This window comes from Aphis gossypii, chromosome 1 (genome assembly GCF_020184175.1).
Source record: "Aphis gossypii isolate Hap1 chromosome 1, ASM2018417v2, whole genome shotgun sequence".
NCBI classification, from domain to species: Eukaryota; Metazoa; Arthropoda; class Insecta; order Hemiptera; family Aphididae; genus Aphis; species Aphis gossypii.
This window is the reverse complement of record NC_065530.1, coordinates 61,257,469-61,329,557: the sequence shown is the minus strand read 5'-3', so window position 1 is coordinate 61,329,557 and position 72,089 is coordinate 61,257,469. Positions and strand designations below refer to the sequence as shown.

Here is a 72,089-nt window from a genome sequence, read left to right as displayed (position 1 = left end):
TTTTTTCAAAACTCGCGCTGTAACTTAGCCGCACATCATGGGCAAGGTTCGATGTTTCCGTGCGCGGAGAACCGACACGGTGAAACTGGGCAGACGGGGCGAGACGGAGGGACGATTGTCGTACACGAGGAAAGCCCATAAAAGAAGAAACGATGCAAGTCGATGCACACGCACTCCACCGTATAGATACATACGAGTAGATACCGATCTGCTGGTTGTCCCAACACGCACACACACACTCATTGACTGACTCACTCTCTAAATACATACACACACACACACACACACACAGCACACACATTTGGTCGCGTGTGTAGTCGGACTCAAACGTCGTCCGTTTATTGTACCATTATAATCGTTTGTATAATTGTTTGGAAATCGATCTGCGGCGGCGGCGGACGACGTGTACGAGAAAGACCGGTCCCACGTCGTAGACAATAATATAATAATATGTATATATTATTATTATAATATTATATTCGTAAGTGCAGTGTGCGTGGTAAATGATCAACGAGTCCGTAAGCGGCTCTGTCTACAATGAGACAACCCGTCGTCGTCGTAGAAGTCGCCGACGCACCGCTACAAATACAACCACTGTCGGTCGTTCCGTCCTCGGTTGCGTCGCTCCACACCACCGTACCCGAAACGCTCGGACGAGGGGTTGTTTTAATGGATTCGTGCATACTTTACCCTGCGCAGCCCGCAGGTGAGATATCACAATGCGCACATGATGGATCGTATTAATAGGTATTATACGAGGTTTATAGGTACACCTGTAGAAATATTTCGATTATCGATCGGCTGTCTCGTATATCGATGTCTGAAATAGATTGTTTAATGCGCGAGTATTACTTTAATACGAGTAAAATGAATTAAATCACAGATAGAATGATTTAAATAATCAGTGGTTGGAAGTCACTAAATTGTATGTAATATGCAGTAATTTTGAACAAAATAATAAAAAAAAGAACATTGTAAAACCTTTGTGCAAACGTATAAGGTGTTGCACTTCTATTATACAGTTAGATAACTAATAATAAGTTCTGATTAGAAAAATCTCATATAACTGTACAAATAGATCAGTTGAAACCCTGATTTTAGTATTTTTTTTTATTTTTACTCGACCGTGATGCATACATGATAGTATATAGCAGACGGTATAGTGATGCCAATATTCAATATTTCGTTGAGAAGTATACATTAAATGAATCTATTTTATTAAATTTCATGATAAAATAGAAATATTTTATTAGTTATCGAGCGTGAAAATTGTACATTATTTACAATTGAAAAGTGTAGTGTCACTCTTGCTAAACGCTATACTTGCCCTATATTCTCGAAGAAAAAAATCAGTTTATATTTGCTTATATTTTTTTCAGCATACATTACAGCCCACAAGACTGACTTTATTTTTGTACCATCATATTACACCACATTAAACATACTGCGATGTCCTAGTGTGAATTTATTCCACAATAATCTTGGCATAACCCGTTTGATCATAACAATAAAAACAAACAATAACCATGATATATAGTGACTAGCGCGTTTGGTATTTTCAGCAGGGATGCATATTATAATATTTTTACTCACATTCACATAGTAATTATATCCACAACGAAAAAGTGACGTAATAAATGCGAATATATGGCGTTAGATGTGTATACTATGTACAGAGCGATTAACCAAGCAATCCAATTTATTCAAATTTATTTATGAATTTATTCAAATTTTGTTTTTTAGAGCTATTAAATACATTTATAGACCATAATATTATTCTCAATTCTTAGATATTATTGTATGACGTTTGAAAGGCTTACTACGATACGTCATTATTAATGAAAATATTATTATCCTAAGTGTACACAAAGCCGTTTAATAACATAAATGATATTCGTTCATATTTAGAGTTGGATGTAAGTATGTAACCAAATTTAAAAAAAAATATATCTTCTGTTTCATAATAATTGAACACATATTGTTAACAGATATAAGGAGAAAGAATGAATATGCTCGGCGGTGAATCCTCTTGTACACGATGAGTAATAATACGTATACCGTAGCTAGCGCTTTATGAGCGTTTTCGGTAACGACCTCACGACCAGGCCTCGATGTTGTACAGCCTATACATAGTGTACTTTACTACTACATATATCACCGCAATAAACCGGAGAAAATCGAGAAAAAAATAATTGTTTAGTTAGATACATGTAGCTGTCGCTGTTGATTAAATATCGTATAACATTACACTGTAACCTGTACACCACAAAGTGCCTACATGTTATGTGCGTTTGTGTGCGTACACCGTACAGTATATCCGTAATTTATATTGGTGCTCGGTGCAATCGGGTTACAAGTACACAATTTACGAACATATCACGTACACCCATATACCAGTATACGTCATCCACTGGCATACTTTTTTGACACATACAGATGTGGACCAAAGCGCGCACTGCTGCAACAACGGCCTATAATAGTATATAATACGATGAACAGGATCTTCAGTGTACAATAACATGTGACGGTTTTCCGCTGAGATTTATGCGAAATACGCGAATGTCTATATAACAAAATTATAAAAAAATAAAAAATAACAACTCATAGAATGAATTATTTCTTTTTTTTTAGTGCCCACCTCGTATACGTGATAAACGACTAGGTGCGAAATGTCTTATACTCGTATACATATACTCGATATTCGACAATAAGTAAAATATTCTCCTAATTAATGATCACCTAATACAAATTGATAATAATGAGTCTTTCGTTAATTCCAGAAGCTGCCGGTAAGTGATAATCAACATCAAAACCGTAATAGTCATACAATAATATTAATATGTGTAACGACTATGTTTTCATTGTGTCTATGTGTTAAAGTGCAAGTGTATATTATATGCTATAAGTGAATGGAAATTTATTGAAATTACAAAATCACGACACGATCCGTAATCCTAGCGTGAAACCAGTATTTAAGGTTCGGTTTATTTACCAAAGTTATTGTATCACCTATATTATATGTAATGTGTGTGTATTTTTTCTTTTGGATCATTCTTGCAAAATAGATAAAAATATTATGCTGAATCACGCGTGACAGTGTAAAAACAACGTCCAGCGCATACGAAAGTGATTATTGAATATTAGAAAGCACCCAATAAGGGTTATGCTGCATAAATGGTTTAAAACGATATCATCTGGTATCGATTTCTCAATAAATCAAACTCCGGGGAGTCGTCTGGACCGGTACTTAAGTATAAAAAAACCATATTTATATTATATAATGGCCATCGCGACTTGTAATCAATTATACATGTCGCACATATATTTTTCCATGTACAGTGTTTAAGTATATTAAGTTTCAAAGTGATGCTCTTGTGTATGTGTGTGCAATAGAGCCGAAATTATCTCACAAGTTAAGTTCCGGAAGGCGGATAACGGTTATACGTTCAAATATTTGACATTTAAATGTTTTGAAAATCCACTTGTTATTTAAAAAACTAAAAGTCCATCTGATACGCGAGATCGAATTGATAGTGGCTAGTTGTAAGTAGTAATACAAGATGTTTACCGCGTGGCATAATTGATGATATCGATTCGAAATTAAGAAGTTTACACTAATAAGTAGCACTCAGAAATACCGAAAAGTAATCCAACAAAAGTATAAATGTCTGAACAACCGTAAAAGATTTTTTACCGTTTTAAATAAAACATGGCTATCAATCTAAATATTGAATTAATCTGATATATTCACTGATTGTAATCGGAAATGTCTCAAAGAAATTTATTGAACGGGTAGCATTGTGTCCTATCCTAAAAAATATACTTAAGAGAATAGATATTATGATGATATTATAAACATAGTATCTAACTGTGTTAAAAATATGTATAATATTTTTTTATTATTTTAAGAAACAACAACAACAACAATACATAAATATAAATAATATTTTAGCTAAACAACATTTGATTATATAAGTAATAACCTTGTAATGTGTATGAAAAGTACAGTGAAAATTTTTTAAAAACAATTGTGTTTTGTGTATCAGCATTTAGTACCTACTACTTATTTTTTTATTTTAATGATCTATCAAACAATTATTACAAATGCATTTTACTATTGTATAACTGTAAATAAATAAGGATGAAATGTTTACTATACTATAGGTATTGCTCGATAATATTAGAATAGACATTTCTAAATAAAAATAATAAATATAAATTTATATATATATACATTTTTTATGATGTTTAATATTTATCTAACTTCTCGAGTTTTCTACAATATTTTTTAGTCGTTTCTGTACAGACGTCGTTTTTTATTTTATTTTAATAATAAGAGACGAAAAATAACATACTACAGTGTGCCAATGAAACTCCGTTCTTTATATTATTTCATTTTATTAAAATAAAATAAAAAACGACGTCTGTATAGAAACGACTGTAAAATATTATAAAAAACTCAAGAATATTATTATTTTTTTTTTAATGAAATTTAAATGCGCTGTTATTAATATTATTTAGATTATTAAATAAATTACAACCTAAGATGGTAAAAAACCGTACCAAATCCTATTGTTAAATACATGACATTTTTAGATAGAAGCACATAATATTATGATGTATAAATTTAGTACATCATTGGATGTTCTAACAATATAGAAAACCGTTTGTGCTCGAATATTTAAGCGACAATAAAGAAAAAGGTATTAAATATCTACAGATAAAATTAAATGCAATATGAACATGACTCGATATCCTGTGATCTTTAAACCGTAAAAACTAAATTATATTTTCGAGAAAATACATAATCCTTACTGTATGGATATATAGGTTAAAGTAATACGTTCCTCGTATGGATTTTATACTTTATTCATTATTGGTATTGATATTATTATTATTATTGTCCGTTGAAGAAAAAACTCATTACGTTGAATTGTCGTCCGGAAGCATTTCCAATCAACGGATCCCCTAAACTAGAGACGCGTTTACCATCATTTCCTATATACATGCATAATATATATATATATATGTGTGTGTGTGTGTGTGTGTGTGTGTGTGTGTGTGTGTGTGTGTGTGTGAGTGTATTAAATATTTGTTTTAACCCAAAACTTTTGTCCCGTTCTGTAAGCGGTTTCATTATGTATACCGGACTTCAAGCATCCTGTCGAATGAAACCTTATCGTTCACAAGACCCGCCTAATACTCTTTATCACTTAGGTATTATAACAGTAGATACTAAAATCGTCAATAGCCACTATTGTAAAGTTCACAGTTTTGTGACATCCGTCATGCTGTAAGCTCATTAAATGTCGCTGGATTCTCCGTCAGAAAACGCGCAACGGTTTAATCCACGAAAAGTATGATCCATAATAATAATTAATAAATTGCTTAAACTTAAATAACTTATTATAATATATTATTATATAATTTATATATATTATATGTATATTTTAAACGATAATATTTTACTACTATAAGTGATGCTGTTCATACAATATACATTTCACAACTCATAACTATGCGTGGTTATTCCTCATTTACATGGAATTTACGTGATGTCATATCAAAAATATAAATACATCAAAACTATTACAATTTAAATATGTTTTAAAAAGCTGTTAAAAATGTATATATAAAACATTGTAAAATATTATGCATGATATGGTATTGTGACACCTTTATGAGTCAGTGATAAGACGAATGTACATTGTACAACAAACATAAATATCCAATATTTTCCCCAATTTTCTAGAAATCAACATTAAAATTCGAAACACGATCGCTTTATAACATTTTTCCATCTTTCATAAGTGTCCAATGTATTTATGCTAATACAATAATATGTAAGAATTGCTTCATGATACATTCTTTAAAATATTTATCACCCCATTTACTCCACAGTAAAAAAAATACGACCCTCATCTACTCCACAGTATGAAAATTTATTTTTCAAATCTCTTAACGTAATATTCCAACTTCCAACTTCCAACTTATTGATGTTTTTTTTTATTTTTTTAACTGAGTGAATTTTCATTGGGTAGCGTATTTTGAAAGTAGAATTAAATAGGGCTTTTGGAATGGACGTTTCAGATTTTTTACACGATTTATTGTTCTACTTAGGGACGTAAAAAAGTTTTGAAATTAATTGCATTCTCAGTAAATAAAATCTTGAACCCAATGATTTCGAGAATAATTGCTTAATAGATTGAAAGTAATGCCGACCATAATAGGTGAAATCCTATGATATAAAGTTTTAAAAACTATTTGATATAAATTAATTTTACCATAAATCAAAAAAATGTATCTTGAGTTTATAACACACTTTTCTTTACAAACAATATAGTATTTAATGGAGTAGAATACTTAGTATAGGCATTTAATTTTTCGAATCGCATAAATGAAAATATATAAACTAAACGAATACAGTACAAAATCAGTTCAAGAATATTTTATAACAAACTGAAAACGGTTTACTTTAGGAACAATAGGATGTACAATGACGTAAATAAAATGTCAAGTATATTACGAAACAAAATACCAAGAAAAAATAATAATATGTATAATATAAGTAACTAAAATGTACAATGTTCTACCTATTTTATGGTTTTCGAGACAAAATAATATGTTTCTTTGAATGTTAAACATTTTTGACATTTCCTTTATTTTATTTTTACATTTTGTATATTTTGTGCATGTAATAAGGCATTCTGTCAGAAAAATACAGAAATAAGATAACATAAACATTCACTCAAAATTATGTTTTCAAAATACTATTACTTTTTTTTTAAAATAGATAACTGTATAGAACAAATAATATAATAAATAATAATAATAATAAGTAAAGCCAATCACAACTTCTTTGCAAATTTATAATCGTAAATGACATTGTGTCAGAGGAAAAACGATATCAGATCTACAATAACATCTACCATATGTTTATTTTTTAATTTGCCAATTCCTCTTTATCCACCTTTATAGCGTATTTACGCATTTAAACAAGCCTAACTATATCATATTATAATATATTTTTGCATGATTTGTATTATAAAATAAATTAAAAACTATTTATCAAACAATTAATTTTATAATAAACTCTGTGAACTATGTATTCTATGATTAGGTTTGTTTCGACGCTTATAATAAAAGCGGATGAAGTTATGTGTTTTTGTTGCGGAGTAGATGAGAGTAAAGTGGAAATATTTCAAAGCGTATAATATCGTGAAATGTATATTATATTATAAACATAAATACATTTGGTATTTATAACGGATAGAAAAATTGTATTGTTAAAGTTAAATTTTAATGTGGGAATTTTATCAAATTGCACAGTCCTTTTCGAAAACTCCGAAAAACACATTGGTCATTTATATATTTTATACATATATTATATTTAGGGCACACTAACCTTTCGACAATTGTTTTGATTACTAACTTGTAAGAATAAATTATATAAATATAATATTATATTACGCTTTATCGAATACAAGAAGACATTTTGAGTATTATTATGTATACATAGTTTCCCTCGTCTGCCGAATTGACTAAAAACCCATTCCAAGACCGCTAAGTCCACAGCAATAATGCGTGTAATAATAATGATTAGACTAATGCATTTTTTAATATCGTCACGCCGCCTCTACGTAAAATCGTTTCATAAACATATTATATTTTACTAGGTACGAGCAGGTTACGAAGACTCTCGTAATAGCAGCGTTGTGGTTTTGACGTAGGAGTTCGAAATCCTTTGTCGTCACTTCGGTTGTACTACTGACCAACAGCGCACAACGATTGTTTTCTGTCTTTCGCCAAAATATTAACAACGATAAGATACGAGTACCTATCCTGACGTGCCTATGCTGTATATAATATAATTATAAATATAAATGTACTTCGACGAGTGGTTTTTAATCGCATTAAGTGGATCGAAAACGCAGGGACGTCTCGGGATTCGCGGCAAACGATACCCCCTCAACCCAAACTACCGAACAGCTCACCCACCCATCAGGATCGGTTTCAAGTGTCATTAGGCCGTCGACGTGTATAATGTACAGTATTATAGCAGTTATCTATATATATATAATATGTTTAGGTGTATATATATATAATAATTATATAGTATATGTTACGTCGATACTAACGCCGAAAAGACTGTCTGGAAACCTTACCAAGTTCAATCGTCCGTTGTATAATATAAATGCGCGACGCGGGGCTGAATTATAAGGCGCGCCGAAGACGTGTTTTCACTTCAATTAATAACGCTATAGCTACTGCAGCAGTAGTCTGAGGCCGTTTATTTTTTTTTTTTTTATATTTTATATTTTTATTATCATCATCATCATTATTAAATAATATTATATATATATTATATTTTTATCTCCCCCGTAAAATGTTTTCGTTCCATTACGCTCGCACCGGTCGTTTATTTGTTTGTATACTTTTTCCACCATTTTTTTATTTTCATTTATATACCTATATAATATAAAGTCACCGCGTGGATTTTGTTATTACACGCGCGAGCGGAGGCTTTTGCGCTCGCTGAAATCTTGTTTACGCGTTACTATATAATAATATATACTATGCAGTCGTCGGAGAGCAAGGGTAAGACGCCACCGTGTAGCGGCCGTCGTTGTAGTCGTTGTCGCCGTAAAAATACACGAGTTATATTATAGAGATAAGACTGGGAGCGAGTGAGAAAGATAATAGTGAGAATGAGAGTGAACGAGTGAAAGAGCGAGGAAAACGTTTGCCGTATAGTAATCGAAAAGCCACCCGTCGACTCCGCGCATTATCTCTTGGTTGCCCGTCGTTAAATTTATACGACGTTCGCAAGCTACTTCGACCAGACATCTCATTTGCAAACGTTTCACGCACGAGGCTATTGCACTGGCTCGTTCCGAGTGTTTATTATTATATGTTAATTAGTAATAATTGGCTTCGTTAGTGAAGAGAACCATTCGGATATCCGGAATCAAATTTGGCAGGTATCCAACACGTCCGGAAGTTCGAATATTTCAATATTATGATACATTTTCCATCAGCAATAACCGTTTAATAATACATTTTAATTACTTTTAACAAAGTTCATTTTTAAACTCACTAATTAAATAATAATTAATGCGTCTGAGTTAATCAACTCAATCGCGTGCAGTTAGATTTACACACAAAAATAAAATACATAGTACTGTACATTTTGACATCGACATTTAAAAATGAATGCTTATTTTTTCTAATACTACAGTGACAAACAAGTAATAGTGCTAATTCACATATTTAACTTAAGAAGATAAGTTTTTTGAATTTACTTGACCAAAATGCTTACAAATAAAAAATGTCAGTTCAATATTCTTTTCTTTATCAGATTTACACACAAAATAGACAAAAGACATAAAAGAAATGTAGAAGATGTCAATTGAGTCAAATCATATTACATATTATGAACTTTATATTTTACTACTTTTTGACTTATATTCAACTTTTAAAATTCAAGTAAATTTAAATGGATAAAAATTGTTTTTTAAGACAGTATTTAGAGTATTTAAATAAATCAATATGTCAAATCTAATCTAACCTAGATTTTATTATAGGTGAGATTGTTACACTAATGTTACCCAACAAAATTTGTTAAATAATTATTTTGTGAAACAATTTGTTGTCTATCTGGTGCGTGACATAGAAAAAAAACAATCTACTTAGTTATTTAAGATTATCATTTAAAATCAATTTTAATTAAGAAATCATAAACTCATATTCCATATAAAATATATAACCATTGATTTTAAATACTAGTATTTATAATCAATGATATAACCTATAAATACTGTGCACGTTAACAGTTCATAAATAATATATTTGTCAAATTAATTTTCAAACTTTACCTAACCGTAAGTTGATTGAAAATATTAGAATGACTTAATTCTAATGTTTTTAATAAACTATAGTTATTAAGTCGTTTAAACCTGTTTACTCATTTTCTTTAGTTTACAATTTTAAATGAGTTTAATTTATTTATTAACATTATGATTAAATGTCCAGTTCTATTAAAGTTTTAATCAATTAAAAATTGTACTATATTACTTACAAAAGGACTTTGAAAATATCAAATTTTTTTACTGTATTCTAAACAGATTTATAGTTGGTAATTTGTTTAATGTTCAATTGAAACGCAAATCTGAATAATACGTTTTGAAATATTATTTAATAGTTTGTAAAGTTGATATATAACTTCAGGTTATTATTTTGCACTTTGATAGTGCTTTTAGGCATTTATATGTATATAATATTATATATATATATATATAACTTTATTTAAATTAAAAACAAATTTAAATAAAACTATTAAGTAGTTGGATTTTGCGTGCGAATAATTTAGATTTTTAATTAAGAATTAACGATTCAAAACTTTTTTTAAAGTAATTTACTTTTTTTTTGCTTTAATTAAAAAGAAATTTATTTACGAAAAGCTAGCTGGATATTGTTCGGTATACGATTATGTTTACAATTGAGGCAAATTGCACAATTCAGCCCAAGTAATAAAATAGTTATAAAATACATTATTATATACAGTCGAATGCAAAGACAATATAACACGGGTATTACCTAAAGGTTCGTATTGATTAGGGGTGCAAAATATAGTTTGCAATATTAATTATTGTATATACTCGTTGTTGAAGTGTTTGTAAAAAGTACGTATAAAACGTCGAACGAAGAAAATCGTAAATATTTTTTACCCGGTCACGGCGTAAAGACGTTCTTCGCATTATTCAGTATTTAATGTAAAGGTCATTTTTTTCTTGGTGTCATTATACCTCGTATAACAACGAAAAAACATGCCTTTCTGATAATAGTGTGTGATTTATATGATATAAACATTATTCTATTTTTTGTCGTTCGTATAATTATTAAATGCTCCCGTGGCTGAGCTTGCCGTTATTGGGTGGACGCGGAGGGTTAGAAGGTTTGCACAGATGGTATTTTATAGTTTTTAATTATCCCGAGTTGCTGTACGCAATAAACTTTTTTGACCCTTCCGCTCATCCATTCATCCATTAATTCTACCCTCCACCCTCCCCCAACCAACTAACATTTAAAACGGGGTCACGATTTATTTTAGACCGGTCGCAGCGGCCAAATGCACAGCACAACGACGTCGTCGGCGGCGGTCGTGATCATAAATTGATGGGCAATTTGAATATTTCATATCCATGTATTCGTTTTATATTCACTTTCACTCGTTTACTCTCTTTTTTCCTGTACCCGATTATTTTTCGTGACTAAAACTTAAATTTTCGTACGTTATTTAATTATAATTAACAGTATTATAACATCATAATATCTTATCATATTTTTGATGTATAAATAAATTTGCTTAAGACACAACGAACAATTGTACGACACTCCTTTATCCTTATTCTTTGTATCCTTTATATACATTAATTGTTTTCATGTATAAAGGACACCGTTCAATTGAACTTTCATGCATTTTTTTTTTTGGAAGTCTTTAGAAATTCATACCCCCATACCACTGGCCATTGTTAGAAAAAAAAATTTTCATTTTCTTGCGTGAATATTAAATTCGCAACACACCTTATCATGCGCATGCTGCACTTTTAAAAAGTCACTCCTTTGAAATGAAAATGTAAATTACACGGATGATTAAAAAATAAAACGCTTTTTTGAAAACTTTCCTTGTAAATATTTATATATTCGAAACTGTAATTATTTTAATACAAAGAACGACGTTCCCTTGAACATGCTAGTCTATTTTTGGAAGTCTTGAGAAACTCTTACCCTCTTAAAAAATGTACAATGAAAAACACTTGAAAAAAGTAAGCAACAGGTGTCCCTGGTCCCAAATATTATACATCATAATATATTATGACGTAGTCTTGGGTGTCGCGTCATAATAGAGTTCGTATACTGCACGTTGATATTATGACGTGAACACAGTGTACACCGACTGGTCATAAAACTCTGTTCCGCTTATTTAATATTACAACCGTGGTGTACAATAACAATAACAATATGTGTCAATAAGAGAAAATTATACTGCTGAATTATTACTGTCAGTGGTGTTTCCACCGTTAAGTATAGCATTGTTGTGGTGATACGCGTGTACATAATAGGTCAGCCGTATGCATGTGTTAGTGCTGGGTTGGTATAGAAGGGTGAAAAGCTGCGTTTACACGCTAAATTGGTGAGGTTCCGCGTACGGATCGTCTTTTTTTGGGGGGGGGGGTGAGAGGGAGGGGAGAATTAAAAACCCGCTGTAACATTTAACGGCCGTTATTAACTCGAAAAGCCGTAAACGGCCGCAGCGCACTGGGATCCAATTGTTTTAAATATTGTGTACGCGCGTGTATTATAATAATATATGCGGACACGGATAATTTACACATAAGTATTGTGAACGCTCTGACGTAACGAACACTAATGAAGAAATATTGTATTCGTCGTATTATAATATTATATACGTTATATTATAATATGATATTATAATATTATGTTTACATGTACCTGAAAATTCAGGTGGTCAATATTAGAGTTGTTCGTTTATGCAAATGTTAATTAAAATGCATTTATGTGTTTCTCGTATACCAAAAAATACTTACCCTGTGATATGATATATTGTATATACCATAATAATAATAGTATAATACTAGATTTTCATTTCGGACAAATAATTTGATCTATGCTGTTTTTTTGAATATACCTATAATCCCAGTATGAGTGAGCACGTATCGACTCTCATGTATTTACAGCTTTAAATGAGTTTAAAATCAAAACTTCTACAAAAATTCAAAATAATTATCATAATATAGAGGTATTGTTTTATTTCATTCAATGTGTAATATTATTTTAAACTTTACAATAAATTGAATAATAAATAAAGTTTACTAGAAAATTCACTTGAAACGTATTCAATATAAGTACCTACGTGCATTTAATTAATATTATAGTTACCTATTCAATATTTTATAGTAATATTATTATGATTGTATCGACAAAGTAAGCCCAGTGGTTATCGATGAACTAATATAATGAACACACTATGAAATTAAATACATATTTTATTCATTAGTGTGTTTCATGATAAATATTCATACTTTAATACTCTTATAATATGTAATTAAAGCTAGTCATAACGTTATTTTATTGTATAATGTTTGTATTTAAACAACACACATCATACGTACCTATGCTATTTAAGTTGTTGATTGTGTACAGAAATATATTAGTTTTAGTTTTTAATTAAATTTTTTTTTTCATATTTCATAACTAGAATACAACTAAGTGATTATGTTTGGTTGAAACACGCTTATCCCAATAGCGAAATAACAAAAATATAACGAAATTCAAATTATGTTCGAGTAAAATAGGTACTAAAAACTGTATCGACCACATTATATTATTGCAGGAAATATAATTTTTAATAAATCTAACTAAACAATTTTTATTTATGTATTTATTTTTTTAATATTTACATATTATTAAGAATTAACAAGGTCCCATGGTGATGCCTCCCCCACACCCGCTTATCGTAGCTTCCTCGCAAATCCTTCATTGTCGTCAACCGTACTCGAAAATGACAAACAGTATTTCACTGGGGAATATGGTGATAACAGCAATGATAACACGCTAATAATGATTATGACAATATGACGTAATGACAAACACGCGATTACAATAATATAATATCGGAAAACTCGTCGTCGGCGGGACGAACAACTGCAGCGGACAGTTTGCAGCACGCGCCCGCCCTTTCGCGTCCAGCCGGAGGCGTTTATCGGTCGCGCACGGATGACCGGACACGTGAAATGAGCTGCTGCTGCTGCTAATCAATAAGCGTCGTATATAATACGGTCTCACTAGCCGTTAACGGTCGAGTGGACCGTAAAGGGTTTTATTGTGTCGTATGACGCCGAATAATTGCAATAATGATGACGGTCGCCCACGCCGTGTATTATATCGTGTATTGTATATATGTATAGTATCGGACCGATGCCGCCGCCGTCGTCCTATCAGTCATCAGAGCGTTTTCCGAAGTGTCAAGCCGAATAACCGACGACGACCGATAAAAAGCTGTCCGTTGTGTGTTGTATTATTATTAAATCCTAGGAATACCTACTGCATCACTATTATATTCGACGGGAAGCGATTTAATTGTGTACGTATTCGACCGGAAGACCACGAGCAGCCAACTCAAAACGTCATATTATAATATACGTAATATATGATATCGCAAAAGTACCTATATGTAGGTATATATGATATTTGTGTATCGCATGTACAGCCACACAGCCGTATTATATTGTATTGCTGCGCGGGCACAATAATAATATAGTCCGGCGGCAATAACACGCGCCACCAAACACACGACGTCAAGTACGACCGTCGGTGCAGTTGCAATTACTGCAGCAAGAGAAGCCGGCATTTGCCAATATATATTATTGTACATGTGTAATACACGACGCACATATTATACTCTCATATATATATATATATATATATATATGACATTCATGTATAAGGCCGTAAAGTCACGATAAAAGTCCCGACCGTTCTTTTAATATACGATAGTTGGTCGCAGAATCGTTTTTCTCTCTCTATTATAACGTTCGTATATGTCGTTTACGAAAAAAAAAAAATGTGTTTTTCTCGGTTATCGCGCACAACACATATTATTGCGGTGGATACTGGCAGGGTACCTAGATACGCGTACTACATACCTATTTATCCTGAATCATTATTAAAAAATAAATCGTAAAAAAGTACTTGCCAGCAGAAAACTTCCAGGATAACCGTAGCTATAGCGAAATTCGTATTTCATTTTTTTCATATAAGACGCGTATATCGCCGACTTTGTTTGCATGACAAAAAGTGTTTCATAGTATACAATATGTTTAATATAATATGCTGATAAAAATTTTTCGACGAATTTTATTGTAACTGCAGCAGTTGTTATAAAAAGAAAATTACACAATATTATTTGTCAACATAATATGTTTTCATAGCTCTATATAAATAGGCACTTTTTTGAGAAATAGGTTTACAATTAAAATGTAATCACCGGCATTAACTTTTAACGTTTCGTAAATCCGTGGTTTTTAATTGAATAATTAACAACTAGTGCTATAAATATTATAATACCAATGCGTATGTGGAACTTTTAATAAACTGCACCTAAAAGCTTAAATACAATCGAACAATCGAATCACAGAATATTCAATTTTTTTCTCGTTCCTTGAAGTGTATAGTAGCTATGTACAAGTACTATATGTATTGATTTAATTATATTTGAGATAAATGACTCGAGTAACCCCTAAGTCGAAATAAGTCGAATTTATTTTTAATCCCACTCTCGAGATTCGAGTTATCCGAGACCTGACTGCACTAGTATACAATGCGTTGATTATATTGTCGCGAGTCATATTATACGGTGAGTCAATAACAATAATTAAGATTTAAGTCGTACCTATTGAAAAAGAAAAATGTACGACAACGCGGATCAAACCGACGATCGGATACGATATTACGATATCGTATTATTTATACCACTGACCTCGGGACATTTTTTATTTGTTGTCGTTAATGACACGCACAAAAGCGTCGGGGTCACGCTGCGCACGATAATAATAATACATCGGATGAGAGATCGCGGACGAGCGCCGTCGTGTACGCATAATTTCTGTGTTCTTGAGCGCGGGCAATAATGTTAATACGATGACATCGAGTCCCGCGAACACACATTATCGTGTACAGCATTAATATACACCGGACGGATGATTAATAATCGACTAATATTCCCGATCACCCACACATACCCCGAGCGTGTGCCAGCCACGTAGTCAGGAATAACAATATGTATAGATATACAGTAATATTATCGTATACTTACATGGAGTGGGAAAAAAAAAACCGAACACCTTCGTGGGACAAACGTTAATTGTTTAATGCCAAGTCACTCTCGGGGCGCGCGCGTGTATATAGAATATATTTTAAGTGTGTATATATAATATATATAGATAGATAGATAGATATATTAATAATCACCGTATAGGATTTGGAGCCGGAGATAATTTTTTTTATTTAAAGAAAAACGCCATTTTTCTCGCGTCTCATCAATCAAACGTATTCTGACCCGACAGACCGGCAAAAAAAAAAAAATAAAAATAAAATCTAAAAAAAAAACGCTCTTGTCGACGACCAGCCATCTTCTCGATTGCCGTACGACCGATCCCGTCGGGGACGGATACAACGAGAAGAGTATCATATATAATATCACGGTAGATTATTATTTTCACCTCCTCTCCGTTATTCCGGTGTCGTTAGCCTCAAAGTGTTTATCGCCAAAGTTAGGCTTGAAAGCCACTGCGATAACGGTGTTGTACGCGCGTCATTTACACGCGGTTAAGCACGAATGAGTCGGCCAGCAAATTCAAAAACCAAAATCGCATCGCTTCACTATCGGCGGCTGTAGCGATACGTCCCGACAATATGGAACAAGTCTTGTGAATGCAAACGTTTAGTTTTAGTGTTTAATCGAATTACGACGATTTTACGTCGGCGGCGGCGATGATACGACCGCTACGTATCAAATTATTAACGTTGACGATTTGTCATCAACATATACGCACCGATATAAATAATACTGAAATATAATATTGTATTGATATAGTATTCAATTTAATGTCGAGAAATATTATAATAATACATCTGATTTTTATAGACGTGTTCAATGGGCTCTTGTTCCTATATCTAAGTATATTACCTACTTCTACGTATATTACTTACGACTGTATTTTATTATTTTATTAATAATTTAAATGAAAATAAATTTATAAACTATTTAAATTAATTCTAAATTTAAATTAAATTTTTAATTAATCGTTACGTAGTAATAGAAACGCGCTATGTCGAAATATTTTAGTCGTTATTGATTACAATCGTATCAAATAATGACAATAACAGTAGTTATTGTTTTATTTACTTTTCCTGACACAATAAACTAAGCGTCGTAACTGGAAAATTGCCAATACTATCTCAAAAAACTTGAATACTTTTGTGTATTAGTGATATAATTAAAATATAATTCTATAAAATTGTATTGGAACGTTTCAAAAATTATTTTCGATAAACAAACTTAATCAAAAGAAATGTACTATTAACATCCGTAAATATATCAAGTAATGCTATTGTTCATTGTAAATAATAATAAACGGATTTCACAGTTAGTTATTAAATTCGCAAAAAGACACAATTGTACAGTCGTTGGTAACTGTAAATTTATTGTAATTTTACCAAAGAGTGAAGTTACACCTAAGCTGTTTTTAATTAAAATGTTTTAACCATTGTGCTTGTTTTTGCATAATAGAGCTGATATTGTACATTTTGTTGAACCATTGATAAAAATAACTATAAAATATAACGACGCATATTTTAATGTAAAATAATGTTTTAATTTTTAAAATAGGTAATACTTAATAAAAAATATGATATAACAGTTATGATCCTTTTTGAAGGATAAAAAAAAGCACTGCAATAATATGATATTACCAACTAGGGGGCGTTATTCGGCGAAATCAATAAAATGCACTTAACAGGTAAAAAAAAAAAACAATGATTTATACCAATATAAACGAAATAGCGAAAAAAATTCGAACCCAATAACATAATATTATGTATGTATAGCAAAAACACACAAAAGTCGTAGTGGTGCAGGTATAATGATAATGATGATAACAATAACAACAACAATCATAATCATAATAATAGTGTGATAGACAATTTTTTTTTTTTTTTTTGATGAGTAATAAGACAAAATAACGCAATAGTGTTGTGTATCATGGTACCGACAACCGGGTCTCGTTCACGCGTCGATTGTTTCGGAAACGAGCAGTCGGCGGCGTCGAGACGGGTGTGTTTTTGTCCGTCCCGAAACGCTAATTTGGCGGCTCGCAAATGGGGTGCGAAACGCCACCGCGCGCGAACTATTCCTGGGCGGGGGTGGCCCGCCAGAGTCGTATTATACGAGACACGAAATAATATATATCGAGCCGGCTGACGTGCACCGCAGCTGGAAAACATTAACGGTGAGTATTATATTAGTATTATTATTATTAATATTGTCAGGCCCGGTGGCGACGGAACCCACAGACGTGCAGGTTTCGTGCAAGTAATTATCACCCGTAATATTCAGACGGACTAATTTACTGTACTCGCCCGCAGACGACGTATAAAACACGGAACGACGCGTACATAATATAATATGACAACTATATGATATATAAATGTGTACGAGGGGGTGCGACTCTCGCGGAAGCGCGGGCCGCCGGTGTTGGATACTTTCGAGGGATTTTTTTTCTCCCGTTCACTCTCTGCTCGGTCGTCTTCCTGCGTTGCCGTTATTTTGTAATATATTATTATACATCGTGTGTACCTACAGCCCGTTTGACGCGAGCCCGTCGTCGTCCGGACGGTCGTAAATCGGATGCACTTGAGACCCACCAGACACGGTTAAACACGTGCGTTTATCCATATTACTGACATAGCGTCATAATAATATATTATAGTCGTACTGCAGTATTATATAGGTGTACATAAGGTATATACGTGTAGTGTATGATATAATTTATTAATTTGTAAGTATACCTACGTAACGCACATACGACATAATATTACATTTTATTGTGTATAAGCGATTTGGCTTCCACTCGGGCGACCCCGTATGACGGTTTCCTCGGAGGAGGGTAAAAACATAATTAGGTACAAATCGTTGTACGGTGGCACGCCGTCGTCACCACATTATATTAAATCATTATTGTATACAGAGTACCCATAATAAATAAAAACGAGACAAGCTGTATATTATAATTAAGAACTTAAGACACGTATGTTATATGTATACTTAACGATTCGAAGGTGTTCATCATTAGGAATTTTAATCAACAAAAGTATTTTGGTTTTCAGTCTAAGCTGTTATTCATTATTCTGTAGGTATGAGTCATAACGTTTGAAAGGTAACACGAATAAATCCAATTTTGTCTACTTAATCATAAATTTCCACGACAAATAAAATGTGTAAAAGAAGAAAGATTTTTTTTGATTTGAAAGAAAGTCGGAGATAATTTAAAAATAAAAAAAAATATCAAACTCGAGTGGTACCATCCCACATTGGAATCATAAGAAACGAAAAAACAAATAAATATGCCGATCAGACAACAACAACTATTCTTAATCCAGAAATTAATAATCTTCCTTAGAATGATATTAAAATATCTATCAATAAAAAATGTTCTTATCTTGGTAAAAGTATTTAGATAAACTATCAATATCTGACAAATTCAATAATATTAAAAAAAATTTAAAATGACAAATTCTCACTACTTTCAATTAAAGACAAGATATCACTGTCACCCAAATCAAAATTATTAGACATACCTTTCTCAAACACTCAAGCTTTTCAAGTAAAGGGCCTCCTCAATCTATATGTAAAATATTCCTCAAAGCACTAACTGTCAATTATAATATATAGTGGTGGATTGTATGCAATATACCTAAACACGTACATACCTAAATATATCACTTAACATAGCAGAAGTCTGAAGCGCTCAATAAAGTCCACACTATAAAAATAATCAACTTTTATACTAAAAAGTATCACTTATATTATTAAAACATTGTACATTTCAAAATTGTTATTTTTAAATACAAGTTGTAAATTGTTTAATTTGAAAACAATTATGTAAAATTCAATAAAAGCTAATAATCTACGATATTGAAGCCTTATTCGTTAAATTAAAAATTATGCAAAATAAAACGTATAATCGCGTGAGATTTTCATAATATATTATAGTATTAGATATATCATAATACTATTTACTACGTGCTCTTTGGCAAGTGTATACTGTATTTATTATATATCTATACGAAATATAGGTACCTTAAAATGTATTTACTTTAGCTAAACAATAGTTAACTATGTGTATTATATTGTGTATTTAGGTATCAATATTATTACATTCAATACTTTCTTATACAACGTTTAAAAAAAACATGTATAGATTAATAATTGGATAGTTACATGGATTATTATAAAGAACATTTTGTTATGAATTTAGAAAAAATATAATTATAATTTATCGAACTGTATATAAAACACATTTGTAAACTTCTCATTTTGAAAGTAGGTATATATTTTTCGTTTGTATAATGTATGTACATATATTGTAACGTAACTACTAGTGTTCATTTTCTTCTAACACTATTTATTAGAATCTTATAGCGCGTAGAGATTTTTACTATAACTTCTATCAACCCTTTATAAAGTGAAGGTTTTTTATAGGAAAAAAAATCAAATGACTTGCGAAATTATAATGTTGCATAAATTATGAATGTTCATAATTTTATACTTTTAATAACAAGGAATGCGAAGTAAAATATGGTATGAGCTTTTAAAATGTACAATTTTTTTTAAACATGTTCTTTCGGTAATTAAACCAAAAAAGTGCTCTTTGTATGTATTTAATGGTAGAAAATATAAAATAATAATAAACGATGACTGTTAAAAGAACGTGTAAAGTACACTGTGAGTTAAAAAAAAAAATGTTGTTGGCTGTATAAACGAATTAAGCCGTTTTTTTTACACCGTATAATACTTTCGTAGTATTACACACCTAAGCTTCCGGTTTTGAAAATGTTTTTAATGAATAATTTGTAAAGTATGAAAAAAAAAATATATAAAAAGGCCTTAACAACAATATACCTACAGGAATTGTTGTAGTTTATTATACGTTAACTAAAACCAGTAAAACTCATTTACCTAATTTTAAATAAAAATTATTTCTAAGCATTATTTTGTGTAAAAACCACTCCGTTGAAAAAGATAAAGTTTTATTTATATTAATGATTTGCAAAATAAACACAAAATAAATATTTTTCTCCATCGTTAATTTTTCGATACCATATTATTTTTTATGAAATGCATTATAATTTGGCAATGACTATAACTTTTATTCAAGAAACTTAATTATTTAAATACTATAAAATTGTTTGTTTTCCAAAAAAATGTAATACTGGTTTTTAACTCTAAAATAGTTAACACCGTTAATTTAGTTAAACTAGCTGGTCTTAAGGGCTTGTTTAGATGTATTTTTTAATTTTCTATCGATTTAAATTAATTACTGTTTTATCTACTAAATAACCATAGATTTGTATTTATAAGGTCAATAAGACTTATTAAAAATATTTTATATTCTATCAATATACTATAACGAGCTTTTAAATACGATCGTTGTATTTTTTTTTGTAAATGGTGTTTTAATACATTGGAACGATTTATAGTTAAGCTTCCGATTATAATAAATACAACTACAAGCAAAATATACACACATTTATGATTCTATAACTTTGGTCCATAAATACAATTTGTCGCTCTCTTTTCAATAAAATCATTGTGATAAGAATGATAGGACGTGTATAATTATTCGTTCATGTAATCAAATATTTTTTAAAAATAGTTATTAATTATATTTTGCTATTGGATCTAAAACTAAGATCATTGGTTTTTTCATATACCTATTTTATTATTTATAATTTTTTTTTTTTTAATTTTTTTTTTCATAATACTTACTCACTAATCACTACTGATGTCGAAAACTATAATAGTAAAATAAACAATATTATACATTGTAAAATATCGTTGAGCATAAAGTTGTAGTAATTTGCTTATTTAAAAACTACTATAGTATTTACTATTATTAGTTATCAATGTTACTATTTTGATAATTTCGATAATATCTATTTACTTGTAACAATTTATTAATGTTATAAAAATATACTTTAATAGTTGATATAAAACGTAATTAAATACGTAACTACGTATTTTAAAACTTTTTAATTAACAATAACATACTTATTTCAAATGTAAATATTAAACATAGCCTCAAGGAAATTTCATAAACAACATTATAATTTAAATGTCTGTATTAACAAAATTATAGAAGATATTTAGCATTAAAAATAATATAAGTAAAAAAAAAAAAAATGATATTAATTGTTTTTGTTTCATAATATATTAATATACGTATAATGAGTACAGCAAGATTGAATATAATTTTTTATAAAATATATATTTTTTTAAATTAATTTATTAAGTAACTTAATATGAAAATACTCAATACAGCTACTTTATAAAGTACTTAACATAATTTCAATTTTAGCGTAAAGCGAGGACCCCTAAATGAATTAAATTTTAAATTTTAAATATTAAAATTGATGTATAAATATATGTAAAAATTTTGTTTTTTAATGATATCAAAGTTCAAACTGTATAAACAATATTATTAATTTTCTCTATTTTATTTTTTATATCAATATTAATTATTTGTTTAATAAAAAAAAAGTAAATTCACAGATAACAACTATTAAGTAATGTATGGTTGTATAATGCGACTACTAAGTTAGATTACTGGCCCAACTGTTGTTAGTTATATAGACTCGACAAACTCGTAACGTATTGAGCAGAAAATTAAGAGAAATAAATTGTATTTTTCAATGTTGTGATACAAATTAAAATAAGCTTTTATATTGTGAAACATGCATTTTATCGGCGTGTATTGTTTTTTGTCATTATTTATTTTTGTTTTATCTGAAACTAAAAATCTTGTAAGTAACAGAATTATAGATTCTTTAACATAGCCGAAATCGACAGTTTAAAATTAGATAACATAATTTGACAATTTAATTGGTTGTTACATTGGTTTAATTTTCAGACAAATAAAAGGACGTTTATTGTTGATTATGAAAAAAATGAATTCCTAAAAGACGGGGAAGTATTCAGATTTGTCTCTGGTGATTTACATTATTTTCGAATTCCTAAGCTTTATTGGAAAGATAGAATTCAAAAAATAAAAGCCGCTGGATTAAATGCTATAACAACGTGAGTATATAATATATTATGTAAGTAAAAAAATATCACCTTAATTTTCTAAATTTTGTGGTATGAAAATGTTGTCTATTTTGTGGTTTTTTTTTTTTTAGTTTTTATTTATCTAAATGTGCACGTACATTAATCACAAATTACAGTTTTTCAAAAGGGTTTTTGTATTAAAATTTCTGTAAAATATGCAGATTTTATCTAATAAAGACATTACATCTATTATAATTTACAAGTATCTTCAAGATTTAAGACATAATTTGCTATGATTATACCAAGTTATATCATTATATAATATAATATATAACATGTATGTACATAATATATACACAAAAAACTTTTTAAAATTATTTACTTAAAAATTAGGTATAATAATGGTCAATAACACAAGAAACATAATTATTAATACCTACAATTTACATATTAGTAAGATTAAATGTAAAAAACAATAAAGAGGAATCTAGGTTTCATATTATAAACAAGTTTTAGAGTATGTAATTATTTATTTTTTTATTTAATGTTAAATGTAATATGCGTAATGTGTAATGTGTATACTGTATAATATATGATATACATCATGGTTATTAACAATTGATTCAAATATTATTTACCAGTTCCCACATAAGATTATTAAATATAAAAAATGAAACAAAGAAAAATACACCAATTAGATGAACCATGTATGTTATATTTTTAACACAATTATATTATATATCCAGTTATGTAGAATGGAGTTTACACGAACCGTTCCCTGGTACATATAATTTCGAAGGGATGGCTGACTTGGAGTATTTCATAAAATTGATCCAAGATGAAGGAATGTACCTACTATTGAGGCCTGGACCATATATATGTGCTGAACGTGATTTTGTAAGTATAGCTGTTGATCTCATTCGATACTTAAATTAGACAAAATTAAGCTTTAATAAGTCTTTCATTTTCAGGGTGGATTTCCATATTGGTTATTGAACGTTACGCCTAAAGGGAGCTTAAGGACTAATGATTCAAGTATAATATAAAGAATGTAATGAATTAATTAAATATAATTAAATCGTTACCACTTATCTGGTTTTTGATGTAACATTCACTTACATAGTTGTATCAGATCAATATGTACTCAGTTGTTTTAATTCAAACAAAAATATACTAAATAATAATAATTATAACTTCAAATATACATAAATACGCGTAACTCTAATAAGAAATAAAAATAATTGCTAATATAAACTGTATTAAGATTATAATTTTAGACGTCCAAATTTAAGTTTGTGTTGAGTAAATACTTTCTCTAATTAAGTGTTGACAAAAAAAAAAAAATAATATAATGATTTATGACTATAGATTTTTGATATTTTTTAATTGAGAAATGAAAAATATATGAGAAGCTTGGTATTACATTTTTAAGAATTTCTAGTTTTAATCGATATTTATAAAGTAATAAAAAAAAAAAAAAAATGAAAATTCTATATACCTATTATAGCGTAAAACTAATCGAAATATTTAGAAAATTTTATTGTAAATATAAAATAACAATATAAACATTTGATTATCAATTAAGTTATCTATGGTCATTTGTTTTCGAGTTACATCAAAAAACAAAATCGACTTTATCGAAAATTGGATTTACACAAAAAAATTCCATTTTACTTTATTTTTTTATTTGTTTTTCCCAATTATAAAAATAAGTTCTGAGCATTTTTAAATTTGACTTCTCAAAAAAAAGTGCACACTAAATCCAATTCTAAGTACAAAACTATCATAATTTTTAAAAATTTAACCATTTTATCAAAAATTTATCGTATACTTATGCACAAAAATAAACATATGATAAAATCAACTCATTCATTGATCCGCTAAAACTATGATTACTTACTTTATTTTTAGAAATAAATTAAATTTGGGTTCTTAGTAGTTGTACCTATTATTATTATATTAAAATTTAAGACTCATTTAATTTTAATGAATTAATAGTAAAATTAATATATTTTTCTTATAATATGTTAAATTAGTTTTATATTCTATGTTATTTGTATTTAATGATATGATTTATATTGTCTTATATTATGTTTTAAATTTGTATTTAAGGTTATAAAAAATATGTTTCTCGATGGTTTAGTGTGCTTATGCCAAAAATGCAACCTTATTTGTATGGAAATGGTGGGAATATTATTATGGTCCAGGTGATTAAAAAACAATTTCATTAACTAACAGAATAAACTTATAGTTTAAAACAAGTGTCTATTTAAATATGCTGGTACTTTTAAAAAGTACCTCTTAAATGTATATTGTATACACATGCAATATTTAAAAACATTATATTATTTAACAATATCTTATTTAAATGTATGTTAATTTTTAATTTAAATTTGTATTTGAATTTAAAGGTGGAAAATGAGTATGGGAGTTATTATGCGTGTGATTCAAATTACAAACTGTGGTTACGTGATTTATTTAAAAGCTACGTAGAAAATAATGCTCTACTCTATACAATTGATATATGTGAGCAGAAAAATTTTGATTGTGGCCCAATTCCAGAAGTGTACGCGACTGTTGATTTCGGAATTTCATCAAACGGTAAGTATATTTTTACTTATGATAATATTATAGGTAATCGTTATAACCACACAGATTGTTTTATGAAACCAATACCCAGAGGTAAAATTAGGTTTTTATTATCACTTGTGCACTAATAGATTTACATCTGATTTAATGCATTTTTTAGCCTCCAAATGTTTTAACTTTATGAAAAAGTTGCAAAAAGGCGGACCACCAGTCAATTCTGAGTTTTATCCGGGTTGGTTGGCTCATTGGCAAGAACCACATCCTACAGTAAATTCTGACGATGTTGTGAGACAAATGGAATCAATGCTATCGTTGAACGCTTCGTTTAGTTTTTATATGTTTCACGGAGGTACAAATTTTGGATTTACATCTGGTGCCAATACCAACGACACTAACGAGAATATTGGATATGTACCTCAATTAACATCATATGACTATGATGCTCCGTTAACCGAAGCAGGTGATCTGACTGAAAAATATTTCAAGATTAAACAAACACTCGAAAATGCCGTGAGTTTTAATAGTTTTCATTGTCATACAAAAATTGAAGGTCTAAGTCGTTATTTTTAGAAATACTCTGGTACCAATGATACATCGCTGACTCCAATGCTTAAAGCCGCCTATGGTGTATACTATTTACAACCATTGGTTAGTATATTTGAAACGGTTACTCATCGAATCAAACCAGTAACCAGTGATACCCCATTAACGTTTGAAGTTATGGATATCAACACTGGTTTTGTAATGTACGAAACAACGCTGTTAAATAATAATTTCCAAAATCCAGTGAATTTCACTGTGAACTCTGTAAGAGATCGAGCAATCATATACCTGGATCAAGTAAAATCACATCCGTGCGCGCAATAAGTGTTGGTATATCACTTTAAAATAATATTATGATTTTCAGGTTCAAGTTGGCACTATGAATCGATTAAAAGCAAACACTACTATGTTTTTAAACATAAGTAATGATTCTTCTCAAAAACTGAGTATTTTGATTGAGAACCAAGGAAGGATCAACTATGGAGATTTTATCGAAGACAGAAAAGTTGATTGATAAATGACAACTAATTAATATTTAATTTCGAGCTGGATTATGTTAAAATAATATTTTACAAGACATTAATTATTCTGTCTAGGGAATTGTGGGTCATGTACTACTTGAAAATACAAAACTGGGTCCGTGGAAGATGATTGCGCATCCTCTAAATGAAACGTCTTGGCTTTCTTCAATCAAACCAGTGGAAAGTGTCCAAGCACCGGCATTTTATAGAACACAGTTCATTTTATCAGAAAATTATACGAATACCTTAGATACTTATCTGGATACTTCAGGTTGGACTAAGGTGTGTTTTCTAATTTTGTTTATTTTTGCGCGTTTTTTAATCCGTATTTGTTGAAGTGCACTCATGTAATATATAAGCTATTTTTAAAAAACATATTTTTTATTTTTACAGGGAGTAGCATTTTTAAATGATATAAATCTAGGTCGATATTGGCCACTGGCTGGACCTCAAATTACACTTTACGTGCCCGCTTCTTTTCTAAAGCCACCGCCCAATGTCAATACACTTATTATGTTTGAACTTGAAAGCGCACCTCAAGATTTGGCAATTAAGTTTGTAGATAAGCCAATTCTCAATGGTCCAATAAACACATAATAATATTATGCTATTTATTACTAATAAATATTAAATATAAAAATATAATATTTATTTAAAATATGAATTTAATATAATTTTTTTTTTTTACGAATAAAAATGTATGTAAAATTCTTTTAGAATAGTATTTTTATGAGTATATTATTATACGATATTATATTATGTACATAGGTATACAAAGTTATCAAAGGGAGGATATTAGAATTGTTGAATAAAATAAATTATATTTTAGTTATTTGAAATATCAAGATGTGTCAGTATAACTTATACTATGTGTTTTATGTAATATAAATAACCATAATATTATATTAAAACAACCATAATAAATGATAATAGGAAAAACATATAATATATATGATAAAATGTTGAATACATTTAATTACAACGCTGTTTTCATACACAATATTATGAGCAAAATAATAATTTATCTTATAAATCCACACTATTATAGTGAAATATAGGTAATTATGGGTGTCCAAACACCATACTCTATAACAGTTTGTATATCATTTTATGAACATAGAGACATATAACTATGTATATATATGATGTATATAATATATATTATGCTTCAATTTAATTCAATAACGATAATTATTTTTATGTGTTTAATATTTGTTTAAGCAATCTATAAAATGGTTATATAGTGGTGTAAAAAAATACGTATAACGTATATCTACTAATTAAAACTGTAGACATATAGGAATAGGATACATAATCATAGTCCATATTTTATTTTTTCATTATTATTGTGTCTGTGAAATGTTATAATGTATGTATTTACGTCATGTCGACAAGGCTTAAATCATTTCATAAAAAATAAAAAATAAATAATAATACACAGATATTTAAATATATTATATTATTCATTAATCATTAGCAATTTATAATGTTTTATATAAAAAGTATTAGCGTATCTATCGCAACTGTTGGAGATAATAAAAAAGGTCTATAGTAATAAATTACAAATAATTGTTCATATTATTCTATATATACCTATATATTGTTTTAATTAAACTGATAAAAATTTTTTTTAGGTAGTTATGAATATAATTTATATTTACTTTTATAAAAAAAAACTATTTTGATTACTTTTGAAAATTATCTATTAAATTAATAATAATTTGAAAATAGCACAGTGAAATGATAATGCATTGTTTTTAAAATATAAATCAGATGTTATTTTTTGTTATATAATTAAAACACTAAAACACACATAACCTTTTACACTACGCGTGACACGTATTGTGTTGTTTTTTTACAACGAATAATAATATAATATCCAGTTATTTGGTTTATTTTTAATATAAATATATATGTATACATTTTTTTTTTATCAAGATTTAAGAAACATACTATTATACAATACACAATTATATACCTAAATATTATTCATTCAAATTATAGTTGATCGTGTAAACTATAAAGTTCGTGAGTATTAATCTACCTTTAGGATTAGGCACACAAACTTAACAATAACAAGCTGGAACTAAATTTTAAAAAAGTTAAATAAAATATAAATTATTTTTGAAATATTCTTAATAGGTATTTAAATTCATCCGTACACGAGATTATTCTAAAATTTATTTTATTATTATCTTTTTGAGATTTACTACATTTTTTTTGGTAATTATAGTATTAGCTAAATTTACGTATTAATAATTTATTTGCATATATTAACTGTAGTTAATATATACATATTGACATAAGTAACTGCTATAGATAATATACTCGAGTGTTGCTTACTGTAATCCAATAATTATTATTACTATCGTCACTGCTTTAATCATTTCTACTAAAAGCACAAGTCGCAAGTCAAAGGGAAGATTAAGCACGAGTACATATTTACTACATGCATATAGTTAATAATTTCAGATATTTAGTTATCTATGATTTAGAAACGTTTGACGTGGTTTAACTTTGACTGAAACTAACGAATGTACCATGTAATATAGTTATGGACACTAATGAAACGACAGCATTATTGTTAATTAGTTCAAATGAAAACAGCTAGTACGAATAAGTTCGTATGCAAAAGTGCCTACATCTGCCAAAAATATCGCATAAAAAATAGAAACTCGAAATTTACCTATTCGAATTTGTAAAAAAATTATTGGTATATAGATAATATTATGTGTGCTTAAGATGGTATAATAATGATACTCATATTTCACTAAGAATATTTATGAATAAACATTGGCTTAAAATGTCTTCGCTCGAAACGCTGATGTTTTTGGATAATAATTATTTATTATAGTCGCATCGACATTAACACGCCACGATCAGCGTCTTTACTTTCTACAAATATTGATGTATAATACAATGTTTTATTGTAACAATGCATTTATTAATATAATATTATACATGAATTAACATGCCATTTGAGCGTGCGTGTAAATTATAAATTCGGTTTGTATTTTATTTAATTTGCTGTCGTCCGTCGTGCGTTTTTTGGACGTCCTACGCGCGACAACGACGTTGGTAAAAACAGTCATTTGCCGCCAATAATAAGAAAAAAAACTTGAAAATTCAACATAGTCTTCTGTACGCTTGCCGCGCGTTCATATTTTATATTATAATGTTCGTATGTCCAACGCCATTACCGTTTATAATAATACGACGGATGTTTATAGGTACCGTCCGTACACAAGTAGGTACATGACGTATAGGACCGTATTATTATTGTGCTCGTGTGTGGCAATCGTGTAAATATTATAATAAAAATGCTTATACAGAATATCTATGTAGGTATCTACATATTATACCTTTATCTCGTACATTAATACGATATTATATGCGTGTTGTCGGGGCCTGGTTCGACGATACGGTTGATTAATGGTTTTAACGCGACGGCGTCGTGCGCGATTAAAAAAAGTCGCGTACGTTAATGATTATTATAAATGCTTGTCCCACACTCCGCAATCACCGACAACGTGTCTCCATCCACGTTCCCGATGTTCGATCATCCGTCGGTTAAATAACAACAATAACTTCACCTACGATCTACACGACAATCATACCTGCAAAATATAATACCACAAAAAAGCAATTTTGGTCGAAAAAATTCACTGACAAAAATAAAAAATCGATAGTAAAAATTCAATATAAAAAATTCAATTTTTAATGGTTCAATAACAGTGTAATCCATCATTTTGAACTTCGAGTGGACTTATAACCGAAATCATGTCGATGAATAGTACGTTTATTTTTATATAAAATTAAATAGGGAAAACGTCCGTTATTGCATTTAAAAAAAAATAGCGAAAATAATTTGATTATTGCACGAGTAATATTCAGTATCATATATTATATCGTGCTTTATTATTATGGTGCATAGTTCATATTTTAAATTATATGTAAATTTAATACACTAAGAATGTATCATATGGCGAGAGACAATCCATTTTTATTAAAACGTACACATTTGTTTTAAATAATACGTTACCTGAAAAATTCTTTTAGAACTGTTGTAAGAAGTCTTATTCGAATTGGAAATATATGTTTTTATTTATACAAAAATACGCCAAATAAGTATAACAGGTATAATATGATTTACAAATAATCAATAAAAACTAACTGTAAGCCAATATTATTTTTTATCCGATGTATGTTAATTTTTTAATAATATACAACGTACCTATGTATATGATTATAGGTCTCCAAAACTCTCAGACGATCGCGATGATATCGTTATCAACTTTATAATATAGGTACTATTATGTTATATGTACGCCGAAGACGTCTAATTCGTCGATAAGTCTATAGTCCCGGCGGTGATGATTAATAGAGACGAGACGGTCGAAATGTCCGTTTTCACATTTCTCACGAATCATCGCAATGTGCGTATGTGTACTTACACGATATCATGCCGCGGTATATAATAATATTACTAACAATAAATAGACAAGTGTTAAAGTAATATAATATACATATGATATTATAACGTGTCGGCTGTTGTTAAGAAAATTGCTGCATTGTTATGTCGGCATATCGGATCGGAATCCGATTATTATTATTTATATAATATTCTCTCACGACCGCGGCTGGTCGGCGTCGCGTGCTGTTTGTTTTCGGCGCGACACGTCGCGGTCGTAGGTACCTAGGTATACGCCACATATACCTAAATTGCAGTCGCGGCGGCGGTTAACCTCCGACCGGTGACAGCGAGAGCTGAACACGTAAAGAAAAGAGAATTGTAAAATATATCACCCGTCGGTCGGGTCGCCGTTTCCCCGGTGATGAAGAGAAGAGCGAGAGCGCACGCCGGAGATGGCCGATTTCCGTTTTGGCTATCCGTCTCATCGGATCGTCGTCCGGAGAAACCGCATAAGATACCTCGACACAATGTATGTCTACCAATTATTATTATATTAGAAAACCATAATGGTATGCGCCTCGTCATCTATGAGACCTTTTCACGATGACGACCTATACACGCTGTATAGTATACCAATAATATACAACGATCTGGCCGAACAACCACAACCATATTACTATCGTTTCCGTCGTGGCAATAATCCATCGACAAAATAATATTGTAACCAGCTGGGTGCCTGGGTCTCGTGACTTGTAGCGAAAAATGTATTTATAAGTTAAACGATGATATTATACCTAACGATCTTAAAATCTTATAAATGCATTTCAATTTTTTTCATATTCGTCATTACATCATCATCTTATATAATACAAATAATACAATAACGCTTTTAAAAGTATAAAAACCATAAAGACTTATAATAATTTATTACGAGATACAAAACAACTCGTAAAAAAAAGCCAACCGTATTTAATTTGATAAAATTGTAACTCCTCAAAAATACAGTCAAAAAAAGTTTTAAAAACACAAAATGGATAAAAATAACGAAATATGCAAAATTTCACAGCAACAATTTGAAACAAAAAAAGTCAAAATTTAAGTTTCATCGACTGACACGGAAACACGATTTTAGACTTGAGTGTTAGAATAAAAGTTAATTTCCAAAGTGGGTTATTTACAATCATTTTATAATTCAATGAGATTCTTTGAACTTATATACTATACTTCATTAGTCAGAAGTACCTATGTACCATGTTATATTTGATTTGTTTGGTTTTAGTCCATAAATTAGAAATTGTATCAGCTTAGTTTAGTTAATGTTATACGAAATAGATGAGCCTTAAAAGTTGATCTACCATATAACGTATGTCGAAATAATAATGCGCAACGAATTCACGTGTCTGCCGATTTTTTCGGAAGCACAATTATTATAGATTATTAATTCCTTGCACACACCCCCATGGTAGAAGTAGTTGAATCGAATAATTGCGTGTTTATAATAACAAACCGCTTTAGTTACATCTGATACTAATCTCATTGCATGTTTGAGAAAACTCAAAGTTGAAGAATTTTCATAGCGGGCCATGGTCGTCTTAAGAATATCATATTTTTTTTAAAAAAAATAACCAACCAACCATTTAAAAGTTTTTGTCGAATATTACGAGGGGAATATTTTTATCGAACAACTACATTTAATGCTTCCGGCAATTATGAGAGTTTTGCATATAATAGTATACCTACATCAATAGACCGATTCCAGAGAGAATACTGATACTGCTAAATTACATGGTAGGTAAAACTGTTCTCTACCCTTTGTGACATTTAAATGTCAAAGACACCATGCACACGCATACTCTTATATTATTATAATAATATAAGATTGGTACTTTAAGCACGATGTAGGAGTATATCGTAGATTCCTAATTCTTAAGTATATAATTATTAGGCGTATTGAGTTAAAACAATACTTAACATTTAAAAGTTAGTCTTAGTAAACTGTATGCAAATCGTATTATAATGGTATAAATGTGTATGTTCTCTACTCTCTTTTAAACAAAAAGTTTTAAAAATTGTTTTGTCCAATTATTCCTTCGATAAACAATATTAAAGTTCTTTTGTAAATTTAAAAAGACTACAGATATTATAATTATAGTGCACACATAATGTACATGATAAACAAAACCGTAAAGAGTGTTATGACAAAAAATTAAAAAAACAAAATTTATTGAAACAACAAACTGATGAGTCTGATTATTTAGATATCAGTGATATGGTAACAAATTTCAATACTACAATACTTTGTGTATTTACGTCGTGGCGAGCATTTTTTTGGACAGTATTCTGGTACAATGTGTATTATTGTTTTATTAATATAAAAAAAAAACAACAACAATTTTAATCAAAGTGTTTGGGAAAGGACAATAATAGTTATAATCTAATAAATTAAACTGACAGATATATACTATATAGTCATCCCTAGCATAACTAATCCATGTTTTTAAAAACCAAAAACAGTGAATTGTTAATTATAAAAATGCTGAGTGAAAATAGTTAAATTACAATGTTTTATAAAATTGTAAAAGCAATGTAATCGTTATAAATGACCGTTATTTTTAGTGTGCACTGAGTAATGAGCATTGTGTTAAATAAAAAGTATTAAAATAACCTTTCTATTTATGATAATTTCTGTTGGGCATATTTATTTTGAATTCTAAGATATAATAATATACCCACCATTCGGGAATCCAAAGTTTTATTCGCATAATACAATATTCATACATAATAATTATTAACGTTAGAAAAACCGAATATGATATGCACATGAGCATAAATTATTGTAGACTTGGTATAATGGTATAATACGCCATACGAATATAATATTATAATATTAGGTACATATGCATTTAAAAGTGATAATTCAACACTAAAACATACGAGGCTAAAGTCTTTGACCTTAATTAATACAATTACATTTGAATCGGTAGTTGGATTACGATTTCGTGATCGGTTTGCTTGACAATGATCGATTAAACTACGTCTAATCGATTATTCAGTCGATTAGATAACGACTAATAATATCCCTAATGTAATTAATTACTTGTCTGCACACAAACACTATTCTAGTATCTAGTGTAATGCAGCTAGTTACCAATAAAGAAACTATTTTTTATTTTAATTAATGGTGTCTGAGAGAGAGTGAGTGTGAGTGAGAGAGATAGTGAAATAATATTAAACATGGATAGGATATGGTTAATCATCTAAATACCGTATGCGTTAATAAATACTATATGATTATTTATATTATTTGTAGTATATTGGTATAGTCAATATTAAAAAAAAAAACCAATCAGAACAAAGAATACTAATATTTCGTCATTGGTTTGAAAATATAAATAGTAGGTAGTACCTACCTATTTCAATGGATTAAAATGAAAAACATTGTATTTCCGTCCGTAGCGATATTCAAAGACAGAAAACACAGTATATCTACCTACGCCATGCACGTCATTATCGACAAATAACAACTATTATAAGTAATTGGTTATTAAAATATCTAAGTAGCGATGATGATGATGATCAGCCAATCCTTCGAGATGGTTCACTACGACAAAATTCGAACCAAGTGCCTATAATACCGTGTTATTATAACTATTACTTAAAAACACAGTGCCTATAACGTATATTATAATAATATAATATGGGTACTATGCTCCACTAATTATTATCATTATTATTCTTCGCGAACACTGTCGCGTGGGCTTGACCGTGCGCGGCGTTTGAAATTTGAATGCCGGGTGAATTTGAACGCCACTGCAGCCTGCAACCGGTTAAACGATTACGATGTGTGTATATTATATAGGTAATATACCTATAAATAAAATATGTGTGTGTATATTATATACGAATAAAAATTAAAAAAAAAACACACACACACACAATACTCCTCGGGGATATTTCCCATCGGTTTCCAAACATATGGTCTACCGAAATTCGGTCCATCAAAAATAAAAAAAAAATTATAATAACGATAATATTATTATTATATGGTTTATGTAAGAAGTTACGCGGGCGATCGGCCACAGAAAGATGCCCGGGGGAAACCCCTTTCCTACTAAACGATATTATAACGTATTATAACGTTATGTCCGCCACTGTATAGTTTCACGTAGACGTTCGTTGGGGTAAAATGAAAAAACACACCGATGGCTGCTCAGCTACTGCCACGATCGCTATCTGTGTAGACAGAATTTTTGGCCTATCAACTGGAGCACGTACACAAGCGTTGCATAATAACACTCAGATCAAATTTTACACACACACACATACATGGAGCTTATTTTAATATGTTTTATTTTTAATAACAGCACGATTACCATATAATATACGCATTCCCCGTTGATTGCCGTGGTCGCTGCAAACCAGCCGGGCAACACTTTAGGTACCTATATAGCTATATAGAACGAAAACGAAACACCGGACAACCTACGATATTAGTAGAAAAGTGTATACACTATATATATATATATGTATGTTTGAATATATTATACCTATACCGAATATTATATTATATGAATGTACATATTACATATTAATATATTATTATAGCATGATATAGATACATATACATATCAACGAAAATCATAAACGGACGACAGATTTATAATATTATCATATTATCGTTTGCACTAATAACCTATATGGGCTGTGTATTATGTATTTGTGTAATACATATTATACACACTGTACGCGGTTAATAATAATTAACATTTAACATTCACAAACGGCGTAACGGGCTTATAATATAATATATATATATATATATTATAATTATGTGTTATAATATTAAACCGTGTATCATTACCGGTATTATACATGTATACGTGCGAATGATCTATATGTATAATATGTATATATTTAGATCGTAATTAATATTGCATGTAATATTACTAATAATTTATTATTATGGCATTTTAATGTTACCATAACTATGGTCTATGAAGGTATACTATTTATTATTTAATAAATGTTTCCTGTAAAATAAGATTAAGAAAGCTTATAATTTATATAATTTATTTTTCCTATAACGTTGCCATATTGACAGGTTTAATAGTTTTTATCAAATGATTAAGTATGATATTTGGTAAAAAAATTACAAAAAACATCGTCGAAATACATAGGTATAAAAAGTTTGATAACTTATAGGAATGTGGCTTAAGTTGTCTTTCGGTCAACAAAAAACATGAAGAAGTCAAAGATTTGTTTTGCAGAGTTAAAAAAAAATGTTTACAATTTACATTCAATATTACAAAATTAAAAATTTAGTTAATTTATTAAAATATATAAAATTATTAGGTAGGTATGTTAAATATTATGTTGAGTCAATGTTATCGAGGAATTGACTTATTTGTAACTTATTACAACTTAAATTATATTTATTATAATCTATGATTATACGATCACTTGAACATTTTTATCACGTTTATTTAATTAATCTATTTTTTGTATTTTGTGTATTTTTATTTTTATAACTATCTATTATTAATTATATTCTGTGCATCTGATTCTATTCAAAAGGAACTATAAATTGTTAATTGTAAAATAAATAAAAAAAAAATCATTTATTTTTTCGTTACATTTAATCATTTATTAACCAATCAATTGACATAAGTACTTACTTTGCACTTAAATTTATTTACAGTCATATTATTATGTTTTTAGGAAAGCAATAAGTTTTTTAAAAATTTGAAGTGTTCTCAATAGTTCGGTCAAAATGGCATAATATTTAACTTTACTATCGTTCGATAGCCAATATTTCACTCAGAATATAGACGCTATGTACGCTGGTTTTATATTAATAATATTTTACATTTTCACATTACACTGCAGATGCCTATATAGTATAATGACGAGTTACTTTTCTCAACAAGTTGAGAGCGCTGTAGGGATTCCATAAGAAGTTACATCAACTTTATTGTCGTATGAGTTGATAGCATAAACTACGAAACAACATTTGTCTGTTGTAATTACTAATTACCAACATTATTCATAATATTATTGCTGATAAGAAAAATAAAACATGATTACAGTTTAATTCTCCGATTCTGACATTGGTTACATTAATACGATTCATGTCTTGGCCAAATTAGTCATAATTTTTTTTTTTTTAATTCAATACATTATTTATACAATCAAAGTAGAAATTTACTTTAATATATAATTTATATATTATAAATTTATAAATTATTACTATACTTTTTATACCTATGTTTTTTGCTGTATCTAATGCATTCGTTTTAATATAATATAGTTTTATCTAATTTATAAAGATACGATTTAAGACTAATTTTATATTGTGCTATTCAACCTGCTATATTTATTATTTATTATTCATCGACGATTACAAACCGTAATATTAGGTATGAATCATGACATATCACATTAATATTATCCGATCTGTTATGTTTTTACAGAAAAAAATAATTAACAGACTCTAATAAGGTTCATACAATATTTAATTATTATATAATTGTCCTTAATTCAGTAAATAGTATACTATATTTTGTTCATACTATACCTTATATGGTTATTTTTTTTTATAAAAAAAAATTTTGACATGACAATATTTTTTAAAATCGATAAATATTGAAAGCATGTATTAAATACACATTTATATTTTTTTAAGAGGAACAAAACATATATAGGTATTATTATATTCTTTTATATTTTTAGAGGTTCGGATAGGCACAATTATCACGTTTTCACAGCTAATAATTAGTTTATTATGAATATAAAAGTTTCAAAAAAGAACCTGAAAATTTTAAAAAGAAATTATAACCAATGTTCAATTTGTATATTTTCTATTACCTTTAAAGCTGGTAGCCTGGTGCGTAACCTATTAATGCGCAGGTAAGTATATGCATTTTAATATGTTTTCTTATTACCTAAAATAGTCGAAAACTTACTTTTTTTTTATTAACAAATGATAGTTATAATTTGTTCTTGCTATAAAATAATATTTGTTAGAATAATTTAAATAAAATTGGGAAACTGAGAAACTAGGAAACTGGGAAAACGGGATATTATAGTTTATAAACATGTGCTGCCATCTTTGTATTAAATTCTATAGTTATAAATCTACAAGTAAGCTCAATATAAAATAAAAACGTCGGTACCCATGATCCATCAGGTACCTATATAATAACATATTATTATTATTATTATTTCAAACATGAGTAGCGTCATGCAACTGATATTAATATATTAGTATGATCATTGATAAAAGGGTAAAAAATTACCTATCTTGATTTCGTTTAAAATATATATTTTTCTCACTGGAAACAATGTTTAAAATTATTTAGATTTTAAAGCACATTGTTTTCTAATTTCCATACGAAACATGTACCTGCCGAAATTATTATTTTAACACGTATGCAATCTAATAATACAGCCATGAGAAACACTGAAGACTTATCTGTATCGAATGTTGAATGAGAAATAATATGTAAGTATTGTGTATTATTATATGATTACAGTATAATACATATCAACAACGAGGCTTTCAAAATATTATACTAAAACTGAGCAATGAGTTGAAATACCTATGTGTTACTATATGCATGTATACTAATATATTATATATATTATAATATTTTATAATTTGTACGAAATACGAATTAATTAGGTAGGTATATTTTTATTATAACGCATACCGACGAGATTTTGTGGTAAAAATAATACAACATGTGTGTGTATGTGTGCATACGTTTCAATTATTATTATTATTATACTATATAATTCGAACAGTGTATTTTTCCTTTAAATTTCCACTGCAGCAGGAAACGGCGAAGGCGTAAGTAACGGTGCAAAACGGCGTGTAATGCCGACAGCGTGGCGAAGGCGGCGGCGGCCATATGCAAACATGGCCGATGATCGACTTGTCTTAATTAATAACACCCGAGAACCCGCGCGGAGGTCAAGTGCTACGATATTATGTAAGTCAGTGGTTTAAATCGATCTGTATACGAAACGTTTAGAGAGATCATGATTTTTCGACTGGTTTTTGATAGAGAAATTACCTACTTATTACGAAACGCAGTTGTTGTGGTTGTTTACTTTTTTTTTTTTTTGCGGCCGAGGTATTTAAATGACGTTGCAAAGATCATACAGATACTCTTTTCAGACTTTTCACGGTCACATTTGTCATAGATTTTAATTAGTCGACAGTCGATACATAAGTGAACACGTTCAAACGCGCGGTTCGATATAATTATACCTACACACATTTCGTATTGATATATCAGATTACGAAATGTAGAGTTACGGAATATGCATGACTAGTTTTTAATTTTCAGCGTTTGATATGATATATTATGTAAGTATAAAAATAAAGTATTATGTACTTATCATCGTATTATTTTTGAGGTTAATTCACAAGAAAATTTCAAATTAAAAAAAAAAAAAATTGAAAATTTTTTTTTAATATTCACTTTGGGGAAAAAAACAAAATACGTTTTTGAGTAATCTAAAGTGTAACGTTTCTGTTGATTTTTCTGAATAAATGAGCACTGATCAAATCGCTTTTATTACGTCGTGTTAAATTTATTGACGCGTCGCCATGTACCTTTACACGGTCGGTTAACATTATATTATTATAACGAAGAAGACCATACGAACGTTTAATGATAAATGTCCCTCAGACGTACAGTGTTCATATGTTCATATGTGTAGGCATTGGCTTTCATCTGCACAAACGACATATTATACCGACATGACACGTCTTGCTATGTATTTTTGTTGTTTGATAATTAATTATCGAAGACATAAAAGCTAGTATGTATAATTCCGACGGACGATGAGTGACGAGTCAACAAAGAACGTCTGAGAAATTATTAGTCTACTCTAGGCCACTACACAGAGACGAACCGAAGAAATCGATGTATAGATATAATAATGATACTGTGTAATTCTAAATCTCATATGAAACATTTTTTATAATTATTTTTATTTAACATTAATTAATTACGAACCATCACAACAATTATTGGCATTGATACAATCAAAATATTGTTACCTAATATAAGTATAATATACAAAATTACGCAATACTCTGATACATGTTTTAATAGATGAAAAATAATTTTAATTTTATATTATAACAATAGGCGCATATAACAAAAAATAACAAGTAAGTTTAAAATCTGTAAAAAAATATCCTTAACTGTAAGTTCTGAGAATAATACAGCGACGTATGTTGGAATGTTGTGAGGAATTCAAGCTACTTAAAAACAAGATACTGTTGAGTATTAACAACAGGTGACTTAATAAATTTATACATTAGATCAAAAATTACTCGAATGATAAAAAACAATATATTTATATGTTTAACATAGTTATAATTTATCCATATCTTATAAAAATCTTAAACAACAATATTATAATATAATGTTAACAGTAGACAATTTGTTTGATTATTTGTACGTTATATATTATGTTATTTCACAATACTTTAAACGGCTTGATCAACTTTCGTTAAAACAAAATATAAATGGAATAAGAAATACTAATAATGCCTTTTTAAATTAACTAAAAATCTGATTACTGTTTTTTTTTTTATATTTTAATTTATTAAGTTATTTACTGTAAAATGCACATATTTCTAACCTTGTATTGAAATAATATTTTAGTATAATAATTATTTAGTTCATGAACGTTGTTAACAAAATTAAATAAATTAATGTAATAATGCTTACCTTTTTTTTCTTAAAATGCAATATCATAGGTACGTTCCAATAAAACGACTAACAAACACATTACAATATAAAATAGCATATATTTTAATTAAGCTTCACAAATATTACATTATAGAATCAGCTAGAATCAATTTTTTTTCTTCTCCGAAAAAATGTGAAAGTGTATAATTATTTTATTGATTGGACTCGTTTTTATTTTTATATTTTAAATGGGAATATTTTATTATATCCAAGTACAGGCATAACATTTGTATTTTTTTATTATTTATAGAATTTTTTTTTTAATTTCGTATTGGAATGACGTGTAAAAAAAATCTTCAGTTAACCTATTTTTTAATAATGGACCATCTTATTATCGTTTAAATGTATAGTTGTAATCTTCAAGATAAATTAGTCAAAAAAACTTTTCAAGAAAACTTTAAATATGTTCTGTACAATATTATTCAACAAAGTAAACCAAAACGATTGAGATCAGATAAGAACCATTTTTCAAACATAATATAATAGTAAAAATGGAATATTTATTTATTTTTTATCATTTTGAACTATAATACGAACTTATTATAAGTCAGATTTATATTATTTTTTCCTTGTGATATTGCACAACTTTAATTTTGAACGGTTAATATGAACGATTTTTCTTATTTTTAAAATATGAAATGCACAATAAAAACATGTCAATATGAAAAGTCATCAGTATTATATAGTACAATAATCTCGATTATATTATCTGATTATACATGAAAAAGAAAAATAATATACGTTTTTTGCCACTCCAATACACTATAATGCGCTTTACATTAAATCGTTCGGAAACAGTTTATCAATCAACTTGTGATTGTAAAAAAAATGTGTAGCATAATAATATATTGAATCGAGTAATCTTTGTCCATCCGTTGGCTGCTTATGATGCATGTCTTACTATATACATATATGTCACTAGGTTCATAAATCTTTATAAAATATAAAATTTTTTTTTCACCCAACGTCCATTGTTCATCGACTAACGAAATAGTATAGTACTTAAATTATTCGTTACACTGATTAAATGAATTCGTAAATAAAACATAATCGGTCGTCATTATTTGGTCGATCTTCATCTTAAACTGGATTTACGCCAATACATAATAATATATACCTACTAAAATCATGTTTTTTCTTCCGTATTAATTTTTTTTATATATATATTTCTACTTATTTTGTCCAATTGAATTCTGATGGAACATGAATTCACAGCAGGTGCCCAACGACGGCGATGGACTTTGAAAACAGATAAGAATACGCTTGCTTATACTATTAGATATTTATTGAACGACCAGAAACGAAAAAAAAAAATTACATTTCGATAATTTATGACCTCCGTGTTGGGTCTTCGAGTTTCGTATGAAATTGGTATTTAGACGCTCTATAAATTTGTGTGTATCGCCGCGCACTCTTCGGGTAATTCGGTTTGACGTTATTTCACCCTTGACAATTTCTCTGCTGTGCCGTTGCGATAAAGACCGTCTTTGTATAATTGGTTGCTGGCTGCATAGTGCATGTCTCCCGCGGGAGACCCGAGGAAAAGACACCTAAATCTCTTATAATGCTCTCCGTTCGTTTATATTATAATATGTATCATATTATTGCGGGCGCGCATTATAGCGTTGTTATAACAATAATTAATCAACACGTAGGTATCTAATGCGCGATATCGGCACAAGGAAGAAAGGGGAGTAAACTGCACATACGAAACGAGTTATGTGCAGACTTGGGAACGGTGAATGGTTCGGGTGAGGTACCTATATTATATTATAGGTACGAGACGTGCATAAAATATCCGCCTGGTTGAATGCGAAGTAATTTACTAAGAATGAAATTTTAAACGTGTGTGTGTGTTGAGTTTGAATGACTTACACAGTCAGCATCGTAAATGGTGTACCTAACTATCCTAACCCACTCAAAAGAAATATATGAAATTATATCGTATCGCGCTAACGTATAAAATATCAATGTAGCTTTAATGATTTTAGAATATTATATTATAACTGTGATGCGCCAACCGTTAATTGCGTCGACTGCTCAAGTCATAATAATATGTATAATAATTTTATATATAAGCCGAAATGGTAATATAACGAATTATTATGAACATAATAATATAAGTTTGAGTATTTCGATGAGGTTTTATTTTTCATTTTAAAAATATATTATTATTATTATTATAACTATTATCAACGAATAATAATTATTATGAAAATGTCCTTTAAGAGAACACCACATCCGCGTATAAAGTGTTGTATCAGTCTTACATACATGCAACATAGCATATTCGCGTTCAGCAGAATTCATTTTATGTTTTTAATGCTAAATTAAATTGATCTATTATTAAATTTAGAGGTTAGAATATTATCCAGCCATCACATACACTTTTTTATATTATAATTTCAAAGTGAATTATAGCCATGTAAAATATTACAACTTTAAAATAACCATAACTCACTTACTCTAGATAAAACTCTTATCTTTATGTTTGATAATAGGTAAATTTACTCTAATATTAAAGCTAACAACATAAAATGGATTCTGATGAACAAAAAATTGCTATGCTGTATATAACATAAACGGATATCCTTATAACACATATAATGGGTGTGGCGTCTTCTCGAGAATAAAAATATAACAAAAATAAAAATAATAATAACAACAACAACATATTACTATAATAATTCGTTTAAATAAACGAGTTTATAGTGTTTATGTATATTAAATATAAACAGCGTGAAAAACGTACAAGCTATTACCTACAATACTTTAAAAAGTTTAAATATAGAAAATTAACAATCTAGTGTTTGGTAAATGTGATAATAATTATAAAAGAGTTGATTTCCATTTAATGAATAATTGTTTTAGATAGTCATTACCTTCCAAATTTATGCTTATTACATATTATATAGCGTTAGATTATAAGAATATTAATACAGTTGAAACTGTAACCAAATTAGGTACGTCTTGTCGTCCATTACTTTTCAACTGCATAATAATTTCTCGTTTGAGAATTGGTAATAACGTGAAAGCACTATACAGATTTGTTTATAGAGTACACATTATTATTTTTCAGTTGTGTCGTAGTAAAGATCGATCGGATCACAAACACAATTTACGTCGCTACTGTATCGGGTTCTCGTAGTTAATGTCTCAAAAAGACAAAGTCAACATCGACTCTATAGGGATATGCCCACAAACTATTTTCCCATCAGTCATATTGTGTCTATCCTCAATATAGGGGCTTTTAATCGAAACCAAAAAGTGATCTTTTTCCACTCCCACACTGTTACCCTTGTACCGGTCAGGAAAAAGAAGGGTGGTCCAGAACGCCTAATTATAATTCGATCTACTAAGATTATAACTTATAACTTATAATAACATAATATATTATACATAATAGGTAAGTCAGTAATTTGGACTTTATATAGTATAACAAAACTTTGAAAACCGTGAAACTCGATCGGTCAAACTTACTACTGACCTTGTCATTCTGGTCAATATCTGACCGTATTAACATAATTTATATAATATCATACTATACTAAACAGTAGGCATGTACATAAAAAAAAATCCGGAGGGGGGAGGGTTCATAAAAAAATTTATAATAATCATTATTTATCGATGACTGATGATATAAATAAACTACACAACTATTAAAAACCCCCACTTTATACGTGCCTGCTAAACAGTGAATGAGTGTAGATATCACTAGTGCTATGTAGTAAGAATAATTATGATTTTTTAGAAATTTTAATTATACAACTTTAAACAAATTGGGAATAGTCGTTTAATTGATAATAGTTTAAACAATTTATGTTTGACTTTAAATAGTTGAGTACGATGGCTGAAATATACATTATTGTTTTACAAATGTTTTTAAGACAATAAAACATTTAAATTCGAAACTAGTTCTTAAAGCAATTCTATGTCAAAGTAATTCATTATTGTGTACCTAGTGCACAACATAAAAAATAAAAAAAACACGAACGGATTAAACTCACGATCATATTATCAAATTTAATCATCCCGCGAACGCGATTTGTACACCAGCTTGTTCACGTTTTTCCTTTATTCAATTTATAATACAGTTGACCTGCAAAGAAAAATAATATAATAGTACTGATAGCAAAAACAAGGTCAATTGTTAAATAACATAAATAATTTTTTTTTATAACATTACCGTTTGGTTAATAGGTATGTAAATACAAATTAGTTATTTAAATAAGCGAGATGCTACTTTTTTTCATAAAAATGTATACACGTATATATTAGTTTAGTATATTAGCATAGTTTAATGTCAAGCTTATCATAAAAAGAGTGTATTTTACAGCAATCATGTAATAATAATGATCGATCGTCACTGTAAAAATAAATATAATAATCGGTCAACATTAACGCCTCATTATAATAATATATATTATATAGTATATACGTATATACGTATATTATAGCTATACATATTGTATGCGACTCTTGTATGTTCTATTGGGTCTTATAGTTGTGCTAATTATTAGAGGCAGTTAAGCTTTTATTTTATTACATTCCAAACAGCACCATTAAAGTTCCTAGCATTTTTGAATATTACGACGAATTTAAATTTAAGTTATTTAACTTCTATAGTTGTCTGGAGGTTAGGATTTTTAATAACGACAGTGGACAACTAAAACCGCTGCGGACCTTTAGCGATCGAATTCAAATCACTTTTACACAGCATGATTCATTAAAAATTAAGTATTCTCAATCCTATTTTATTATTATTATTATTATTAAATATTCAATTTTAAACTTTCTGATTTTCAAACTTTAATAAATAAATAGAAACAAAATGAAACAATTATACTTAAAAGTATTTAAAAATAATGTAAATGTAAATCAACTAACATTTATTCAAACATTTTTTTTGTTTATTGATTTTAATTACTATGATTTTCAAATTATCAAAGCTTACATAATTTCTTACGATGTTGGTAACCGATCTAATTTAATCATTACTATTAAACATAACTAAAAATAATAATACTCATTTAAATTTATATTAAATACATTATTTAAACACATTAAAATTGTAAAAAAACAACAAGTTTTGAGAAATTAGAGTAATATATATAATGGACAATTCTCGTATGAAAAAAAGAAATTAATACATAACAAGACAATTTGGGAATAAAAAATACAGAGAGTTGAACATTGTGGTGCCTATAAAAATACCTAAAAATTCAAAAACTTATATTTTGAATAGATCTACTATTTTAAGACAATAATATAGGGATAGCTGGATAGTTATGATTGCCGCTTGGTGAATAATCATGTATACATCGAATATTTCATATGCACTATAGTTTTTATATATACACATCATATTTATATTTTTCTATGAAATCAATATTATAATTATTATATAGAAATAAACACTGTAATATAACATGAAAGTTCTGAACATAAAAGGTAATAGAATTATGAAAAAATCGTCAAATGAGGTGCTTAAGTATATCATTATAGTATATATACGTATTATTATATTATACACTAAATTCTGCCCGGAATTGGCGCAGCAAATAAACGACCATAGATTCATTCCTCCTTAAATTTCATTAAATGTAAGCTGCACAAACTTTCCACACAGTCATTTGAATTGTGTAACCAAATTTAAAATTATAAATCATAATTATTTTATTTTTTATGACTAATGCTAACCCTATTAACAAATAAAAAAATAATTGTCTTTTGTAAGCCTGCAACAAATCTCTATAATATGATGACCACTTTAAAATGAAAATTTTACAAAATTCTTTCTTAGTGCACCTATGTATGGTAATAACTAATAAGTGCATTACTTCAAAATTTTAAATGAACCATTACAGTAGTAAGTTATAGCTGTACGTTAATGAATCAGTGAGTCATAATGTTATTTTATATACATATGTAATTTTTCATTTAAAAGGCGTGTCCGACGTATAAACACAATATTTTATTTTATTATACAGACTGAGAAAAATCTCGTTATTTACACTATAAGTTTATTTTCTTTTTTTATAATCCATTCGTTTGATAATAAAATATGAAATAAAACGATTCAAGTTTATCTGACCAGCAAATAAAATACTATAATATGTTGTTCGGTTAAGATTTTTCTCACACGCAGGTATAATATAATAATACATATTTTAAGATAACAATAACGATTTACGGACTGCACAGAGACGCGAGATTGGTAAAATCTGATAGTTTATAATAATCTAATGATTAACCTCTTTAGTTCGTTTAATTTTTTGTCCGTTAAAACGGATTTTCTTCGTGGACGCTAATGGATCTCCTTGTTATCAAGTCATCGAAAGCGAGTGTGTGCTTATATACAGAGCGGTCGAACCACACACAACTTTATACTGGTATAATATGAGGATTTCTTTTTTTTTTTTTTTGGTGGATATAAGTGCGCAAGTATAATATAATGAAGCCCTGCCGAGGTAATACTTCCGGTTTTTTCTTTCTTTCATTTTTTTTTTTTACCACAGTGCCACCAGGACTTGCAGGCCGAATTTAGCACACGACGCATTTAATATTATACCATATTATGTGTAGGTATATAACGTACACCGTTCGCGGCGTCTACGGCGATCGATCAAAATCCTTTTTGCCGCTCCGACGGGATTTTTTTAGCCGCGCAGTTCTTATCGATATCTATAATACACACGCAGGCATTCCTTCGCCGTGCGCGCCCGCTGCAACGATGACGGATGATCAGACGATGATATGTCGGAATAATAATAATGATAATACGCGTCGTCTGACGATATGGCGACTATAATGTTTATACACGTGCTGTATATTATACCTGTACATAAACAATGCTTATAATACATAGGTATATAGATTTATTTTTAATATTAGTCGGTCATCGGCTTAAACGAATATTTACAACGTGTCCCGTTATCGCCACGGCTGTATCCTTATACGGTTTTGGGTTAATAATTTTATTATATGTGTTTTTCATTATCAACATTTTTTTATTTCTCCTTTTTAATTATAGGTACCCATTCGGTCTCTCGATTGGACACGGACATTACGGACCTACAGTCTCCACGATCTCGTCGTTGTACGTACCTATGTATGTACGTACGTTTAATATCTATATGGCTGATGTACGTATCTATGTACCTACACAATAACATCGGAAATAATATTATTATTATTATATTATGTACGCTCGTCGTCGTGTCCAAAATCCCCCCTCGTCCCTCGTCGCACGTGACCATATAAGACAATGCGTATATAATAATGTGTAATGCTATTATACGCGCGAAAGAAGTCGGTATACACTATACATACCTATACATCGTAGGCGTGACTATTTGAAATTTCATTTACACTATAATATGTTGTAGATACCACTGCAGGAATGTGCCAGAAAACGTCTCGCGTGACGTTTAGCCTACTGATGGGTCCGTGAAATTTGTGAAATTCACGCGCCGAGATAGAGGGGTTCCGAAAACGACACAGATGACGACTATCCAATATCATAATATTTTAATTTTTCGCAAATTTTATCATATTATAATTATACGTTGTAGGGTCGGTACACGTTAATTATTACTATTTTATTATTATAATTATAATACGCGCATTAAATGATGGTGATTGTCTCACGCGACATGCAATGTGATTCACTAAACATCACTTACCTCTTCCTTTTATTCTTTAATAATGTGTTCGACTTTCGATATTTTAAATATTTAAATCGATATAATATGAGCATATTTTGACAACATATTTAGTAGGTATGATATATTTTTAAACGATTATAGACATAAAATAATTAGTTTAAGGTATTATTTTTACACTTACACTCACTTAACTTTTGATTTATATACCGAATAATAATAATATTAAAAGTGTTGACATTATCGATTAAAGGTTAATAATATTTCAAAAATTATATTATGTTAACTTAGCTGAATTTACAAATCACCGGAATGACGATGTGAATAATTATTTTCCTCCTTGAAAATGATACAACATTGCGAATAAATAAATTATCTCGGATGAGTCGAGGTAATTTGGATTAATATCACCATGATTAAATTAAATCACGAAACAGATTATAATCAAACCATTTGACACTACAGCACTCTGTAAACAGTGTTTAAGTTCTATGAAGGTATATACCCGTTTCGGTGAATGGCAAATAACTGTGTACACTGTACACTGTACATTATGAATCCCCGTCTAAAGCGAACATTTTCTGTTGGATCCCATTGTGCGACATTTTGCGATTGTAATAGTAATGCGCATTAGGAAATAAACCACAGTACGTGTATATATAGTATAATGTACGCAGTGCGTGGCTGAAATACGATTTAATTTGGAACAGCCAAGTGCAAGGGACAATGAATATTTATGGAAAATTGGTACAGTATTTCATGCGGGTTTCACGAGCAAAATTAATTTGACGCGAAAAAAACCGGCTTTTATTTTATTTTCATTTTTTACTCTCCTGTTAACAACGCAATCGTAATAAAGAGAATCCTGGCGACATTTTATTTCATTTTTTTTTTTTTTTGTCATACGAGATAATCATAATAATTGCGGTGCAGTCACGATTTTAATTTTAATTTTATGCGCTTTTCCGGGTGGTTTTTTAAAATTTTAATATCAACTACTAACCTGCAGTTATAGTACTCATTCGGCGAAATTATCATTGTCGTTTATTTTCATTTTCAATATGTCGTTCTCGAGAAAGTAGGTATGAATAACTATTTACTTGGACGTCCGTGTAGTACAGAAAAATTAAATTCAAGTGTATGTTAAAATATAACATAATAATACCAACCTAGTCTTTATTGTTTACTATGAAATTAAACAAATCTAGTAAAATAAATAACATGTTATTTTGATAATTTTAAAATTCGTTATTTATTTTAAGTATGTTATTTTTATTTAAAAATGCAAAATAATAATAGGCTGAAGTACGATATCTATTCGATGTTAGTCAATTTAATTTATTACATAACATACAGTTTTATTTTATTGTACTTTATATATTTTATATATAAATAATATAATTTATTATGAAAATATATAAATAAAGGAACACTTTAATTTAAAATATTTAATGTATTTAAATGTATAGAACAATTCTCTTATGTATTATAAACATTTTTTTAATATTCTTAGAATTAAATATTTACAAAATTAATTTCATTTCTATGACTATCTTATTTTTTACAAAGTAGTTCATAATAGGTACTAGGTACCTGCATAACATAATAAATAAATATTTAATTTCAAAATAACCTTGAAATATAATACAAAATAATTCACACATTTTCTTATAGATATATATGTATATAAATAAAGCATATATTAAAAATATAAAACATTAATTTAAATAAGACTATTAAATTACGCATTTTTAAACAACTAAAGAAAAACTTTCGTTTTTATTAGGTAGTAGTTCTATGCTATACGTAATTCGAGTAACTGATACTTAAATTTTATTAGTGAACTAATAGAATGGCTTATGGTTTGCAGTTAAAAAAAGCTAAATAAATTTCATAAAACGGTCAAATAACAGTAAGTTTAATCTTATATAGAAGCACTAATTTTAGAAGGCGCTTTTCCTTCAGATAAGTGTTATGTTCAATTTTGACCATACGATAAAGGAAATCGGATCAGAACGAATTCCGTTAAAATTTAAAGTCTATTTGCAACTTTTATTGTTTTTGCATGGCGATAAAATTTTATTTGTTTGCACAAATAGCACAACTAAATTATACCTAAACTCTTGAGTTAAATAGTTATTTTCTAGAGTATCATTTGTTTTAATAATAGTATTTTTCCTATGTATAAATATGTTAATATAACTTTTTACTGAGTCGAGTAACTGTTTAAATTGTATACTAAATTTATAGTGCACTTATTGAATATTATCACATTATTTAACTACACATAACAACTATATAATATGCACAGACAATATAATATGATTAATAGATTATGTAATTGCTTTAAGTAAATGTAAATAATATTACTTTATATTTATATGTATACACTATACACATTATTTAAATTAATGCAAATCGTGGTCTTATAACTATATAATATAATATGTTTTTTTTTTTTTTTTTTTAATATTAATAATTTTGTAGTCTTAATGTGATTTTCCAAAAGATAAACTAAAATGATATTTTAGCCTACATAGTTACACAGGAATTGTCTTAACAGCGTTCAGTCGAACAGCAAAAACCAAAACATAGAACACCGGAGTTGCCTCAATAAAACTAGTTATAGCCTGCGAGTCGATTGATGCTGACTTAATATAAATATATTAGAAAAGATTGAACGGATAAGTCTTCGCTAAACGTCATTGAGGTAGGCCTATGTTAGAATATTACAGACTTCCAGAGTCTCAAGAGTCATCGTTCCAGTCCAGCTAGTGTTATTATGTCAATTCTACTATGAAAAATTCTGTACATACAATTGGTTTTTTACATGTTTAACCTTTGTGATTTTCATTGTAACTATTTCTTCTTTATATAGTTCCGTGGATTATTCCTTATCAATACACATGATTTATGTCAATAATGTATATTTATTCAATTATATAAAATGTACATAATTTTTCTTACTTTATAGCAGTAAATGTGGATTATCACATATAATATTAAATTGTGGACTCAATCACAACATTTTAAAAATTAAATCTAAAATTTGTATATTCTACCGTACATAATTAAATGTAAATCATACTGCTAACGTAGTTATTTCTAAAATATGGCTTCTAGAGCTAAGTTTTAATAGCTATAATCGTATACGATTTAGCATAGATAAGAATTATTTTTGGAATAATTTATCATGAACCTCAAACACTCAAACACTCATGTCATGTATTAGTTTATTGGTTTGTAAACTTAAATAGATCAAACATTGGTCACTAAACCGTCAAAGGAATAAGTAAATTATTTACTATTTTAATGGAACTTGAGCTCAATCGTTTATATTAATCATTGTTTGTGAATAATGAACACCTCCATTCAAATTTATGGTTCATTCGAGGTTAATTATAACACTTCTGAAAATTCATTTTTAAATAATTTTTATTGGACTTTTAATTGTAATCTATATATCTAGTTTTTGTTTCTGTTATGTATACTTGTAGACTATTCAAAATGAAAGTCATAAAGGTTTTAACTAGGTAGACAGATGATTTATTAAAATGCATATATATGAAGGTTTAACAATTTTACAGTATAACCTATTTACGACAAAAATTATTCAGACAAATCGCAGCCGCTGTCATGTGAATAGGTTAAATCGGCCAAATTTGGATTTTTATTTCATGCTATTAATGTATATAAATGGTGTACGTGGGATAAAAGCTTTCGATCGACAGACGACCGATGAAAATCTCTAATGAAAAAAAAAACCAATAATAATAAAAACTCGTAAGGCTGTTTACATTCCAAACGGCGGCGGAGGCCGTTGCCGACTATCTACACATAATTACGATCGGGTAAAAATATAAGTGCACAAAAAATATAACTATGCGTTAATAAGTACGGGTGGTTCGAACGCATTCCGGCTGCAACGGAAAAACGGCGGCGAGCCCGTCTCTGTACATATTATACGTATTACTGTACAGTGCATACCTTCATATCGTATCCTATGATATAGAATACAATAAACGCAGATCGCTCGAAATGCGCAAGTAAATGTATATAATATAATTTAATACTATGTTTATAAAACACATCGATCGACGGTTAGAACGTAGTAATACGGCGTACCTACACAATATATACGAAGTGCATGCACCGCGCACACACTTAGGTATACCTACTTGATTCCTAATTTTTTTTTTCCGGTTACACCGCCGACTACCGGGCGAGTAATTATATTAATTAACAAACCGCCGTCTATATATACGCATATAATTAAAGAGTATTTTTTTTTTTTTATAGGACGATTAAAAATATGTATATCGTACGCACACGCGCGCGTTCGTATCCTCGTATATACTTGTGTGTCACGTCGTTTTCGATAAATTTACTCGCAGAGGAAATATAGAGGTCTCATCGTGCCCCCGGGCCCGAGTGTGTGTGCGCGCACACTGTGTATATTATATTATATTATATAGTGGTAGGACCGAACAAGCCCAAAACTTATATAGTTTCGCCCGCTATAATTACGATCCATTAGACCACCGAGCCGCATTATAATATTATTCAGAATAACGTCGTGCCACCCGACCGCGAGTGTGGTGCAGTGTATTATTATTATGTATAAGACTATAAACGTCATAGTATACATCGTGGAGGTACAAACGCAGCCGGAGGCCCTTTCTCCCGCCCTCGCCGCCCCGTGCGTTGCAATTTAACCGTTGACCTGCCGCCCGCTCGCCACGTGCTCGGATGCGTTAATGTTGCAGATGCCTGACGGAGGGGGTTTAAGGGATATCACCGAGATTTGAATACCGAGACTTGACCGATAAAATATATTTCGATCTATATATAACGAATCGTTCGTTTTGGTATCGCGTGCGCCCGTCGTTATCTCAGTATAATAATTATTGTTTCGTAGGATACAATATTATTAATTATTATTACATAGCTTGTAAACGATATTATCAATAACTTGTGCCAGCTGCAACAAGTACATAACGACGACGACGGTGATGACCGGAATTCGATAAAAATTGATTTCGCCCGACGCCGCACATAAGACGTGAAACGGACGTGGACGTCCGAAGAGCTGACGGCGATGACTGCAGATAATACGACACCGATCTGCCCAAACAGTTTCGACGTTTTCGTACGGCCTAAAATTAAAATATATATGTATTATTCGTTTTTATTAGGAAAAAAAATGATCATGTACATAGATAATGTTATCGAGGTCATTAAAGTCACTAAATGAGAGAGAAATAGGTTGAGCCATAGTGTATTATAGCCTTTCCGTTTGCAGCGGTGTTTACGTAGGCGCGTAGTGTAGAATAAAATAATCCAATTAATAATAAATTCGAGGTCGTCATCCTCGCAAGTCCAGAATAGTTCAACGCAGCTCTATATAATATGATAGTATAATATATTGGATTACCCGTACGCCCCGCAGTTCTATAGGCGGTAATAATTGCACCTTGTCAATAAAGAAAACAAAAATAATTACGATTGCGGACGTCGATGACTCGAGGGCGTTCTAGTTTTACTTTCAACTGCTTTGGCACGTTGTATACGATGGTATGCTCTGTTTACACAATATGTAACATAATAAAACAACGATATAATATGCGAATAGAAACGCGACGACAGTACCGGGCTGCAGGCTTCTCCCTACCCATGGCTGTTATTTACGAAAAATTAAAGACTAAGCTGAGTAGAGTATAAAATATGTATAATACGTTATTTTGCACGATATTTCATGTGTGGAGAGTGTTCTATATACGAATAAGATGTTATCGACTGAATAATAAAAATCATTCGACTGATGTCATAATAAATACTTAGTTTCTATGTAAGATCAATTTTACTAAGAGACAACATTTATATTAGAACTATTCTTCAACCATCCAACCATGTATAGTATAGACACTAATGGTGCGTGGTTATAACTTAGAATTTAAAAAGAAACAGAAAACGTGCTCATTGATTAGGAAAAACGTCGTAAAAAATGATAAACATAATATATAAGTATACAACATTAATAGAAATAGAAATAATCGTAAAATACAATGAAGTTTTAATTAAATTCGAAATGATTTTATGTACACATCAAATGTTTTTGTGATAAACATACTATAGTAAAAACACTAATTTAATTGAGTACCTATTTATAGTTGAGAAATTAAAGTCCTAACCTTCGGAGAAAGTAATTTTGAACAAGGATTATATTTCGCTTTTTCTGTTCCAAGGCATTGAATAACTTTTTACTTTTTTTTATTAACAATTAAATGTGTCAAAATTAATAATTGATGAAGGAATATTATGATTTCAGAAAACAAGTAACTCTAAACATAGCATTAAATATGAAAAAATAATTTTAGATGTTATAGATAACCCAATTTATATGTAATTAGGTAATTAATTAATTAATTTAAGTATTTCAAATTTAATAGAATTCTTATTTTGTATTATTTACAAGTTTATGATTTTATCGATATGCTTAATAAATAACTTATAGTAAATTACATTATATATTTAAAAAGTTTTCCACTAAAAACGTAATTTTTCAAACAAAATATATTCATTTAATCATCTTTAAATATAAACTAAATTATAGAAGATTATGCAATATAGGTACATTTAATAATGTATTATAAAAAAAAATAAAATGTTAATACTTATTACTTTTGAACAATTCGTCTACTGTAGTAACAATTTTTAAGCACATTTTATAAGGTAACCTGAAAAATGATTCAAAATAAATTTAAAGTAAAAATAAGATATTAAATGTATACCCCTTTATTAATATATAAATAAGTATTACAGTAAAATAGTAATAAAGTATATTATGGTATATACAAAGTGATTCACTAAGTATATTTTCCTTCTTTTTATCTATAGTACCTAATGGAGTTGATAAAAATTTGATTTTTGAAATTTTTATATGGGGCAGGTATTCTTAAAATGTTATAGATTCGCTATAATATTAAAGAAGTATCTTGTAATTATACCAACTTTTGTGGTTCAAGTGACACTCATTTCAATTGTTAATTATTGAATGAATGATTTTTATTTGAAATTATTGAAGTATCAAAACCAAAATTTGAAATATGGTTTTTAAGTTATTTAACATTTAGTACCTTGCTAATAGGTCATTGATAATGGATTGGATAATAAAACGACTTTGATGATTTAAAAATGCTAGTAATTAGGTATGTAATCTATATAATTTATAACTTGTAAAAATAGTACAATATTATAATAAATACTAAATTCAATATTAGGTACATATTAATATATTATATTTTATATTCTTTGTAAAATAATTTTTAATAACTATTACCCTTAATATAAACATTTTAATAACTTATGAAACTACTCGTTTCTACATTATTAAATTTCTTATTTCATAATTCTAAAAATATTAATAAATTTATGAGTACTACCTACTATAAAACAATAATTGTACCTATAGTCCTGTGACTATAATATAATTTATAAAGAATAACAATGTTATAGTTAGTTTGACTAGAAGAAGACTGCTTGATTTTCTTTTCGTTTTATTTTGTTAGTCTTAAAAATAATGCAATATGTTTTTTATAAATATATAAATAACAAATATTTGTAGAAGTAATATTTTGTGATTACATTGGTTTTATATAATTAAGTATCATAATAATATTCTGTCACAGATTGTATTAAGTAATTTCGTGGTTTTTATTAGGTACAATTGCACCGTATCTTGGCAAATATATTATTATATTAACAGTACGGAGTTTGAAGGTCGTCTAGGGATTTCCTTTGAATTGTGCTTCCCAAGATTGTGTCTCAGACCACCGAGCAGCGATAAGGAAGAAGCACATTAATCATCAATTTGAACATTAGACAAATATTTATTAGCAAAGTTAGTTAGAACAGTAGTTTATCACAATGGTGCCGGTTGTAAGTAGATGCGTAAATAACGTACATTTCGATTGTAAATAAGTATATAAAAATGAATCAAAAAACTTTATAAATTTAAATACCTAAGTAGAATTATATAAAATTATATAATATAATTTTAACTATGTAGTATATAGTTTTGAAAAATTCAAATAAAAAAATCTTATTAATTGTTCGTTTATATTTAAGAAGAAAGAAACCAGTGGACATTGTAATTAATCATATCAAAAAAGCAATATTAAGGATAAAGAAATGCCATACTTGATATTATAATAAACATAGATGAATTATCATTTTGAAAACAGTTTTCCTTTTACATTAAAATTGAATAATATATAAAAAATATAATATTTTGAAAGCACACAATTATTTACATGTATGCATATACTGTTATACGAATACATTTTTAATTAAATTTCTATAGTCATTATAGAAGCGAATTATATTTTAAATAAAGTTTTCGATTTCATATAGCTGTAAGTATATTATTTTTAAATCACCTCAGTCGATTTAAATTGTTATTCCACACCTACCTACAATCTACTATAATCTACATAAATACATAATGACATAATTTGTAGTAGTAAATTGTAAACTTATTTAGTAAAGGTAGTTTGTACCTCCTTAATAGTTATTATGCTTTATCTTGTTATGATATGGTTTACATGTATTTACTTATATAGCATTGAATCATTAATTGTAGGTAGTCCTGTGATAATAATAGTATACACGATTATTCACCAAGCATTATTCTTTCTCTTTTTCAAAAGGTAATGAAGTTATTCAAAATCTGATTTTCGTAATATGATTAAAAAACTTAAAAATTATGTTTTCTAATTTTTGAGATTTTGTATATCTACTTCTTAAGAAAATTAGAAATTTTTTCAACATGGAAAATCAATTTAGAATTTTTCTATTAGGATTAAATCATAGAAAACGTATAAGAGGTATTAAATTAGTATTAAATAATAAACCATATATTTTATACTATTTTGAAGTATTCAGAAGTTCTGAAATGACATTTCAATATGGTTTAATAGTATATGTTTTAATGTTTATGAACAACATTTAATTTAATGATGATATTAGTTTAGCTGTTCATATAGATTATATACGGTAATAATAATAAACCACTGATACGTAAATTTTGTTTGCATAATCATTACCAGAATGATAGAGTTATAAAATTTAAAAAGAAACCAAATGACAATTTGTATGCAACTTTGTGTCCAATACTATTAATAACAATTTAAAGCCATAATAATTAATAAATCAACTAGAAAAAAAAATGATAAGATATAGGAACCATATTATTATATTTAATATATATTTACATTATCGGTTAACTATTATATTATTCCTTAATTCACCATATCAATCAGAGTTAGTAGTTGTGGTATCTCATGTGTACAGTATACTTATAACATACCTAAATCATCACATTTGAAAAATATTGTAGATGAAGCTCAACAAAAAGTTTAAAGCTCAACTTGCATTTATTTAGCTTGCATATCTTATTAATATTTTTTTTAAAGAAAACATCCATACTTCGAATTTTTGAAATAATAGAGTATCAATTATATTTTTAATAGAAAGAACAAAGCGTAAAACGTTGTTAACTCTCTAATTTTAATAATCGAAAAAGCGAATATTTAAAAAAAAATAATAACGTTATACATCAGAAAACTGTTCATTTCTATCATGGTCTAAAATGTCAAATCACTATTACAGTGACTTCGGGTATAGGTAAAACTATCGTAGATCTATTAACCAAAATTTAAGTTAATTCTGGCCACAGGTTGTCCGGTGATGAACTTTGCAGACCATTTCTCGTGTAGTACCGGATATAGATACGCGCTGTAAAGATCAATATTAATATATAAAATATAAAATATTGTCGTGTTTAGTTACGACGTGGATGCATAACATGGGCAGTACGACTCACGCGCTTACCCTCCTGCACTGTAGTAGAGTCCGACGACAATATCGAGCATTGGCTATTGACGTATAATAATAATAATTAAAAAACAGAACGGTAGTTATATATACCGATGTATACCTACGCATTTAACGATAACATCGCGGGTTATGTGACCGGTATTAACGTCATGACGGAGTGAAAAATAAAATCGACGAAAACGCCGCCGTACGATTGACCAACCGCGGTCGAAATCGCGATCGGTTAGGCGCGTGTACCTACATTCGAGAGTTGAGGTCGCAGCGGTAGCTTGTCCGTCCGCGATCTGGTTCACGGGCGAAGGTCGGCCGAGAGGCAGCACTCTCTTGCGCGCGTCGGCCAAAGGTCGTGCTCGCGCAAAATCATTACCGTATTTTATTATTATTATTAAAATAACCATTATTGTAATTATATATATTTTTTTTTTCATCTGTTACGCCAACAGCCGTTCATGTCGCGGCTGCAACGCCTAATGAGCGCTCGAGTTTGTTTGTTTTTTTTTTCTCTCCAGTTTCACTTTTCACGACGTAGGTACCTTCACACACAATATACACACATTGTACGACGTGTACGCTGCGCTTACGACCACACTCCGACTACGGCGGCAGCACGCGGTAATGCCGGCGGTATCGGTGCCAGAGATCACTGTCGACCCAAATGAACGGTGTGATCAAACCCGTTTAAATCGCTGCAGTTCACACCACGCCGACGACGAGAGTGTGTGTAAATAATAATAAATACGACCGATAACCGATAATGAACGACTCCGGGGCGACGGGTGCGTTGCGTCATTTTCGCGCAGCTTTTTAACAAGCTGCCGACGTCTGACGTCCGACCGTTTAAATGTGTACGCGCATGACGCAACGCTATTATAGCGAGCCGCAGACGGGCAGAGGTTTATATCGATACACAATAATAATAATAATATTATAATGTATACGGCTGTGATACAGGCGTGTTTAAATATATATAAATGGTATAATGCGTACTCGGAGACGTGGTGACAGACCCGCGGCCTCTGAATATTATCATATTATTATTATTCCTCTTGTTTTTTTCGCCTAATGAACCCGCTGCAGTCATAATACATATTACTATCACACTCTGCACACCATGACCCACCACTGTAGAGGTCTCGGTAAACGATAATAATATTTAATTATTGAATTCGCAACGTTTGCGCGAAGTAAGTATATATCTATAATATAGGAGCGTGGTAAATCTATTGCGCTCACACGTTGAGTCGTAACCTCAATCCTCATATTATAATAAGGTCGGATAGTAGAAGCTATAGGATATAAGTCCTCCTCCATTCGTTCGTTTCATCGAAAATTCAATGGTTTGAAGACTAAAAAAATAAAAAATAAATAATTAAATCGCTCATGTCTATATGATCTTATTAATATTTTATTTTTCAAACACAAGACAATATTATAAAATTATTATCACTTTTTTTATTAATTCAAAAAATAATACCTAATTACATTTTTTTTTTTTTAATGTTTCTTAAAATTGTAACATTTATTAACTAAAATATGTATATATATAGGAAATATATTGATTTAAAAACAAATCTCTATCTTAGAATAAAATCGGTAAAAAATATTGTTTAGGAGTGTATAGAATATAATATATATATATATAATAAATCACACTAGTCAGATCAAATGCTCGAAAATAATCTCTAAAATGTTGTGTATTTTTTTTTTTGAGTATAATATCATAACGTATGTAATGGTGTAGAAAAATGAACAACTTAATATAAATAAATGAATAAACAAGCTATACATGATTTTTAATTAATTATATAATATAATTAGGTAATTGCTTCATAATCATTACTTTTTATTGATTATACATAGTTATTGAACTCAATATCTGTATGATTTAAGTTGATTTTATCTTTAAAATTGATGCTATATTATAATATTATAGTTTTCATATTTACTAAATTAAAATTTACAAAACATAGTATAATTGATAGAACAGAAAAAAACATTACGGATTAAGTTAATACTTAAGAGTTATGTAGGACGTAGGTACATAAAAAAGCCTTATAAAATCAAATCTATGAGTAAACGTAAGTCTTGTCGAAAGTTTATTTATGAAGAATAGGCGGTGAATTTCAATTCTAATCAACATGACTTTTAACTATTTACTGTTAATACATTTCCGTTCTATATGACTATTGAATATTGACTATTCATACACTAATAAGGTAGATGTAGGTACCATATATAGGTATTCTAATAGAAATCACTAAAAGCACAAAAGCATATTATTAAGAGCATACAGTTCAATGCGTATAGGTATGCGTATATTATATATACTACGGCGAATTAATTTTTGATTGTTCACTTGTTCATCGCGTTTGTTAAACTAAATTCCTGCAATAATATCGTATTGTAATAAAAGGCGCAATCTATATGCACATTATATGCATTTCGAAGACCAAAATATTAATGGAAATGCATATTACGACCGACACTTCAGCGGGACAGACACACCTTTTCATACAAAATAAAAAAAAATATGTTAAATTTCCCGAGTGCCAAATTAATATACGTACTGTGTATTAAACACATTCAATTTATAGGCACGTGTATTATATTCTAAAAGCGTCGAGCGTTTACTCGCCGACATTGTAATTGGAATATTTTTGCAATATAATAATGCAGCGCGCGTTTGACGTCAATCATCGATTTACGCCATTGACTGCAACGGCGATGCGTGATTACGTTTTTATTTTATTGTCACACAGACAATAATCGAAATACAATTATTTTTTCCGATTATTATTATAATTATTTTGAACGCTTGAAAATATAAAATAACTCCGAAACAAACATAACCGATAACGCTCATTTATATAATAATATATCAGCTACACAATCTGACGAGTCAGCTCGTCTGCGCGGTCTTCCGTTCCCGTAAAGGACGAATAATGACGCTCGTTTGGCATATGTATGGTACACGTAACTCAAGTGATTTATGAATTTCAGTTGGATTGTCATATCTTTTTATTGATATATGAAATCTTTATTTTTCCCAAGTAACGGCCCGGTAGGGGTTTACCTGTGCGTCTAATCCAGAAATTGGAAACGCGGCAACGATTCTTTTTTACGATTCCGCGGGCCGTAAAAATTCATAAGGTCGTTCCGTCTCACTCGTTTTTACGACGGAAAACGAAAATGTTTTATACGAAATGCCGTCCATCCAAACGGCAGACAAATATTAGATTTCAAGCGGGCTATATGAAAAAAAAATTGCTGCATTTTATCAAATATTGATGAGGCGTTTTCCCGCCGAAATGTAAGTAACTGATACCTGTACTTATATTATGACATCAGTATGCGTACATGTGAACCCAAACTACAAAATTAAGCCAATAAATACATTTATTTTTAAGGTTAGGTAGTAATATTATATAGTATATAATATAAATAATGTATAACATATATGATCGATCATATACGTATACCGTGCGTCCGTATACTGCCTAGGAAAAATATATCATCGCTTTTACATCGGTACTAAGGTCAGGTTGACGTTCGATATCCTCTTGATTAGTAAATGGTTTATATATTATTAACTATATTTTATGCGTACTATAATATTATGTCCTATTGGATGTAAGGCACTCGGAAAAAGTGAAACGAAAAACATTACAAAAATAAATAAGGCAAAATTGAAGTCTCTTGTAGTTTGTGGCGTGTCACACTATCATACCATTAAGTTCTATCTTGTCCGCAAACTAAATTAATATTTATCAATATTATGAACAAAACTTTTGTAGACTTTATAATATTATACATAAAATATACACGTGCATATTATATTCGTAACATAATATATTATATAGTGATATTTCTTACTTAATTATAATTAAATTTATCCATTTTTTAAGTAAACACATTTTATTATTTTATTTACTATCAAGGGAATTAATAAAGCAATGTTATTAAAACAATAAATACCTAACTATTTAAAATACTTATTAAATATACATCATGGTTTACCGTTTACTGTGCGCTGTTTCGAAATAAATTTAAAATTAATATTATACTACTATCAGTAATAAGAATAAAATCCATAATTAGTTATAACTAGAAAGCTAATAGGTACATATTATTTAGTTATATCAGTCATAGTATATATTATTTCATGTTTCATCTATAGACCAAGTAGATTAATTAGTTACATACATTTGAGAAATTATTCAAATTTACTACAGTCATATATTAAAAGTCTGTCCACATTTTAAATACAATTAAATATATTAAGTAAATTAATAATATCTACAAGATTTGATTTCATTATAAATTGAATTATAAAATGTAATTTTGAATAGTTATTACCTAAATAAAAAATATATATACAATAATACAGATAAAGTTTAAAAATGTTTAAAAATGTTTTTGAATGTTTTTTTGAGCGATTTATAAGTGTGAAATGCCGCGGAACAATTCCTATACATAATAATTTTAGCCATATACTACAAATCTCAACGATGATAAAAAGAAAAAAATAGATAGAGACACAAGATGAGTCGAAAAACCAATATTTACATAACGTTGAAGGAAAAAAAACCAGCTTGACAAGACAATGCGTTTGTCTTGAACGATATTATATTATGAAAACGAGTTTTTGGAAATGCGTAAATCAAACCAAAAGGTCGAAGACTGCAGTTCACTGGATTTATATAAGTATATTTTATACAAGTATATATATATAACATAAGTAAAATAACACGCCATATATTTCCAATTTTTTTTCATTTATAATTTGAAGATATACTCACAGAAAATTAAATTAAAAGTAAAATAAAATGTAACGACATATCTATAAGAAATGATGATTTATTTTGTGCTCTTGACACTATTATAGAGTTATGTTCAAGAAAGAATAAAAATATAAAATCATTCAAAACAAAACTAATGTAAATGGCAAATTTTATTAAAATTTTAAAACTCAATTTAAAGCGAATTACACTTAATTTAAATTTGATTTATTTTACAGAAGTTATTGAATTATAATCGTTAATGTAGTACCTACAGTAAATTTAAGGAAAGCAAAAGAAATAAAAATTTTACGACGTAAGTTCTTTCAGTATATTCAAAATTAAAAAATCTAGTATTTACCTTTTTTTTAAATACAATATACAAACATTAATAAACCAGGATTTTAATTAAACAATAAATATAAATGTATACATTTATTAATTTTTTTACTGGATTTTCAGGATTATCAATGTACAAATCCAAACACATCAAAATTATTTTTTATAATAAAATTAATGTTTTGTGGTATTAAAATAATAAAAATTATTTTAAAATGTTTTGTAGTAGATATTTTATTTGACGTTCAAATCTATATACTTATGTATAGTACACTAATAAAACTTACATTATACATAGGATAAACGATAGGTACACGATTGTACCGATATTAATTTTTATAGGATGCTCTATGGTTGAAATAACATTGTTTGGCACGCGTACAGGATGAATATTTCAAACATAATATGCTCAATTTATATATACCGACATTTATCAGGAAATCTGACGTATTTGAATTTAAAACATTACGTCTTGACAGTAAGCTCGGATTGTATTGCAATTTATGAGTGTTGAGAGTGCTTTATAGAATTCCGATACACTTTATCGCCCAACATTTTAAATTCGTACGAGCTAACAAACTTGACGTATATGTAGGTGCCTACCTATACAGGTATGTTCATATAATACCAATCCACGTTCGTTATAAAATAAAATGCAAGACTCGTATAAAACAGTTACAAACATAAAAATAAAACAATCAAATAATAATAAAAATTATATTACTATTATTTTTTAAAAGTTGTTAAAGGCTTCAGCAGCATAGGTTATTAGTCTATAGTTAAATATAGAGAGAAAAACAGGTTACGAAAAACAAGATTAAAATATTGACATTTGCTTACAACTTTTTACATAGATGTTTTGTGTGGAAAAATGTGTAGATTGCTTCGATATTTTTTAAATAGTGTGAACGTTAATATTGTAACATTATTTGTGATGTTGAATATTTTTCGTACTGTTGAGTATTTTGGACATCTAGTAACGATGTAGACAATTGAGAATTTTACTTTGCATGTGTTGCATACTGAATTAGGATATTATCCACTAAACAAAAAAATTAAAATTGAAGATTTGCAACCTGGAGTAAGCCACCAAAAGTCACTCATATATTATATAATACAATCTTGTGATAAAGAAAGTAAGATTTAAATATTTTTATTTTTATTTTTGCAATGGATATTGGGTATAATAATTTGTCGTTTTCATAATAAAAATATTTTCATAACAACACAATAATTTTCAACATTTTTTTTTTTTTGTGCTGGAACGTAAAAATAGTGGTTATGTTATATTATACAAAAGAGCTCTCATCTAACATACTATTATGTCATGATTTTGATTTTGTTATATTGCAATTAAAAAATAATCTCAATAGAAAGAAAAACATAATAGAACAACAATAAAATCAAATATATAAGTGAAAGGAATCTAAGCTCATATTTATTCGTTCTTTAATAGGTTAAAATTTTAATAAAACAATATCATGAATGACGTTTCATATAATAATACAAAAGCCAATTAACTCAAGATAATATAATTATCGTGACGATTTATATAAAGCTATAATAATAGATGATTTTGTCAAAGAGGTTTCATCTAATTTTTGCTATGAATAAACTCAAAGAAAGTAATTTTTTAATTATTGAATATGTAGTGTATATCAAACGTCAGTTTTTGACAATTATAAACTTTGAGTGTTTTCAAAGCAAAGATAATTTTCATAGAAAATTATTGTTTATTATAATATATTATTAAATACAGAATGTATTTTATTCTTCACATATTTTAGTTAGAACAACACAAACAGATAACCTAACGCATATTATTAAATTCTGAGTGAAGTTTAAAATGTATTGATTAAATTTTTTAATAAATGATAGAGTGACAAAAATATTATTTCTACTTTAAATTTGTGAACAGTTAAATCTAGACAAAACATTTTTTGCTAAGAATATTTTATGTAGTATCTTCTCTGAAATATTAAAACGTTATGTATACTATAAAATAAAAATGAATTACTTTGTTAGCATTATTCTATATTTTTTTAATAGTCAAATTTCGAAAACAGCGATACTTAATCATCAAATGCATAAAAAAAAAAACAAATTCATTCAATTCTTAAAGATAAAAGTTTGTGCGAATTAAAAAGGAAACTAATAATAAAAACAATACCTTTGTATTTTTACTCTACAATAGCGTCAAAGATCCAGTTATTATTATTATTTTTATCATTATTGTGATTTTTAATTACCGGTCTTGTGTCTTCTGGGCGCAAATTCCTCGGAAGCCGATTCAAATCGGACAACAGCATTCCCCCTACTAAGTATACTAACAATCTGACCTCTTATAAAATTAATAATAATAAAAAAATAAGTGAATTAAAAAAACGGGATTAATAGTTGATATTAATTTTAAAAAGAGATCAAACGGTGTGCTTTCACTTGTGTTAAAATACTGCACAAATAAGAGTAGCTAAGCTATTCTTATTGAACACACAAACTAAATATGTATTATAATTAAATACTTAATTTTAACTTAGGTAAAAAAAAAATATTCCATGTTGGTTGCAAAGCCTTTTTATAACATTTATTATAATAAATTTACGTGTTTTCAGATATTATATTATGTGTAACTAGTGTAAGTATAATTTAAAATTACTTTTCAGATAAATAATGCATTAATTGTCTTACCTTTTTGATCAATTGCTAAATGTTTAAAAGCCTCGTCTAATTGAACACTAAGTCATATATTTTAAACTGTTATACCAATTTAACGTTTTAATACAATAATCATCAGTCGGAAATAATGTCTTAGATAATACTGTAACTTGTAAGCCATTCCAATTAGCTGTACAAAAATCTGTGTGCTGAACATATAATTAATAAAAATATTCAATATCATATTATAGATCCTGCGCATAATAGGCCATCAAAATCAATATTATTTTCGTAAATATACAAACGAAAATATGAAAATTTTAATTATAATAAAAATAAAAGTTCACTAAAACTATTGGTAATGTGAAAACGTCAAGTCGTGTTAGATGTGCCAATCAAAACTACTAAAACTTTTTTTCTATGTGAAGGTTTTAGGTAGTGTAGAATTCAAATTGTTTAAACATAATATAGTTTTTAAGTATGATCTAATACTAAATATAAAGATTTTACTTAGTCCTTAATGAGAAATAGCACCCGCTTATACATCACTGCCCTCTGCAATAGTGCAATACAATATAGTATTATAATTTGTAATGTATCATAATAGTTGTAAGTGCGCTACATAACGTCATCCAGTCGACATAATATGCAAATCTCAAATAATAAACTGGTCCCGTGGATTAGATTAGGTACCGATATCGATATTTATTTGATATTTTAAAGCGGTGAATTTTATATGTTCAATGATATATACAGTGCCATCTGTTGGTAAAACTAGATTCTAATAAGAAATATTATGTGCAGTACAATTTATACTATAATAATTACTATTGTGATAATTTCCTTAAAACAAAATTCTTAGACATCACACCGTTGTTCGTCTCTCATAGCTTGTATATTAACCCCCCCCCCTCAAAAAATTAATAATTATTAAAAAAAAAAAGCAAGGATGCCCTAAAAAATCCGAAAAAATTAACTTAATAAGTGAAAAAATTTAATTTAAAAATAATTATTATTTTAGGTGTGATAATGAAAAAAAATAATAATGTCATCAACATCCTATCTCCAATTATTACCTATTTAAATACTAATTATATAAATAAAATATTGAAATTAAAGGAGAGAATTGTTCATAACTCGTATGCTAAAAAAACTAAATAAATATATACAGGAAAAATTGATTTAAACATTTAAATACTTTTAATTTTTAACTTTTAAGTACCTTCTACGCGTTAATTATTCTGATAAATTTAGGAAACTGAAATCACCCGTGCTCTGTACCATTTTGCATTTTTGAATTATAAAAATTAAAATATATCGTATAATCGTACAATATAATACTATAAAATATCTAAAAAATTTAACTTCATAACAAATATTAATAATTATTATTGTGTATTGTCTATTAAACATAATTTTAAAACTATACTGAGCAGCATTATTATATTTTATTGATATTGTTTCAAAAAGAAATATGCAACAAACCATAGTTTTTAATATACTCAGTATTATTATTTATTTATATAAGTTTGGCTACTGTTTATTGGTTTAATTTTATTTCAACATCCGTTATACATATTTCATTTTTTTCTCCACAGGCGATTGTATTAAATTATTTAAAGTTTTTCTTAATAATAGTTTTTAATTTTTCTCTTTTTCATATAAATATTTTGTGTGTTTTCTTTAAAATATTTTACGGTCTTACCGTGTTTTAACAATTCGTAATATTATGTTGATTTATCATATAGATATAATTATATAATATAGGTACGTAATATTTATCATTGCTTGGCGATATTTTAAGTATTACATTATTAGGCAAAAAGATGAATGTTATTAATGTGACATGGTAGTCAAATTATTAATGTAATTTATAATAATGTCACTTTGGTCATTCTAACAGATTTAATTCAACAGTTAAACTAATGTAAGTTAAATTAATTATATAGTACTTTAATAAAAGTTATTAGGTATCCATGTTTGACATAAGTATGGATATAATAATTCATGGTATTTTAACCTATTATATAACTTAAAAATATGAAAATATTAAGTATTATAATATAATTTATATATACCTATATAATTAGTATGGTAGTTTCCTCATAAGTAAGCCATTTTTTAAAGACATAATATATATATCGTGATATCCACAGGCCACAGGATCATTATTCATTACATTACATTTAGTCTCATTAATATTATCACTCACAACTCATATCACGTAGGACAATTATACTTAAAAAAATAAACTTATAAATGTACCATGCAGTGGCCAGTGATATGCTAATACTTATTAAAATATTATTAGGTATTTATAATTTATTTTTCAATTTAATGTTTTGAATAAGACAATTTTAAATACTGATTTTGCAGCGCCACTGAGGCAATGCAAAAGCAGTTCCTGCGGCGTCGTTGATTCAAAAATGAAAATAAAATAAAATACTGATTTATACATAAGAATTCGGTTTGTCAAGAATTTTTTTTCTCAAACAATATAAATTTTTCTATACCAGAAACGTGATTCTGCGCACGGCTGCAATCATGACCAACCTAATATAAAGTGTAGTAATTATAAATGTTATTGTTTTAACTATAGATATTTATGTCAATGTTAAATTTGTATTAATTATAATTTTTTGTTAATTATAATAATATGGATAACTCAAAATAGTTTATTTATATTTAATTTACGAGTAGAGCAGTATGCTTACTGTAGTATTGAAATTTGAAAGTTATATTAATCAACGGTTTCTGCATATTATTATTACTTCATTTATATAATATAATATGAAACGTGGGTTTTACGAATCATTATTTTCAACCCTATGTGTATAGAGGGAGAGAGTCAAATACATATCCCCTCTGTACAAGCACTTTCATCCCTGGAGAGTGAACATGCTGAAATTCAACACCGAAAGGCGAGAATACGTGATTTCCGTATAAATAATTGTGGAAATATTAAATTAAAGTGTAAGTCTATTACTCATTATACTTGAATTTAATTTATATCGCTATTTTCCAAACGCAATTGACTTGCCTTTCACATGCCTACGCTTCTTTGGGATAAGCCTATATACATGGGGATACTACCAAGTGTTATATCTCATGCTCTTAAATCATATCTAATTTTATAATTAATATTCGTTTTAAAATTAACTAGGATATTGTGGAAACCGCAGACGAGAACCACCTCAAGGACTGGTTAGTAGGAGTACCACCGCACCACTCATCACCACTACTAGTACGCCTACCGACAATCTGTCGTCTTTGATGCCGATAGGGAGGACTCAGAATTGGTATAGACCCCGACGCGTCCGGAATGTATTTTCGAGAGTTTTGGTAAGGTGTTATACTTGCCAGTATCCCAACTTAAAGTCCATAATGCTGAAAATTATTGCACCTCTCATTTGACGTATCAACGTATTGCGGTCTGGCATCGGGTAAGCGTCGGAATCAGTGACATCGTTGAGCCGTCTATAGTCTATGTACAGTCTACTAAGACTAGAACTAAGACTGAGTGTACTAAGAAGTCTTTCTTTTTTGCTAAGACGACGGGTGCAGCCCACGGGGAGGTTAGGTTAGGCTTTGTTCTACGAGTTCCTGTTGTTCCATATCCTATATCATGGGGTCTTTTGTGACCTATTTTTCCTGAGGATAGGTATATGGTTTGAGCGCTATCGGTGTTTGGTTTTTAAAGAGAATGTCGTGTTCGATTAATCTGGTGCGATGTACCTTACCGCTGAAAACGTCCGGATAGTTGCGAATTCGAATAAAAAAATGTGTAATTTGTGTTCGTGTGGATAACATGTACAATATGTGTCCACATGGTAAACAGGACCAATTTATTTAGAATTTGCCCCTTGCACCGTGTAAAAACTTGGATAGAACGTACAAAATATACCTACTCAAAATCGTCAACCAACTGTGCTGCGATAAAACAGTTTTTCCTTGAGTCCTCATGTAGGTGTGACATGTAATTTAAACACCTATGCTAAAATGTATCAGATAATTTTATTTAACACAATTACTAGAAAGTCTGTTTAAACTTTAAACTAAAATAATTTATAGAATAAAAATAATACTTATTTATGCATGTCACAATATCACATTAATCAAGTAACCATCATACAAAAATGATATATTAAATTACTTTTACGGCTCCCAAAAAGGTATTAGAAATAAATAAAAATTTATAATTTAGTTTATAAGAAAATTCATCAATTTAAACACCTAAAACTAGGATAAACCTTTTTTATAAAATCAAAAATAAGTTAAAATTATTTGACATAATTTATAAAAGGCAAGTACATATTACAAAACTATTGAAATTTAATAATACATCTTATTTTAATTATTTTCAAACATTTCTATAACTCTAAATAATTAGGTTATGCGTTAGGTAGGTATACTGTTATATTATACACCATAAGTCGTAACGTAACATATTATATTTTAATACATAATATTATACGTATGCTCACATTTTTCGTAACATTTTATTTTATTTTTTAGTTGGAAAAACAATTAATTATGCAATAATATTTATACTACCTAATAAATAAGAAGATGGGTATTTCGCATAAAATAATAATTATTTTTTAATGAGCTGATGTAACTAGATTCATTTTTTACTTAATTTATCAACGCGAACAATCTAATATAGTAGGGACTTCAATGTTCTAGAGTATAAATACCGTAAACAATGTTCCAATAATCATCAGTGTTCTTATTTTTTTGTGAAAACAAATTTATTTTGAAAGTTAACGTTTGTAATAGTGTAACGTACCTACTACACATTCAAAATGGTTACTAAGGTAAGATTAAATTATACACCTATACCTACATTAATATATTTTTTACTTATTTTAAATAAATACAATTAGTATTTTAATTTTGACAATATTTTACTATATGATATGTATACGTATTAATTTTATGTAATACTAGCTATTCCCCGTGCACTTATAGTGCCCATTGAAAAATTAACAATGAAAACTCTATGTCAATACTATGTTTTATTTTATAATAGCTGAAAAACAATTAAATAAAAATAAACAACTATCAAAGACGTTTTTCTATTCTTTCAGTGATAATAATTTTTTTCACAATAATTTTCATTACAACTATTTATTATTATTGTTATTATTATTATTATGGACTAATAGCAACGATTTACAAGCAAAAATATCCATCGTAAGTCTCTAAATCCTTCTTGAGCACCTTCCTGGATTGGACCTTTCCCTTTTAAAATTAGCCTATCTTCTTCTCAGAACTATAATCTATCTCTGTACAAAATTATCAAATTTATTCACAATCGGTTGAACGGTTTAGGAATGCATAAAGGACAGACAGACATTAATTTATATATATAATAATTATGTATAGATTAATAGAACCAAACAATATTTAATAAACACAAAAATAATATAGTAAAATCTCATAATAATAAATAACACTATTTTGTACAATATTAAACCTGTAACAATTAAATTACATGATTTCAACTATTGAGATTCTGATTTAAACAATCGGTGGTTAGGTATGGTTGAATACAATTGACTTAACTTTACGAACAATATAATATTTATCATCGCACAGTACACTTGTATATTATATTGTGTACAAATTATAATGTTATAATATTATCACATTGATAAAAACGTATTGTTGAACATTCCAGTTCATAATGTTTGTCGCTTTGTTCGGGCACTTGGCTTTTGCTTATCCACCAATTGAGTACAAAAGTTACGATGACGACCACTACGATCACGCACCTAAACCATATCATTTCGAGTACGGTGTAAAAGATCTTCACACGCATGACATCAAGAGTCAACACGAGATTAGTGACGGTCACGGTAACGTCAAAGGATCGTACAGTCTCGTGGAACCCGACGGTTCCACCCGCGTGGTCGAATACACAGCTGACCACGAACACGGTTTCAACGCAGTTGTCAAGAAGATCGAAGCACCTCACCACCACAGCGAGTACTCCGATACCGCGGACTAC

General features: G+C 28.7%; 2 protein-coding genes across 2 annotated transcripts in view; both read left to right on the top strand.

Annotated features, from left to right (window-relative positions):
* The first annotated feature begins 22,459 nt into the window (after positions 1–22,459).
* LOC114126604 (beta-galactosidase-like) lies at positions 22,460–27,223 on the top strand. Its single transcript, XM_027990590.2, has 11 exons — positions 22,460–22,662; positions 22,770–22,936; positions 23,653–23,803; positions 23,878–23,941; positions 25,019–25,113; positions 25,318–25,507; positions 25,656–26,005; positions 26,066–26,335; positions 26,403–26,543; positions 26,635–26,841; positions 26,953–27,223. The coding sequence occupies exons 1-11, from the start codon at positions 22,594–22,596 to the stop codon at positions 27,154–27,156; spliced, it is 1,908 nt and encodes a 635-aa protein (XP_027846391.2). The 5' UTR covers positions 22,460–22,593; the 3' UTR covers positions 27,157–27,223.
* A 43,535-nt stretch (positions 27,224–70,758) lies between these two features.
* LOC114126602 (cuticle protein 7-like) overlaps positions 70,759–72,089 on the top strand; it is a 1,528-nt gene continuing 197 nt past the window's right edge. Inside the window, exons 1-2 of the mRNA XM_027990588.2 lie at positions 70,759–70,893; positions 71,760–72,089. The exon at positions 71,760–72,089 is cut by the window's right edge and continues 197 nt beyond it. Of these exons, the coding sequence (XP_027846389.2) occupies positions 70,882–70,893; positions 71,760–72,089 (342 nt within the window). The 5' untranslated portion in view covers positions 70,759–70,881. The remainder of the gene's footprint in view (positions 70,894–71,759) is intronic.

Bases quoted from the DNA above. Each gene is read 5' to 3' on its own strand.
- LOC114126604 (XM_027990590.2), top strand. From the start codon at position 22,594: ATGCATTTTATCGGCGTGTATTGTTTTTTGTCATTATTTATTTTTGTT. The intron at 23,804-23,877 runs GTAAGTATAGCT...TTTCATTTTCAG, and splicing joins TATGTGCTGAACGTGATTTT to GGTGGATTTCCATATTGGTT. The intron at 25,114-25,317 runs GTGATTAAAAAA...TTGAATTTAAAG, and splicing joins GGAATATTATTATGGTCCAG to GTGGAAAATGAGTATGGGAG.